Here is a 71,598-nt window from a genome sequence, read left to right on the forward strand (position 1 = left end):
GCTTTTCGATGGCAAGCAAGGAATCTGCAAACACTACAAGAAAGAAGGATAAAGAAAATTTAAAAGAAGGTTTGGTTAGTGATAGAGGTGAGAAGGGTAGTTCAAGGGGCCCCATATTAATTCCCAGCTTAAAACTGATTATTTTTCAGGCCTATCACCCACACCCGCACGGATCCGTCTTGTAGTATACCATTCTCCTCATATAATCTTCTTCTACCTGCCTTTGCTGTTTTAAGGCATCTGCAAACACTCCTTGCCAGCAATTCAAATAGCTATATATGGCTAACCTAGATCGTTCAGTACTCTCAGGGAAAATGAAAGATATGTCCAATAACTATGGCGTTACAAAAATTATAAAAGACACTACCATTAAACAATTATTTAACAATTTTTTTTAATTTATTTGGATTTTCTTTGACTATAATGAATTTGAATTAAAATAAATAAATAATATTTTATTAAAGTGTAGTGTAACAGTGTGAAATAATTGTGCTTTAATCATTTGATCACTTCCTAAATCATCAGCTAATGCGATATGTATCCTCTGCCCTATTTATTTTTAGTACATCCTACTCTTTTAAAAAGATAAGAGAGTTTAAAAGAAGGTTTGGTGAGTGAAAGAGGTGAGAAGAAGGGTGGTTTTTAGGTATGGTTCCATATACCAATACCGTGGGCTGATTCTCATTATATACAGAATTTACATTACAGAGTCGGTTCGGTTTGGTAATAAAAAATTTTCATCTCAAACTCAAAATTCTCATCTTATCATTACAATTTTTCCAAATCCCTATACAAAATATAATAAATAATTCAACTTTTTCTTTAACTTTTTTAAATTCCAAAAAAATAATAATATTAAAATATTTTGGGCACCATGGCCCCCAATTGTTTTCTTTTTAAAACTCATCATGTACCTAGGTTTTTTTAAGGTGCTCACAAATAAGATTATTTGTCCCCACAAGGCATATTTTTAACATACTAATCTCATTTTGAAATATTTTTATTTGTTAACGAGTATTTTTGTGCCCTTTCTATGTCTTTAGTATAATTTATTTTTCGAGCTTTCTTAAGTTTTTATTGTTTTTTCAACAATTTTCCCATACTTGCACCTATTTTTTTTGTAAACCTAGCCGTAAACCCTAATTTCCATAAGGATTTCCTTCATTTTAGGAAACCCTAACCCTAGCCTCCAATTCCTACATTTTTGGATCTCATCCTACACATCACCAACCCTAAGATCAATTTCATCTTTGACCTAACCAAAACCCTGGACTACCCAAAACAACTATTCCAAAATTTGCAACCCTATCCATTCACCATTCAAACCCTAACCTCACTTCACCATACCAACCCTAAACATCACCCAAATGTTGCCAACACCAAGGGTCATCATCATGCTGTCCTATGCCGCATTAAACACACAAATTCATCACTTAGATTGCCCGAACTCATTATCATCTGCAAATCTATCACTAAACACCATACATTCATTAATCTAGGCGCCCTTCATTGCCATATCCTAGCTGAGACCAAGCAAGAGATGAGGAACATTCGATCATCATAAGATGAAATGAGACCAAAGGATCATAATGTTTAGGGACTAGACCGAGGTCCCTATCAGTTATTCTTTGGGCTTAATCAGGGTTCGTCATTAGTGTTTAAGGGTGGCGTGGTCTATTGACCTCTGCGCCCCTTTTTTCTTGGCATCGCGAGTCTTTTGGGCTCATCATTGGTGTTTAAGGATGTCATGGCCTATTGACGTCTATGCCACTTTTTACTTGGCACCTCGAGTCTTTTGGGCTCATCATTGGTGTTTAAGGGTGGCGTAGTCTGTTAACCTTCACACCCGTTTTTACTTGGCACCGCAAGTATTTAAAGTTTGACATTTGTGTTTAAGGTTGGTGTTATCTATTGACCTCTGCTCCCCCTTTTACTTGGCTCCACGAGTCTTTAAAACTCGTCATTGGTGTTTAAGGGTGGTGTGATCTATTGATCTCCACACCCTTTTTTACTTGGCACCACGAGTCTTTAAAACTCGTCATTGGTGTTTAAGGACGGGGTGGTCTATTGCTCTCCACGCCCCTTTTTACTTGGCACTGCGAGTCTTTTGGGCTCTTCATTGGTGTTTAAGGGTGGCATGGTCTTTTTAACTCCGAGCCCCTTTTTACTTGGCACAACAAGTCTTTTGGGCTCGTCATTAGTGTTTAAGATTGGCGTGGTCTGTTGACCTCCACACCCCTTTTATACTGGGCACCACGAGTCTTTTGGGCTCATCATTGGTGTTTAAGGTTGGCGTGGTCTATTGACTTCCGTGTCTCTTTGCACTTGGCACTGTGAGTTTTTTGGGCTCGTCATTGGTATTTAAAGGTGGCATGGTCTTTTGACCTCCGCGCCCCTTTTTACTTGGCACTGCGAGTTTTTTAGACTCCTCATTGGTGCTTAAGGGTGGCATGGTTTATTGAGCACTGCGCTCTTTCTTAGAACAACATGGGGCTGGAATTTGCACTTTATTCATCATAGGAGAAAATAATAATGGAGTTCCAACAAATGATCCATAAATATAAAAAATTGTAGGAATAGAAAATAAAATGATCCAAGAGTAGAGAGTAAAACGTTTAAGCGTGTGAAAAACCTGGTTTGTGGTGTTGTAGTTCTTTGCCTTGGTCGTCCTTTAAGCGGTAGAACCCTGGTTTGTGGTTAGCAAAGTAAGGGGGTAGGACGTGTCCTGCCACTGGTTGTGATCATCAACCTGCAAGTCCAAGGTGAATGGCACTGGATGCCTACGACCACTCTGATGACTAAGTTAGTAAAGTATAACGTATAATGACTCAAGTATATGATCGGAAGTGGTTTTAGAGTTACATGTTACCAATATATATAGGTGTAGGGATGCATTGGATCAATATTGTGCTTAGATTACCTTTATGCGGTATTTACCTGTGAAGTTTATCAGTTTATCCCTAGATAATTGGAGTGATCCAATCACCATATCATGGCTTATCAACCCTAGTAACCAAGAGTGTATTGGGTCATTGTGGGCCTTTTGCCTGTGGTTTGGGCTGGGCCAATATTAGACCCTCTAGTTATCCCACTAATTCCCTTCGCTCGTAGGTGTGGGGAATTCATCATTAGCTTTAAACTTCCTTACTTCCTTACGATTGCGCTGATTTATCTCAAAGTGCAAATTGTTGGGCCAATATTAGATCCTCCAGTTATCCCGCTAAGTCCTTTCGCTTGTAGGCGTGAGGAATTCATCATTAGCTTTAAACTTCCTTACTTCCTTATGACTGCACTGATTTATCTCAAAGTGCAACTTAATTTTCCGAGCTGTGAGTGACCCAGATTGGACCCCGAGCATTTTTACTACCCCGCAAGCCCCTTTACTAAACCCGATGGGCCCCCCCACTACCCCATTAGTTATTCTGTCTTGCCATTTCCAATTCCCATCCGATTGGCCACACTACATATGAAGAAACTTGCCACCCAATATGGTATAATCATTGTCCTTTATCCTCCTCCTTATATAATCAACAACAACATTATTAGAAGAGACGTTTTCAACAATGATTGTTAAAATCTTATTAATCTCTCAATTATGTATAGGAATCAGGGCAGAACCCTTAGATATTTTGGGCACCATGGCCCCCAATTGTTTTCTTTTTAAAACTCATCATGTACCTAGGTTTTTTTAAGGTGCTCACAAATAAGATTATTTGTCCCCACAAGGCATATTTTTAACATACTAATCTCATTTTGAAATATTTTTATTTGTTAACGAGTATTTTTGTGCCCTTTCTATGTTTTTAGTATAATTTATTTTTCGAGCTTTCTTAAGTTTTTATTGTTTTTTCAACAATTTTCCCATACTTGCACCTATTTTTTTGTAATTAATAAAATTTCAAATTCTAATGATTTTTTTTTTCACATCTCAATGAAAAGATTTCTTGGTTTCTTTTTAGAACATATATATTCTTTTTCTTTGGTGCTTATCCAAGTATATACATTTCGTTTTACACTTTTCCTTTCAAGTCTTTCACTAGCTTATTTTGACCATACTTTATAGTTACATCTAGGCTGCCATTCAGTTAACAATTAGAGTGAAGGCAACAAATCACTAGTGGCTAATATGGCTATTCTTTGTCTATATATAGGCTTTAAAACATTCAATCTCAAAATTAATAAAGAAATTTATTTTTTGTTCTCTTAATTTTTGTCTTCGCTTTTGCGTTGTGATGGATTTGGGAAACATTATTAGGTTTCTTTATTAATTTAATCAACTTTAAATGAGTTCATTAATTATTATTTTTACTTAATTAAGGCTTTTAAATAACTCTTTAGTCATGCACACATATTCGCACATAGAGATGAGCAAAAATGTAAAAATCCGACTCTAAATCCAACTCTACCCACCTGCAGTAGCCGACATCCATGCTACTGATCGAGTCAGGGACGTTGTTACTTAGTTCACGCTGGCATGGCTTCCACCAGATTAACTTTGATTGCATCCCAGCCTCAGAGCTAGCTTGTCGTGATGTTTCTGTCATTACCATCAGGTTCCACCTGCCATATCTCCCTCTTTTCGATGGCAAGCAAGGAATCTGCAAACACTACACGAAAGAAGGATAAAGAAAATTGAAAAGAAGGTTTGGTTAGTGATAGAGGTGAGAAGAAGGGTAGTTGTAGGGCCCCATATTAATTCCCAGCTTAAAACTGATTATTTTTCAGGCCCGTCACCCACACCATCCTCCTCAACTAATCTTCTTCTAGCTGCCTTTGCTGTTTAAAATTAAGGCATCTGCAAATGCTCCTTGCTAGCAATTCAAATAGCTATATATGGCTAACTTACATTCTTGATCAGTACTCTCAGGAAAAATGAAAGATATGTCCAATAACTACGGCGTTACAAAAATTATAAAATACACTACCATTAAACAACTATTTAACAAAAAAATTTTAATTTATTTGGATTTTGTTTGACTATAATGCATTTGAATTAATTGTGCTTTGAATCATTTCACTTTTTGTTTGACTATAATGCATTTGAATTAATTGTGCTTTGAATCATTTCACTTCCTAGATCATCTAGCTAATGCGATATGTATCCTCTGCCCTATTTATTTTTAGTACATCCTCCTCTTTTAAAAATATAAGAGAGTTTAAAAGAAAGTTTGGTGAGTGAAAGAAGTGAGAAGAAGGGTGATTTTTTAGGTATGGTTCAATATACCAATACCATGGGCTGATTCTCATTATATACAGAATTTACATTACAGAGTCAGTTCGGTTTAGTAACAAAAAATTTTCATATTAAACTCAAAATTCTCATCTTATCATTACAATTTTTTCAAATTCCTATATAAAATATAATAAATAATTCAACTTTTTTTTTAACTTTTTTAAATTTTAAAAAAATAATAATATTAAAATATAATATTTTAATATTTTATCTTAAACTCAAAATTTTTATCCCACTTACCAAATAGAAGCAGCCGTACAAGAAAATAAAATCAGACAGCAAGGAAACTTAGGAAAGGTGGCGGGCGGAATATACAGGAGACAATCCAAAACGAAAAAAAGTTGGATATTCCAACTTAGCGGAATAAGTTGGAATAACCAGAGAGGAGACTAAATAAGACAATCCCGAGGTTTGTATTATATATAGATATACACTGAATATATCACTCCTTAAAACAAAAAAATTATTCCCCACCACAGACGGATCCGTCTTGTCCGTTCCGAAGGTGTCTACTGTACTCCAGGAAGAACCCCTACTCAATTTCAGCGTCCTAACTTTAAACCATTTCCTTCCGCCACAATATATCGGTACTCTCTCTCTCTGGCCTTTTCACAGATAGATCTGCTGTCATCAGGCGGCCGGGTTCGAACTTTGTTAATCTCTATGTATAATCTCGGCAAGCATGCATTCACTTCATCTGGGAACTTTTATTTTTATCAATCTCCCCCAATTTGTTTATTTATTTTATATTTTCTACTTGTTGGATGGCTGTTATGATTTTCTTGAGCATTTGTATATTACATGTTTGATATGGCTAATCCAGTCTCTCCCCATGTCAATGGTTTGCTCTCTAAAATGGCCAGCTATGCTTTTTCTTTTTCTTTTTTCGTGCGTATAATTAGGTTTTGCCGAGTGAAAAGTGATACATTCGTCAGAAATCCAAAACCATAATGACTTAGATCGAGAAAATCATCAGTACGAGTCCTTGAGGTTTTGCACTTTGAATATATTGAAATAAGAATTCACAAGGGTTGCCATATGCATAGCTAGCCTTAGGTTGGAATATGAATATTGGACTATTGGACTAAATAATGCATAAGATAGTTGTGGACTAGATGATAACTTTGAAAGTGAATGAGTTATACCAAAGATTTGGACATGTGCAAGGTTAGGGGTTATGGTTCAACCTTAATTAATCTGATCCCTGTAGTTTTATTGATTGTTTCATGTCACTAATAAAACTTGTTTGATAAATCGGTGCTGTTGGATTGATTCGAAACGATCCATTTTAACTTGTGTAATGTAAATGGGTTAAATCAATGAATAATGCTACATGCAGTCGTGGAGTGCGCAAGCGTCATGCAGTCGCTTTGAAAAAAAAGTGAAAACGACTAATAAAAATTAATTTTTTCATGTAGGTCTTTTATTTACTCACTTTTTTCAAAGTGATTGTGCAATACTTGCGCATTTACAACTACAACTATCATTTCTTTAAATTAACCCAAATTATTGTTTTGATTCTATTAAGCATATCTTGTCTTATAAGCATAAACTGTTGCCAATCATGTGCAGTTATATCAAGATTATTGGAAAAATAAAAAATAATTAATAAATATAATCTTACTTTTCATTTTACCATGCATCTTGATTAAATAATATTAAAATCTGATTCTATTTGTCTAAACAAACGAACACATAACAGTACAAGGGTTTTCAAGTTTTAAGCTTAGATTGGTAAAAACATAATTTTAGTGTATAGAAGTTATCAGGTTAATTGTGAGTTTCGCATATTAACCTGCAATTGACCAATTTATTAATTGGAGCCAATCAAATTAGCATAATCTGACTCGAATCCAATAATCTAAAATCCAAACTGTTTTGCTTCATTTTGGTTTCGTGTCGGAGTAATGTCTAATTTGTGAATTGTGTTAAACATTATCAGCCCTACCTTTAATAATTGAACTAAGTACTTCGGATTGCTGTCATGATGTTCTCAAACAATAGTGCTGATTAACGTGGGTGAAGGAGTTGATTTATCCCTTTTTTCAGGAGAATCAACTCCCATCCCTAATGTCATTTGTAGTCTGGGATTTTCTCTGGGAGAAAATATAGAGGAGAAAGGGAAAGAGTAGAAATTTATTATAAGTTAGCATTATCTTATATATTGTTTGGATATGGAGAATAATGGAAGGAAAATAAGTCTTTTTTTTTGGGTGTTGGTGGTTGGGGGGGGGGGGGGGGGGGGGGGGGGGGGGCAATTTGTTCTTTTTCCCAACTTTGCCGCCAATTTTTATTTTATTTTATTTTTAAATTTTCGAGGCCTCTAATATTGAAGGAATGGAGCAATATACGAAAACATTACTTTCAAAGGGTTTATTGCAGAGTGAAGATTTGTACCAGGTACCTACCATTCTCCTCATATAATCTTCTTCTAGCTGCCTTTGCTGTTTGAATTTATCATCTCATTCCTCAATGATATCACAGTATATCTTGGAGACGAGTGTGTACCCACGTGAACCAGAACCTCTCAAGGAGCTAAGGCATGCCACTGCTGGCCACCCTCGGTAATCATTCTTCTTAATTTCTATCTAATTTGGTGCTAATCAAGTCTTGACTTGTCAGATGGATCAAGGGATACAAATTGATAAATTGTGGTAGTTTGGGGTGCAAAATATTGATTTTTTAGTAGTTTGGAGTAAAATTTGAAAAGGCAAAATAAATGTGCTCGCCAGTTCAGTCATACTTGTGCTTGAATTCTTCACTGATCAGGTGTGATCAGTCTCATTGATCGGTTTAAGAATTAGGAATTCATTGTCCAACTTGTCCCAAAACGAGTATATTATGGCAAAAAACAAGAAGAAAACGAGGGGAAATTTGTCCAATACTCACATATTCATCCGATCCAACAGTCATACTTGTTTAAAGCATCAAATCATCATCAGTGAAGACTTTCAAGTATTTTTCTTCATCTCTCATAATCCATAAAGATTATTGGATTGCCATTTTCTAGTGCTAGGATGGCTACTTCACCAGATGCAGGTCAGTTGATGGCCATGCTGTTAAAGCTAGTAAATGCCAAGAAGGCTATTGAAGTTGGCGTTTACACAGGATACTCTCTTCTCCTGACTGCTCTTACAATTCCAGAGGATTGCAAGGTTTGATTTGATTATTTCCAGTATCTTGTACTAAACTATCAAGGTACTTACAATTTGCAGTGCTACTACAGATCACAGCCATAGATGTAAATCGGGAGACATTTGAAATTGGATTGCCAATTATAAAGAAAGCTGGTGTTGCAGATAAAATTGATTTCATCGAGTCCGAGGCTTTACCAGCTCTTGATCAACTATTACAAAATGTGAGCATGAGCTTCTTTCTTCATCTTCTCCTTTCTTGCATTTTTTAACATGGAACCTCGCCAAGACATGGTTCTTCAGATCCATACTTGGGGATGAGATCTTTTTTCATTTTAATCTTCTTTCGTGCTTGTTGGTTTACTTCCCACAATAAGTTCTTCACTAACATATTTTTCCCTTTTTTGGGGGGATTTGGTATTGCAGACCGAGAATGAAGGGAGTTTCGACTTTGCTTTTGTTGATGCGGACAAGGGTAATTATTGGAACTACCATGAGAGAATGATGAAACTACTGAAAGTGGGTGGGGTGGTTGTATACGATAACACACTTTGGTCAGGAACAGTTATACTGTCTGATGAGTTGGTTCCAGAGAACTTGAAACAGTGGAAGGAGCCGATAATTGAGTTTAACAAATTAGTGGCAGCTGATCCTCGTGTCCAATTGTCACATGCTTCCGTAGGTGATGGCATGGCAATCTGCACTCGTCTCTACTGAACTTTTTATCCACCTCTCTGCATTTTTACTTGTAAGCATTAGCTTCTCATGAAGAAGTGTTGTGTGGTTAAGAAACCAGAATAAGCAGAGGTTTTAATGAAACAGATGGGTTCACCCATTTGTGTTTGGCTTTTATAATGTCAATGCCAGTTTTATTTGGGGTCTAAATTAGTAAATTACGTGAATTTTCGACAGCAGACCCCAGGCCCACTAAGATCAAGGAATTACAGGATATCGTCGGTAATTGTTGGACTTAAAATTATTTTCTTTCCTTTTTTTTTTCAACCAATTTTCGAAAGGAATCTATTGTACCAGACGCTACAACTCTCAAAGGAAAAATGATACTGTTCCATAATATAGGAAAAGATCTTTGCGTGGATCCAATTTGAACATGCTTTATCACAGTTCAGTAACTGAATCACCGGTAAATTAAGAAGAGAAAGGAACATGTTTGTGTTCATCATCTCCTTAATCGGTACACACAAAATTGCAATGAAGAAAGAAGCCGGCATGACGCATTCTGGCTGGTGTAGGCAAGCTGCGATCATATTGGAGAACCTCTTTCCATCTTTCTATCCAAGCATAATGAATCCAAGTGATGAGGTTGGAATTTTAGTTTGGCTACATAGTTTAGATGAAATGAGATGAGATGTTTTATTGAAAGTTTAATAAAATATTGTTATAATATAATTTTTTAATATTAATTTTGTTTTAGAATTTGAAAAAGTTGAATTATTTATTATATTTTGTATGGAAATTTTGAAAAGTTGTAATGATTAAATGAGATGAATTAAGATGAGATAGTTTTGGTATTTGGTAACCAAACGTTTCCTGAGACTCGGGTTGGAAGAAGAAAAATGATTCTAATTTCCTCCAAAATGTATAGTAACTTTACACTGCTTTGTTTATATACATTATAACAGAAGCTATTGAAAAATAGAAGCAAAAAACAAAAAGATATTACACGTGCATACTTAAATAAGAAAGAACTAAATAACTAAGTGCTTAATAATAAGCATGTGATTGATCTACATCTAATACTCTCCCTCAAGATGGAGAATAAATGTTTAAGATTCCCATCTTATGTAACAAAGCAAAAAAGTATTGAAGACCAAGTGGCTTGGTGAGAATGTCAGCCAATTGAGAAGTAGAAGCAACATGTAATGTTTGAATTAATCCAGCCCGAAGTTTCTCATGAATAAGATGACAGTCAATTTCTATGTGCTTCGTGCGCTCGTGGAAAATAATGTTTGATGCATTATGAAGTGCAACCTGATTATCACAAAAAAGTAAAGTAGGTTGTGGGTGAGAAATGGAAAAGTCACCAAGCAATGAACAAAGCCAAGTAAGTTCACAAACTGTAGAGGATATAGCCTGATACTCAGCCTCTGCGGAAGATCTTGAGACAATGGACTGCTTCTTAGATTAACAAGACAACAAAGACGTACCAAGAAATACACAAAAATCAGTGATGGATTTCTTCGCTTCAGAACAAATTACCCAATCTGAATCAGCAAAGGTTTTGAGATGAAATGGAGAATCTGATAGAAAAATAAGCCTTGACTAGGTGCAGATTTAATATATCGTAGAATATGATGGGTGGCATGCAGATGAGAAACATGAGGATGTGCCATGATCTGACTTAAGGTATGAACTGAAAAATTGAGATATGGTCAAGTTAAACACAAGTATAATAGACGACGAATCAAACATCGATAAGCACCAGGATTAGATAATAATTCACCCTCAGAATTATTTAGTTTCAAGTGTTGTTCCATAAGAAAATGGACAGGTTTAGCTCCAAGAAAACATGTATCTTTAAGAATGTCAAGGGCATATTTTCTTTGGCAAACATAAATTCGTTTAGCTAAGCAAGCAACTTCAAAGCCTAAAAAAAAATTCAGAGGCTCCAAATCCTTGAGTTTAAATTGACGGTTGAGACATTTTTTCAAAATAGAAACTGCATGAGTATCATTACTGGCAATGACAATATCATCAACATAGACAAGGAGAGCAATGAAAGAAGAATGCTTTGATCAAGGTAATGGCCCTTGTATCTTTCAATTAGAGAAGGATATTTGTTCTTTATCTCAAGATAATTTGTCTGTTAGTTCTTACTTTACACAGATTAAAGGGCTTTGGGATGAATTACAAAATTAACCCTAAGTTGATACAATGTAAAGTTCAGAGACTCTGGTTTTAAGAAGAAAAATGATTCTAATTTCTTCCAAAAAGTAAAGTAACTACTTTACACTACTTTGTTTATATACAATATAACAAAAGCTATTGAAAAACATAAGCAAAAAATAAAAAGATATTACACGTGCATACTTAAATAAGAAAGAACTAAATAAATAAGTGCTTAATAATAAGCACGTGATTGATATACATCTAATAGGAGTCTAATGAAAATAACCTAGGACCTGTTCGCCCACATTCCTTTTAGTGGCCTCTTCGTGATCCAATACACCATCTGAGGTTGCGATACCAACATAACCCCCCCCCCCCCCAAACACAGAGAGAGAGAGAGAGAGAGAGAGAGAGAGAGAGAGAGAGAGATGAATTTGTAGAACGTGATCATTTGATTGCAAGGAACTGTAAAACTTAATGAATTTAGGTTGGCCTATAAACCAATACACCAAAAAAAAAAAAAAAAAAAAAAAAAATTGGAGGAATAGGAATAATTTGCATTCCCCTCTTCAACAAACTTGAAGGAGAAAAATGCAAATCTATAGCAGCTGCTCCGAGCCATGCATGGGAAAGCTTTGCTTATCTAGTGTAAGATGGTTCAAAAACTTCTGAAGTGTCCCGACCTACAATAAGCAGCTAGAGATGCATATGTTTGACATATATGCCCAACAGAGATTTATGCATGTGAGAGAAGATTATATGTAGAAATCATAGGTTGAGACCCTTGGAACAACCAAATATCTACCATATTTAAAGATAAAAGCTTGGGAAGAAGATCACCCACCTTTATCGAAAATAGACAATTAAAAGTTTTGACCTTCAAAAAACAATTAAAAGCTTGCACTATACCCGGATTGTTGAATACAATGAGAAGTACAAACTTTGGAATAGCACTTTGCCATTTGTTGGGGTTTTGTGGAGCCTAGTTTGTGACACGAGTAAAGATAGATAGAAAGTTTGCTCGAGCAAAATTCAGGTAGAGAGTTTGCTCAACACTGGCTCAAACTCAGTCAAGAGAACTACCCGATAATTGATGTTTTAAGGTTTCACCGCACATACATATAAATACATGTATTTTATGAGTGTGGGCTAGAGGCAGTAGTTTGAGATAGACATGAGATTGAAACAGAGGCAGCCTGTGAGTTACTAAATCACCAAAACTTTTCAATCTCGATACAAAATTTTCGCCTTATCTATCTACAAAATAGTTCCACAATTAGTACGCTCTATCATTGCAAATACTTAATAGTTACAACAATAATAATTGAAAAAACCATTATACCTTGTCTATCTTGGTCACACCACTTGGATACATTCCTTCAACTTGGGCTATGGAACCACAAAATTTATTGACACATTTTTGAATACTTGATCATTGATTGGTCAAAGAGGGTACAAACTGTTTTGGACTGTTAGGTGTTTTATAGGTGTTGTAGTAATCATAAATTCTACTCCACGATCGTGTGGAGGTTTGTCAGTCCCCCACATAGAGTCTATACTAATGTTGAGCCAAATTGAAACAAGGAGAGTATCTTTCTCTATAGTAAATGACACATCCCACTGGGATTTTTTCATAGGTGCCCTTGTTTCTCGTTGGAGTTGTGTCACTTGGACATCAATATGATTTGCATCTCCCAGATACGGCAAACCACTTTTGTGTGCCCTTGTCTACAACACTTAGTGCAGTAAAAACCAAGTTTTTCATACTGTGCTTCTTGCCATATTGTTCTATTTAGATCTACTTCTACACACATATGTGCACCCGTAGCCCTCGTTTTGTTTAGTGTTGCATTGTCTGTGCCCAAGTAGAGGCCAAATCTCGTGGCTAAGATTTGTAAACAACCGGTTTCGTATATATGTAGTGGCAAACCTGGTGGGAATATCCAATGGGGTGCCAAAGATGATTCAACATGGAGATCAAAATCCTTTGTCCATCTAAATAACATGAAAACACACCCATCAATCACTCGACCCTCTCTCACCCAGGCATGCATGAAATCACGCTCAAATTGCATTTGGATGAGCACATGATATTCATCCATAAAGTTGATAATCAGCACCTCCAATAAACCCCAAGACTTAACCACATTCAGCCGAATCTTATCAATGGATGGCCAATAATGTGAGAACTTTAACACCCGGGCAAAATGGAAATCATCCGCCGCTTTTATCATCTCAGAATCCGTAAAAATGAACCCTGGTTCACCATTCACGTCTACCAGATATTGCATAGGAAGCTTGAAAGAAAATGTTGTCTGCATCATGGCTGCTTGCGCAAACGACTTCTCACCATCATCTTCACCATCTGAACCCCCTGACGACGTAGAGGACAACGACGGGCGTGGGGCCACCGCCATTGGCAAACTCTAGCGTTGAAAATGATAAAGATCCTCAAAAGGTAACTCCTAGTATAATAAGTTCATAATACATAATATTAATTTACTAAAGTATACTAACATGTAAATAGACACTATAAATAAGTCTAGTATATAAATGAGTTATAAATAACTTATACACTAGTATAATATAATAACATGTAATTAGATACTATAGTATAAGTCTAGCATAGAAATAAGTTATATTTTTTGTTTTTCATATAAGAAAGTTTTTTATTTGTTTATTTTTTTTTTATATGTTTTTAGTAAACTTGAATTTTGAAAGCCCACAAAAAAAAAAAAAAAAAAAAAAAAAAAAAATCTATTATATATAAAGTTTTGTTTAAATTGGACTAAATATGAAGATAAAAGAAAAGTCTAAATCCAACGCCATTCTGATAAGTTAGAGCCAAAGTTGGATCGGAGCTTATGAAAGTAGGAATTGAAATCAGAATCCGTATTCAAATTCCGATAAAGTAGTAATTGAATTTAGGGAATACCGGCTCTAAGACCGTCGATGCTGATCCCAACTCCATATGAAAGAAAACTAAAAAAAAAAAAAAAACACATCATGTTGTATTTACATTGATTAGCCCCCAATAAAAATTGAGTCTTGTTACACCCACCGAGGGTGTAGCCCAACAAATTTTTCGAGAAGGCCATTTGGCCTTTTTTTTTCTTTTTATTTTTTTAGATTTTTTATTCATTTTTCTATACCCTTAAATATTTTAAAAACAAATTCACATCATCATTAAAAAATACTTTCTTAGTTATTAATTAAAAATAAAACACCTATTGGGACAAACCCTCGATGGATTTTATTGTAAAACTAAAGAAATATAAGAAGAATATTCAAGATAAAATTGTCTCTTCAAGAGCTCAATAATATTCACTGCTAATATTTAATTTTTCTCGTGTAGTACATATATACATATTTGTGAAGCATTCTTTTAGGAACCTTCAGCTCTCTCTCTCTTCTTTCTTCCTTTATTTCTCCCCATTTCTCTTCTCTCTCCATGTCTTCTTCTTTTCCTCATTTCTTTCATCTATTGAAGCTCTCAGTGAGAGCCTCATTTTATAGGCAATCAAAGAGGAGAAGAAAGGAGAGAGTTATGAGAGAAAGAGTGAGTGGGGGGCAACAGGGAGCCCCCATTTCACCTACTCCCATGACCGAGAATTGTGAGGGAAAGAGGGAGGGGAGGGGGGCAGCAGGGACCCCCCTTCACCTACTCTCCCTTGTCACTTTCAGTGGAGGGAAGGTCTCCCTTATCTGCTTCTCTTCTTTCATTTCTATCTACGGCAGAGATTTAATATTCTACTTATAAATTAGGCTTCACATTTAACCCAACACAATATGATAGAGTCTTCATTGTCATCCATCAAATCCATATATTTATAAAACTCCCTCTTGGATGACCATACACAAAAAAATGCCTCGTTAAAACCTTGCCAAAGAAAACCTAGTGGGAAAAACATGTGGTGAAGGAAAAAGAGTACAACATTCTAATGTGTCTTTGAATGCTTTAGTATTGCCTCATTAAAATCTTGCCAAGGGAAATCCAATGAGATAAAACCTTATAAAAGGAAAAAGAGTACAATCCGTCTAATGATTTTATCCGCCTCAAATGTATGTAGAGCTTCAATGTCTTTATAGTCAAAGGTCATTGCGTTGATGTATCTCAATATTGTGTACCAACTATTTAAATAATGTAGTTGGTAATGTTTTAGTGAACAGATTTGTCATATTAATTTAAGATCATTTTAACATTAAATTCACTACTCTTATGGAGTTGTGCTCTTTTGGAGTTTTGGTGTATAACATAGTTTTAAATATTCACCATTCTTCTGGAGTCGTTTAGGCCAAACAAGCATTACAGGATATTTACTGCTCTTCTACAACTGTTCAGGCCAGACAAACAAGCAGGGCTATAAGGCTACCTCTCTTGTCTCTTGTAGAAAGATTCAAATGTGTAGCAGGGCTATAACGCTAGCTCTCTTGTCTCTTGTAGAGAGATTCAAATTTGCCGCAAGGTTATGAAGCTAGCTCTCTTGTCTCTTGTAAAGAGATTCAAATTCGTCTATTGGAGACGTTATGTCAATAGAGACACTGTGAAAATTTTAAAAACTTTGGATTTCTATTTAAAAGATCATCATTTCTCATCAAAAACTCACGAGAGAAGGATATTCATGAGAGAATAAATCCCCACATTGTTTCTTGATATTGCCTTTGTTCATCCATAACAATATTATGGTTGGAAAGTTTCCTTTCGTCAATGTTCCAGATTTGAATCAAGAATCATTCATGCCTTAGCCTTCCCTTTACTCTCCTAATGATGTTAATCTTATGATAGGAGCATAAATGCAGTTTTCTGGAAGGATTGATTCTGATGTTTTTGCTTAATCAAGATTTTTTAGTGCTCAATATACTGCCTTTATTACGACCATGTCTCAGAGGTTATTAGCGAGGGTGAAGGAGGCCAACCAACTAAATAATCAAATATCTGAGTTGCGTTAAAAGCTCTCTGTGAAGATTTGTAAGAACAAGAAGCTAAAGTAGGAGAATAAGGAGCTAAAACAGTTTGCAGAATGTTATGCCTGCAATCTTCAGCCACTTATAGAGGATCTAAAAAGAGAGGGGGCTCAGATACAGGATCAGGAGCAATAGATATATGAAGAAGTCCAAGGTCTTAGAGAGTAGGTACAAGCCACATTTAATTTCACCAACCTAGTAAATAATTGCAAGCTATCTGTGTTTAGCGTATCCTGTATCAAGATATATAATTTTGTTTGGCTTTCATGATTTTCTCTATAAAATGAGTATTCAACTCATCTTCATTCACATCTCATCTTCTTCACTTTTCTGTAATCACTCTGCATTCTTACTCTGCAATTTCTTTTGCGATGTCTCAGCAATCTTCCCATGATCAATATATGAGGTATTCTTCACCTTGTTCACTAGTTGTTTCTGCATCAGCCATAGGTGCTATAATGTAACACAAAATTGATCTGACTGATAAGTCAGATGATGATACTATCTATGAGCTTGTGAATCTCGGTACCCGAAACTAATCAGTCATTGTCCCATTTTCTTGGCAGCTACAATCCAAAGCTCGTGAGGTTGACAAACTCAACCAGAAAAATTCTATCCTTTAGTGACTTCTTCAGGAGTCCAACGTGAAGGTAAGAGCAATAAAACAAGAGAATAAAAATTTAAAATCCTTGCTTAACTCTTCTTTTCGATTGCCTAGTCCTTTAGACAAGGATGGCATGCAAATCTATGAAGAACAATATCATTTAACGAATGAGGCAAAAAGACTCAAATTTCTATAATTTTGTTTTGAAATAATAAAATAATATTTCACAAATATTTATGTTGTGTTTCTATCTTCTGGTAAATGTTCAGTGTGCTCCCTTCTATTTCTCTTTTAATCATGTACATTTCTTACAAAACTGTAAGATAAATCTGAAATACTAATTACATTTAAGAAATTGTATTTCAGGACCAATAATTTTATTCATCTCCCCCTCAAAGTTAAAAGGGTTTCTAATTTAGATTTCAGATATGTGCAATTTTCATGAGCTTTTATTGAGTCTCAATGACATTTAAATCATATACATATACTGCAATAAAAGCCAATCCATATACTGAAAATATATGAACAAACTGGATTATTCTCAAAGAGTTTGTTCCACATGCATTTGGATTGCTTTAGATCATATAATGATTTTTTAAACTTGATAGAATAAATACTTCAAAACTATATGCTTCATGCATTTCATATCTAATAATTCATATAAATATGCAGTTAACCATACATACACAACCTCCCTGTAACTATCAAGTTAATAAAAATCTCAATGTAATTTCATCCACTTCAGGGGCATATCAATATATAGTTTCTGGAGAAACCGAGTCATGATTTATATATCACATTTTCATTTTCTTTGTACAAGTACTCACTAATATTCAACAAGTATCGTCCCTTAGGTGTTTGGACTACATGTCCATATATATCGCATTTAGTTAGTGGTATCAATTTGCAGGAATTGTTTCTTTCTATTTTGGCCAATATTTCTATGTTGGTACTTCTCGACGATTTGTTTTGTTAATTTTTCATTATCACTTCTGGTGACATCAAATGAAAATATGTTGTTGACAATAATTCTTATTTTTATGAAATAATTCTCCCATATTTATATAATGTATCCAGATCTCGTTATTTTAGGTACATTTTCCTCTTCAGGAAATAACTTTTCATGAGATACTTTTCAGGAGGTTTCTCTTCAGGAGGATTACTCTTCAGTAGATTTTATTCTGGGAGAATTTTGTATAGAAAGTTTGGATAGATCTTATAGTTCTTATTGCCTGTTTTGTGAGTACGGCTTCTTCAGGAGTACCGATTTCTTTTCTCTATGCTTTTCTCTTTCGGGATGTTTTATCATTTGTATCAATAGGTCTCTCACGCTTTTAGGCATGTCTTATATTCATTTTACTACAAATTTTTTAATTTTCCTATACGGACTTTAATCCTTTCTAGTGTTCAAAAACTTTAGAACCAAAGTAAACTTTAAATCCTCGGTAGCCCTCTCCATCTCAGTGTCCGAAAAAACAAAGCCAAGTTCACCTTTAATTACCTCAGGACGCTGTATAGGGATTTTGAATTTTGGAGGAGGGATAGGCCGCTACAGTGCCTCCACAAAAGTTCTACGATCGCTCATCTCATTGGAGTTTCCGGCAAAACGCTCCAACCCCACCAGAGAGGGCCCTACCAGATTATTCTGCTCCAACCCACCAGTACTAGAGGCCTGCTCATTACTGCCCAAGAAAGGACTGTGCCGCACAAAGAATAAACCCTAGCAGAGCATGCACAGCTACATAAAAGGAAACTTTTTTTTCTACACAATTGAAGGGCATCACCTTATGTCAGAGAAACTATGCTCTAGATATTCTACAAGATAGTTGTTTTCTAGTTACAAACCATCAGCTTTTCCTATGGAATCTAATCTCAAGCTCACTGCACATGATTCTTCTCCTCCTTTATCTGATCATGCCTCTTACAAAAGGCTTGTTGGTCGACTATTATATCTTACAATCACCAGACCTGATATGGCTTATTCAGTACAAGCACTAAGTCAATTCATGGCTAGTCCTAGCACATTACATCTCCAAGCTGCTGAAAGAGTCCTTCGATACATAAAGGCTACTCCAAGTCAAGGAATTTTCTTAGCTACAAACACATCCTTAAATCTAAAAGCCTACTTAGACAATGAGTGGAGGGGGGGGGGGTTGTGTTGAAACCAGAAGGAGTGTTATTGGGTTCACAGTCTTCATAGGAGATTCCCTCATCTCCTGGAAATCAAATAAGCAACCTACTGTTGGTAGATCATATGCAAAATCTAAGTATAGAGCACTAGCTTCTACAACTTGTGAACTCCAATGGCTAGTTTATCTTCTGGCTAATTTAAACATTTCTCATACTCAAGATGCATTGCTTTATATTGATAGCAAGCCTGCTTCAGACATTGCCTCAAATCCTATTCATCATGAAAGGACAAAACACATTCAACTGGGAAATCAAATAAGCAACCTACTGTTGGTAGATCATATGCAAAATCTAAGTATAGAGCACTAGCTTCTACAACTTGTGAACTCCAATGGCTAGTTTATCTTCTGGCTAATTTAAACATTTCTCATACTCAAGATGCATTGCTTTATATTGATAGCAAGCCTGCTTCAGACATTGCCTCAAATCCTATTCATCATGAAAGGACAAAACACATTCAACTGGATTGCCATCTGGTTCGAGAAAAATTGCAGGAGAGACTTATCAAATTCATTCACATTCCTTCCAAATATCAGCTAACATATATATTAACTAAACCTCTTGGATCATTTAATTTTCATCATCTTCTTCGCAAGATGGGAATGGATATTAATCATTCCCATCTTGAAGGGGGTGTTGGAATATACAAAACCATATAGAGGAATTGGAATTAAAATCCCGAGAAGCCAAACAAAAGTCTGCTTCATCTACTGAAAGTTGACAATTAAGTTAGTTGATCATATATGAAGGATCTCAAGTGTATAAATAAAACCATTGTATAGCTTTTATATTCAAGTTAATGATAATGAGAAGTACATCAAAATTCTTTCTTCAAGTCCTCTGTTTTTTCAAGTTTACAGTTTTAACAATTTTACACCCCTACCCTCACCTCACTTATTTTTATTCCCTTTATTTCTCCACCACCCCAAGTTTCACGCACTCTCCCGTCTTTTTTAATTTTTTTTGTACTGCAATTGTTTTGCTTGCCATATTTAAGCATTAGTCTCTCCTATCATGTATTTAATTAATGCTTATAATAAGCACCCATACTTGCAGAGAGCTCCCCTGTTTTTGTGGGTGGTTCCTCTTTTGCTTCTCCAATTCACCTGCTCTCTTTTTTCTCTCTATTTCTCTGCTACTGTTTTGTTCATTCTTGGTGTTTTGGGCTTCACCGCGTCCTGTTCTTGTCTCTTTGGTCACTATAGTTCTCAATACTGCTACTAAATGACCAGCATGTGTGGCTTATTATTACTATTATTATATTATATTATATGATATCATATCATCATCATCATCATCATCATCATCGTCGTCATCATCTTTCACATGTAGATTTTAATTTAAAATATCAATGATTAGAAAAACAATTGAACATTTATTGAAATACCTTTTAAAGTCAAAGTTGTGTACTTCCTCATGGACTTTACACAATTTGTTTTGGCATTAAACTAAGCCCTTAAGATTCAAACAAGCTGCTGGACACTGATCTCTATTTTATTTGAATTAGATAATATTTATTTAGTATAAAATATAAAGTATTTTGATCATTTTGCTTGTCAAAATAATAATCAATTTCAAGTGAAATAAAAGTATCTTATTGTTTCGAATTCGTGGAAGCACGCTGCATCATGTAGTACCATTGTCGTGTCCGTCATGCATGTGTCTCACTTGCCTATAAAACGCCATAACCATCTCCACGTTCCCTCAAACATTAGCCTCTAATTCTCATCGCCAGAGAAAGCGTAACACTCAACAAACACATAACATGGAGCATTTCTATCTCTCCCTCTTTTTCCTCTTCTCACGTTTCTATTTTTTTATTGTTCTTAACAACTAACTTAACCTATGAACATACAGAAAGGTTATTCTCGAGTCATCTAGACAAGTAGCCGATGCCCGAATAACAGAATTAATTGAATGTGTAGAAATGTTTGAAAAAACTGCTTCAGATTATAAGGGTCTACTTGAAGACTTACAAGAGAATGTCATGCTACTAATGGAGAGACAAGCCAAATACGTTAAGTTTATGGAAAGATATAAGTCAGAGAGACAAACCTAAGAAGAGTCTCATAGAGAGACTCATGGACCTGTATAGATAGTTACTCATTTTGGAGGAGAAACATTTTTTGTGGATTTTGGTAAAGAGATGAAGGTTAAAATAATATATTAAAACAAAATGCCTCATACTTAGATAAGATTTTGTTCATTAGTTTACTGATGTGGGGTAGTTAGTGTATTCTTAGGTTTTGAGGATATTTTGTAGATTATGTCAATGAACGTTTCTCTTACCACCAACTGGTCACTTGGAAGTTGTTGGTCATTTAATATCTAGTCAAACTGCTACAATAAGGTAAGTTATTAGTACATACATAGCTTTTTTTTTTATCTGATTATTAGCACATGGCTGAACTGTACTTTTTCATTTCTTCTTCTTATTTTTTGCTTTTTATATATCTTTAATTAGTATTCTCTTTTTTTTTTTTTTAGGGTTGGAATTTTACTTACAGGTACCCATTTTTTTTATGCACTCATTATTGTTCTTCTCATATGATTGTACGAAGGAACATAATCATCAACTTAATTAAATCAAAACTTGACATGAGTACGTATCTAACTTTCTCATTCCTTAGATGTATGTTATATTGTTGCGTGCCCTTGGATTCAGTATTATTCAATGAAAACGCTAATTCAAGGGACACTTATTACCTGCCATGTTGTCCTAGATTTGTAGACCCAGTACTAGCATTGGTGCTAATTACTGTACCGACCGCTGAATATAACCCAGCAATGAATGAGCTTGATGTTGGGACACTGGCAACTTTAGTTCCTCTTATCATTTCTTTCGATCGATAATACAATTAGATTCCTTCTATTTATTATAAAAACAAAAAAGAAAAGAAAAAAGAAAAAAAAAAAGAAAAAAAAAAAAAAAAAGAAGGAAGTTAGAAGATGTAAGTTTGTGTTTTGTATTGAGTTTAGTGAAAGTAGGCATATCAAAATTAGTTAATTTGTTATATGTTTCCTTTTTTTCGTTTAGAAAATAGGTAGGTGCGTAGATCAACAATATGAGAAGTTGTTTGGATAAAATTGTTATAAAGTTTTTTTTATTAAAAACTTGTAAGAGCTATTTTTGATCTTTTATTTGTTTTCCCACATAAAACTAGGCATGCAATGCTTATATGAATTTGTTTTTAGAAGTAGAGTTTTTTTTGGTGTCCAAACGATGTTTAGATTAAATTAAAGAAAATCTTAAAAAAGAATCTAGGAATTTGTGGAAACATATATAAGTTACCATATCTCTTTCAGTATCGCGGGATCGAATTGCGTGTCTCCCGGGTAATGATGAAATGAATTTATCAATTATAAGAGCACTAGCAGTGGGTTAGCTAAAGTTAAAATTTAGCTAAAGAAGAACTAAAATGTCAAATAAAGTGCAGTAGTGGGTTCAATAAATAAACAGTATTTTTAACTTCAGATCATATGGCTGGTCAAATTTGTTGAGCTGAATGGGCTGGGCAGATATTATTTTTAGACAAAAAAATGATCGTCCCAAATGCCAACACCTGGATTCGGTTTGATTCTTCTATACTTTGATGATATGATTTTATTTTCTTTCCGTGGAATGCAATTTTTTATCTTTCCATGGGCTTGAATTTTTTTTTTTCTTGATTCAGTGCGATTTTGTTTGCAATTTGTTTATTAGTATTTTCCCTATCAGACATCATTTGATTTTGCCCCTTTCTAATTTGAAAGTTAAAAAATTAATATTTTAATAGAATAGTGAAAGATTTGTTAAGTCTATTATTTGGTATAGTAAAAAGTGACTAGTTAAAATTTAAAAAAGTGAATTTTCTAGTCAAATTGTAGCCAAAGTTTATTGAGGCAACTACCAGTACTCTAACGGGGCCACGGAAGCTGTTGACCAACCTCATTGTGTGGCTTTTGCAGTTTTGATCAGATCTATATGAACTTTTTCCTTTTATGATGGATTTATACACAAAATTATATATAAAAGACAGCTAGCATTTATAACTCGAGTGATATTTCTTGTATGTTACTAATTTGACTATTGATGTTGGGTAAATATTGTTAGTCATTTACTTCATAGTATAAAGGTTAATATTTAAGTTTTATATATCATGCTGTACCTTAATTTTCTGTTAATGTTGTGGTAATCTTAGATTTGTATGAATTTCTGCAGTGCATGCATGGTGTTCATGAAATTCTTCTTGGATTGTTTGGATCATTTATATCTGTAAGGACCTCCAGGCGAGCAATTTGATCTTGTGACCTTCTTGAAAGGATTTTGCATACGTGAAGTTGGCAAGTTGCCTTTTATCTAAAATTCCGGTATAGTATAGTTTAATGACATATAAGGTTTTCTAATATGTACCTCATGTAATGGTTTTTCCTAATCTCATTTTACTTATATTTTGTTATGTTGTTTGGGAGTTAATATAAATCCAAAACCTCGCGATCTGTTTTGTGCTCTTGTTTTTCATAGGACTGAACCAAGGTATCAAGAAATACAAAACAAAAACGTTTCAGAAGCTGTCAAAGATAGAATCAAAGTTGTTCACGAAGAAAGAATTTCACTTGTAAATTTACATTCCATTGTAATATGTTGAATGGTATTTTGTAAAACTTAAGACTAAAAATCAGTGAATTCAAATATGTACGTTGAGGTTATTTGAATGATGTTGGCAAGCAAATATAAATTTCTCCAAATTTAGCATTTTTTTAATTTATTAGAAGTCAATTACCTGTCATAAAAGAAATAAATATCAGTGAAAAAAACAACCACTGCACGTACGACTAGGAATAGATTTTTTCAGTTCCAAAACGCCAGGAAGCTATTCCAGTGAATACAAGACTATTTGTGACGAAAATCCATTGCCGCAAAATAAAATTGGCGACTCATAATAAATTTTAACAAACTTTTTGCGACAACGTTTTATTCAAATTATTGAAAAGAAATGATGGATATTTCTAGCAATTTTTAAAATCATTGAAAAAAAATTTTACTTGGCTGTCTAAATTGGCTACTTGTGGGTGATTAAAAGAAACCGAAATTGATTATTACTGGTGAGTTTTGCTAGTATTTTTGGCGACTTATATCACCGAAAATAATCTTATTTCTTGTAGTGGATCCATATAAAGGAAAAGTAGGAAAAAAAAAAAAAAAAAAAAAAAAAAGAAGAAGAAGAAACTTTCACATCCTGTTGTATTTACATTGATTAGCCCTCAATAAAAATTGAGTCTTGGTGTAGCACAACAAATTTTTTCGAGAAGGTATTTGGCCTTTTTATTTTTATTTTTTAGATTTTTTATTCAATTTTTTTCACCTTCAAATATTTAAAAAAAAAATTACATCATCATTAAAAAAATACTTTTTTAATTATTAAGTAAAAAGAAAACACCTATCGGGGCAAACCCTCGGTGGATTTAGTATTTTCCATAAAGGGGACTGCTAGAGCCACCGTTGAGAGCTCCCGCTAGGCATAAATTTTTTTTTTTTACATTATTTTTTAATACTTTTAAATATTTTTTTAAAAAATAAAAAAAATTCACAATAATATTAATGTTATAAACTATCTTGAATTGTATGACCACATTTAACTAGCCATCAAATGCATAGTGCTAGTCGTCAAATGCATATTGCTAGTGCATAGTGCTAGTCGTCAAATGCATAGTGCATAGTGCTAGCATAGTGAGCTAGTCGTCAAATGCGTAGTGCATAGTGCTAGCATAGTGAGCTAGCCGTCAAATGCATAGTGCTAGTCGTCAAAAGCATAGTCCCCTTTGTACTCCTATATATATCGTTGAATCCTTTAAGGAATTCATAAGTTTTCATAACCTCTCTAAGCTCTATTTCTTTCTCTCCTTTTGAAAGTTTTATAACACGTTATAGCTCTCTCTTTTCAATGATTTCATAACACGTTATCAGCACAAAAGTTTTGACGATTTTGAAGCTAGTAGTCCTCTACTTCAAGTAAGTTTTTCAATATATTTTTGTAGTTTCCAAAATGAATATGAAATGTTACATTACTTAATGAAAACTCTATACTTATGTTCCTGATTTATATATGTAAAAAATGTCAAATCTTACAAAATTGGAATTCGTTACTCTTGACATTTCTGGGAAAAATTATTTATCTTGGATCCTTGATGCTGAGATCCATCTGGATGCGATGAACCTGGGAAATACAATTAAAGAAGGAAATCAAGGGTCCCTGCAGGACCGTGCTAAGGCAATGATTTTCCTTCGGCACCATCTTCATGAAGAATTAAAAACTGAGTATCTAACGGTGAAAGATCCACTTATTTTGTGGAATGATTTAAGGGAGAGATATGAACACCAGAAAACTGTAATCCTCCCAAAAGCTCGTCATGATTGGATGCACTTGAGGTTGCAAGACTTCAAGAGTGTTAGTGAGTATAACTCTGCACTCTTTAAAATTAGCTCGCTATTGAAATTATGTGGTGAAAAAGTCACTGATGATGACTTGTTAGAGAAGACATATACTACTTTTCATGCCTTGAATGTGCTCCTGCAGCAGCAATATCGAGAGCGAAAGTTCAAAAAATATTCTGAACTTATATCTTGTCTTCTATTAGCTGAGCAAAATAATGAGCTTTTGTTAAGAAATCATCAGTCACGTCCTACTGGTTCTATATCATTCCCTGAAGTGAATGGTACTAGATTTACATCATTCCCAGAAGCGAATGGTGCATCTTTTCAAAGAAAACGAGGGCGTGGATGTGGTAGGAAAAACTATAGAAGTGAAGGTCCTAGAAGTGAGCACACTAAAAGGGACAATAATAGATATACACCGTACCACCAGAAGTGGTTCAACTCAGAGAAGGGCAAAGGTCCTCAAAACAAATTTTTAAATAAAGATGAAGATGGATGCCATAGATGTGGTATGACTGGACATTGGGCTCGTGTCTGTCGTACAGATAAGCACTTGGTTGACTTATACCAATCTTCTATAAAAGAAAAAAAAAACAAAGAAATTTGAAACAAATTTTGCTGAACCATCATATGCTTTAGATTCTATAGATGGAGAAGATATTACAAGCCTTGATGTTTCTGATTTCTTTGAGGATTCTAGTGGTAGAGTTAATCATGGAAGTGTTCCTTTTTAATTAATGTATTTCCTTTATCTTATTATAAAATATTTTTATATTTTGCAATGTTTTGTAGTAATGAAAGTTTTATTTATTCTTTTATACTTGTTATAAATTATTGATGATATGATTTATCTGAGAATGGAAATGGAGCATCCCTGAAGGATTGCCCTAAATCAATAATTTTATTGAGTATCTCATATGAGTGATACTTATACCAAAAGCTCATTATGATTTATGCACCTGAAGTTGCATAATTGAAATTGTGGAAAGAATATATATTTGAATGAACGTCTCGAATGTGCTCCTAAAGTAGCAATATCGAGTATGCTCCTGAAGTAGCAATATAAAATGCAAACGTTTACAATATATTCTAAATTTGTATCAGGTCTTTCAGTGACTGAGCAAAATAATGAGTTTTTTATAAGAATCATTAGTCACGTCTTACTAGATCTATATCATTCCCTGAAGTGAATGATAATGAATTTATATCATTCTATTCCCTGAAGTGAAAAGAATGATGCGTTTCATTCAAAGAAACTAAGAGATTGGACGTGATAATGAATATCTTTTCGGGCCAGAAGCTCGTATTGGAAAAGCTGTAAGCTTTCTCTTTGAGATGATATTATACAAATTATTGAATCAAATATTATGATGCATCAAAAGGTGATATGATTCAAAATATTTGTATCTTTTCATGGTTATCTTGATCATCCAAAATCAATTACGATAAGTCGAATGATTTTCATATAGACGTCCATAAAAGAACCAGAAGATTCTTTTACTATAAATTCTTACCACCAGAAGTGGAAAGAAAAATTTGCTTGAAGCAAATAAGATGAAATTATTCGACGTTATCTTGATTATCATATGTGAACCAGAAGTTCAGATGATAATTAAATTTTGGATACAATAAGATAAAAATATCTCATATTCTAGCTGCTAAAATCCCAGCGATGATTGAAGTCCCTGTAGGACAATTAAGAAATTCAGCAGTTTAAAGACATGTATAAAGGCATGTGAGACTTATCGATACAAAAGATAGAGTATCTCAAAAGAGAAAGGCACAAATAATTTGGTGCTCCTGAAGAGGCCATACCTACAAAACAAGCAATAAAGTCCATCCAAATTTTTTGTATAAAATTCTCCTATATAAACTCTTGAAGAGTGCCTCCTGAAGAGGTTTTTCATGAAAATGTATTCCCTTGAAGAGGGACAGGTACCTGAAAATAACGAGATCTCGTTACATTTCATGAATAATAGAGAAATTATGGATAGAAATAAAATCGTTGTCGACAACGTATTTCCATATAAAATGGCAATTGACATTACCAGAAGTAATGATGAAAGTGAATCAAGAATCGTCGAAGAATACGACGTAAAATATTGGCCAAATTTGAAAGAAACAATTCCTGCAGAATTGATTCACTAGTAAAATATGATGCATCGGGACTTATAGTCCAAACACCTAAAGATGTGATGCTTGTTGAATGTCAGTGGGTATTTATGGAAAGGAAATAAAAATGTGATATATAAATCACGAGTCAGTTTCTCAATTCCTACAGAATTGATATCACTAAGTAAAATGTGATAAATATGGACTTGAAGTCCAAACACCTAAAGAGGTGATTTTTGTTAAATATCAGTAGATATTTATATACATGATATAAAAAGTCTGAAGCTTTTAATATGAAAATGTGATATAGAAATCACAAGTTAGTTTCTTGAAGAAACAATATTGATATGATTTTAAAGTGGTTGAAATCATATTGAGATTTTTATTAGCTTGAAAGTTACCGAGAGTTTGGATATGCATGATTAACTGCATATTTATATGGATCATTGAATCATGATATATATATATATATATATATGAAAATCCCTGAATGATAGAAAATGTCTGAAACTTCTAATATGAATACATCTGGAAATATGTATTCTATCAAGTTTCAAAGATCCTTATATAATCTAAAGCAATCCAAACACAAATGGAAACAAGCTATTATTGCAGTTTATATATATGATTTAAATGTCATTGAGGCTCCAGAAGAGCTCATGAAAACTGCACATATTTGAAATATAAATCTGAAACCCTTGCGGCTTCAAGGGGAAGATGGATGATGTTATTAGTCATGAAATACCATCTTTTAATACAATTAGTATTTCAGATTCATATTATGGGTTTGATAAGAAGTGTGTATTATTAAAGAAGAAATAAAAGGGAACACACAGAACATCTACCAAAAGATAGAAACACAAATATAAATATTTGTGAAATATTATTTTATTATCTTGAAGCAAGAATTACAGAAATTTGAGGCACTTTGCCTCATTTTTCAAACGCTCTTGTTCTTCAAGAATATGCATGGCATCCCTATATAAAGGGGTGGGCAATCGAAAAGAAGATTTAAGCAAGGATTTTAAATTCCTATTCTCTTGCTTTATTGATTCTATCTTCATGTTGGACTCCAGAAGAAGTCGCTGAAGTATAGCAATATTCTCGTGGAGATTGTCAACTCCACAAGTTCTAGATTGCAGTCGCTGAGAAAATGTGACAATGGATGATGAGTATCGGGTACCGAGACTCACAAGCTCATAGATAGCTTCATTATCTGACCTATGAGTCAGATCATTATATTGCATGATAGCACCTGTGGTAGAAGCAGGAACAGCTGATGAACGAGGTGCAGAGTACCTCATATATTGGCCATGAGAAGATCGCTGAACCATTGTAGGATAAGAATGCAGAAAGAGATTGCAGAGTAAAAATGCAGTATGATTACAGAAAAGTGAAGAAGATGAGATGCGAATGAAGATGAGCTGAATATCTCTTTTATAGAGAAAATTATGATACAACATCTCTCGTGAAGCAAGAGAAAAGAGACGAAATATAGCTTCATAGTTCTGCGGTGCCTGACAGCTGCGGCACCTGACAGCACGCCTGACACCTACAGAGGAGTTGAAAATCCGCGATGCTTGTCTGATCTTAAAAGGCTGGCCACCGTTTTTATTAAAAAATGAGGTTAGCGGTTTAATGTTGATGAATTCTCCACTAACTGTGTTATTTACAAGAACTCCAGAAGAGTACAACTCCAGAAGAGTAGTGATGAGCAGAAAGATCCAGTTGTGATTATTTTATCAACATGGATCAAGTCCACAGTTAGTTGGATGTACAGATGCGAGTTATCTTTCAGATACACACAAGAAGATCATTGCAATTCATGAGAAGAAAGTTGAAATTGATATCAAGAAGGTACGGTCAAGTACAAATCTGGCAGATTTATTCACTAAAGCATTACCAACTGCAACATTTAAGAAGATTATGCAGAACATTAGAATTCGGAGGTTTGAAGACCTGTTATCATGCACTTTTCAGGGGAAGTAATGTCTTGAAGACTTGTGCTGATTGTACTCTTTTTCCTTCGCTAAGGTTTTATCCCACTGGGTTTTTCTTTGCAAGGTTTTAATGAGACAATCCTAAAGCACTCGGCGATACACATGAATTCTGTACTCTTTTTCTTTCGCCATTGGTTTTTTCCCACAGGGTTTTTCCTTGGCAAGGTTTTAACGAGGCATATTCTTTAAATATGGTCATCCAAAGGGGAAGTGTTATAAACTATCTTGAATTGTATGACCACATTTAGCTAGCCATCAAATGCATAGTGCTAGTGCATAGTGCTAGTCGTCAAATGTATAGTGCATAGTGCTAGCATAGTGAGCTAGTCGTCAAATGCATAGTACATAGTGCTAGCATAGTGAGCTAGCTGTCAAATGCATAGTGCTAGTCGTCAAAAGCATAGTCCCCTTTGTACTCATATATATATCGTTGAATCCTTGAAAGAATTCATAAGTTTTCATAACCTCTATGAGCTCTATCTCTTTCTCTCTCCTTTTGAAAGTTTTATAACACGTTATGGCTCTCTCTTTTTAATGATTTCATAACAATTAAATAATTTTTTCTTAATCCTTAGGGAAAAAAAAATAGAGAGCGGAGGCTACCAGCGATATGCCTAACATTATTCTTTCCATAAAAATTCATGTTTCCGTGCTTGCTAGGAGCAGGTGATCTTTCGGTGATATGATTTGAGGCAAGAAATCTTTCTGCATGGAACCCACCCGCAGTAGCCGACATCCATGCTACGTACCGATCGAGTCATCGAGCTTGTTACGTATACGTAGCTCCCGCTGGCATGGCAGCTACCATTCTCCTGATCATATAATCTTCTTCTAGCTGCCTTTTGCTGTTTAAATTTATCATCTCATTCCTCAATGATATCACAGTATATCTTGGAGATGAGTGTGTACCCACGTGAACCAGAACCTCTCAAGGAGCTAAGGCATGTCACTGCTGCATGGCCACCCTAGGTAATCATTCTTCTAAATTTCTAACTAATTTGGTGCTAATTCTTTCTCCTTGCTGACCCCTCAGAGAAATTCTAATATTCCTTTGATAAAGAAAAACCAAAAATGATGAGACAATCAGGAGTACTACTTCATACTCCTGAGATGATGATTTTGTAGTAGTTTGGAGTAAAATTGGAAGAGGCAAAATAAATGTGCTCCCCGGTTCAGTCATACTTGTGCTTGAATTCTTCACTGATCAGGTGTGATCAGTCTCATTGATCAGTGTAAGAATTAGGAATTCATTATCCAACTTGTCCCAAAATGAGTATTATGGCAAAAAACAAGAAGAAAACGAGGGGAAATTTGTCCAGTATTCACATATTCATCCCGATCCAACAGTCATACGTTGTTCAAAGCATCAAATCCTCAATTGGCCTTTAAAAATGCGAAGACTTTCAAGTATTTTTCTTCGTCTCTCATAATCCATAAAGATTATTGGATCGCCATTTTCTAGTGCTAGGTTTGCTACCTTACCAGATGCAGGTCAGTTGGTGGCCATGTTGTTAAAGCTAGTAAATACCAAAAAGACCATTGGAGTTGGCGTTTACACAGGATACTCTCTTCTCCTGACTGCTCTTACAATTCCAGAGGATGGCAAGGTTTGATTTGATCATTTCCAGTATCTTGTACTAAACTATCAAGGTACTTACAATTTGCAGTGCTACTACAGTTCATAGCCATAGATGTAAATCGGGAGACGTTTGAAATTGGATTGCCAATTATTAAGAAAGCTGGTGTTTCAGATAAAATTGATTTCGTCGAGTCCGAGGCTTTACCAGCTCTTGATCAACTATTACAAAATGTGAGCATGAGCTTCTTTCTTGCATTTTTTTTAACGTGGAACCTCGCCAAGACATGGTTCTTCAGATCCATTTTCATTTTAATCTTTTTTCGTGCTTGTTGGTTGACTTCCCACAATAAGTTCTTCACTAACATATTTTTTCCTTTTTTGGGGGGATTTGGTATTGCAGCCTGAGAATGAAGGGAGTTTCGACTTTGCTTTTGTTGATGCGGACAAGGCTAATAATTGGAACTACCATGAGAGAATGATGAAACTACTGAAAGTGGGTGGGGTGGTTGTCTATGATAACACACTCTGGTCAGGAACAGTTATAATGCCCGATGAGTTGGTAACTTGGGTCCAGAGCACTTGAAACAGCGGAAGGAGCCGATAATTGAGTTTAACAAATTAGTGGCAGCTGATCCTCGTGTCCAATTGTCACATGCTTCCGTAGGTGATGGCATGGCAATCTGCATTCGTCTCTACTGAAATTTTTCTCCAAACCTCTCTGCATTTTTCCTTGTAAGCATTAACTTATCATGAAGAACTGTTTTGTGGTTAAGAAACCAGAATAAGCAGAGGTTTTAATAAAGCAGATGGGTTCACCCATTTGTGTTTGGCTTTTATAATGTCAATGCAAGTTTTATTGTAAAATTGTTATAAATATATGCATTTGGTGAATGAATATGTTGTAAATATTGTTGTGCATGTGAGAGTTTGTTGTGCTTGTGACTTGGTTATTGTGCATGTGATGGTTTGTTGTGCATGTGACTTGGTGGTCATAACAAACCACTATGGAATTTCCTATAAAATGATGTCTTGAGAATCATTTGTAAGACACAAGAAAGAGAAGAGTAATTAATGATATTGAGCTCTTATAGAGCCAAGTATATAACAAAAATAACTAAAAGTTGGTCATATTTCTTATTTGGGGTCTAAATTAGTAAATTACATGATCTTTTTACAGTAGACCCGAGGCCCACTAAGATCAAGGAATTATTTGATATCTCCTGAAAAATAACAGGTATCTGAAAATAACAAGATCTCGATAAATTATGTAAGTACGGGAGAATTATGGGATAGAAATAAAATTATTGTCGACAATATATTTTCATTTAAAGTTTCCATTGACATTATAAGAAGTAATGATGAAATTAAACCATAGACTGTTGCAGAATGTTGACGTCTAAATGATTGGCCAAAATGAAAAAAAAAAAAATGCAATTCAAGCATAATTGAATTCACTTGCAAAACATGAAGTATTTGGACCTGTATTTCAAAACCTAAAGGTGTTACACTTGTTGGCTATAAGTAGGTATTTGTATTTTGAACGTAAACGTAATGAGAAGAATGAAATAGTAAGATATAAAACACGACTTGTTGCATGAGGTTTCAGAAACCTGGTATTAATTATCAAGAAACATATTCTCCTATAATTGATTCAATTACATTCAGATTTTTTATTAGTTTGGTAGTCATAGAAAGTTTGAATATGCGCTTAATGGATAATAGTTACCACATATTTATATGGATCACTAGATAATGAATCAATGATATATACATGAAAATCCCTGAAGGATATAAATTGTCTGAAACATATAATTCAAAATCTGGTAGTATTTATTCTATCAAGTTACAAAAATCATTATATGGTTTAAAACAATCCAGCGCATGTAGTACAATCATCTTAGCAAATATCTATTGAAAAAGGGATTTGAAAATAATCAAATTTGTCCATGTGTGTTTATTAAAAAGTTAGAGTCTAGATTCGCAATTATTGCAGTATATGTAGACGACTTCAATCTTGTTGTGACTCTATAAAAGATAACGAAAACTGCCACTTATTTGAAAAATGAATTTAAAATGAAAGATCTTAAAAAAACCAGATTTTGTCTTGGTTTACAAATTGAATATTTTTCAAATAGAATTTTAGTTCATCAATCTACATATGCAAAAAAAGTTTTGAAGTACTTTTATATGGATAAAGCTCACCCTTTGAGCAATCCAATTGTTGTTTGATCACTTGATATAGAAAAAAGACCATTTTGGACCTCAAGGGGAAGATGAAGAAATTATTGGTTCTGAAGTATCATACATTAGTGAAATTGGTGTTTTAATGTATCTTGCAAGTACAAGACTAGATATTGCATTTTCAATCAACTTACTAGCAAAATATAGTTCTGCACCAACTCGAATACATTGGAATTGAGTCAAACATGTTCTACGTTACCTTCGTGGTACAATCAACGTAGGATTATTTTATCCAAAAGAATCAAGCACAATTAATTGGATATGCAAATGCAGGTTATCTATTTGATCCACAGAAATGACGTTCTCAAATAGGATACCTATTTACATATGGAGGCACAGCTATTTCATGGAAGTCTGAAAAACAAACAATAGCTGCTACTTCTTCCAATTACTCAGAAATCATTGCAATTCATGAAACAAGCGGTGAATACATTTGGTTAAGGTCACTAATTCAGTATATTCAAGAAAAGTATGGTTTATCTACAATCAAAAGTAGCCCAACAATATTATATGAAGATAATGCGGCATGTATTATGCAAATAAGAGAATGCTATATCAAAGGTTCTAATAAGACCAAACATATTTCACCAAAATTCTTTTATACACACAAGCTTCAAAAGGGCGACGACATTGATGTCAAGACAATATAGTCAAGTGATAATTTGGCAAATTTATTCACTAAAACTTTACCAACTGCAACATTCAAAAAGTTGGTACATAATATTGGAATGTGACGACTCAAGGATATTTCATCATGAACATTGAAGCTCTACATACATTTGAGGTCGAGAAAATAATCAGACGGATTATACTCTTTTTCCTTCGTTAAGGTTTTATTCCACTGAGTTTTCCTTGGTAAGGTTTTAATGAAACAATCCTAAAGCATTTAAAGACACATTAGAATGTTGTATTCTTTTTCCTTCACCAGAAGTTTTTCCCACTGAGTTTTCTTTAACAAAGTTTTAAGGAGGCATATTCTTTGTGTATGGTCATTCAATAGAGAGTGTTGTAAATATATGTATTTAGTGGATAACCATGTTGTAAATATTATTATGCATGTAAATTGGTTATTGTGCATGTGAGAATTTGTTGTGCTTGTGACTTAATTATTGTTTATGTGATTATTTGTTATGCATGTGACTTGATGGGCACAACAAATCACCATAAAGCTGTCTATAAAAAGATATTTTGAAGATCATCTATAAGACACAAGGAAGAGAAAAATAGTAAACGATATTGAACTCTTGAAAAACTAAATATATTACAATCTCTCAATCTTCCGACTTCTCTTTTGTAAGCTTTGAACCATTTTCTATTGATCTTCAGTTTTATAACAAAAATAACTAAAAATTGGTCATTTTTCTTATTTGGGGTCTAAATTAGTAAATTACATGATTTTTCGACAGCAGACTCGAGGCCCACTAAGATCAAGGAATTACAGGACATCATCGGTAATTGTAGACTTAAATTATTTTCCATCCCTTTTTTTTTTCAACCAATTTTCCAAAGGAATCTATTGTACCAGACACTACAACTCTCTTAGGAAAAATGATACTGTTCCATAATATGGGACCAGATCTTTGCGTGGATCCAATTTGATCATGCTTTATCACAGTTCAGTAACTGAATCACCAGTAAATTAAGAAGAGAAAGGAACATGTTTGTGTTCATCATCTCCTTAATCGGTACACACAAAATTGCAATGAAGAAAGAAGCCGGCATGACACATTCTTGCTGGTGTAGGCAAGCTGCGATCATATTGGAGAACCTCTTTCCATCTTTCTATCCAAGCATAATGAATCGAAGTGACGAGGTTGGAGTCTAATGAAAATAACCCAGGACCTGTCCGCCCACATTCCTTTTAATTGCCTCTTCATGATCCAAAACGCCATCTGGGGTTGTGATCACAACATAACCCCACTGCGCGCGCACACACACACATAGAAGACAATGAAATGAGTTTGAAGAATGTAAAATTTCATCCTTGGGCAAAGAAGATCTATTGAACAAAACATATAGACAGCCCTTCTTCCACAAACCTTTTGCAAGCTATAACAGTCAAATGATAACAAAAAATAAAATCAGGTTCTTGAATATCAATGTTAACGAACCTGATGTGTTGGAAGCATACGCAATCTGTACCCTTCAAGATCCCTCGACTTGATATCCTGCCTGTAAGTGAGAGCTCGGCAATCCTTAATCCTACCTTGTAGTTCAACTGTTATCCTCCCCACTCTATGTGGATCGTAAACCTGAAAATTCTTGATGTACCCTGCAAGTAATTGTACAACTTAATGAAACTGGGTTGGCCCATAAAAAACAAACAAGTCATTCCACAACATGCAAAAGATAAACCAATAGGCTAAAAAATTGGAGGAACAGGAATAATTTGTAGTTGGGGTCAGCAAACTTGGAGGAGAAAAATGCAAATCTATAGCAACTGCTCCGAACCATAAGTGGTAAAGCTTCGCTTATCTAGTGTAAGATGGTTCAAAAATTTCCCAAGTGTACCGACCCACCCTTAGCAGCTAGAGATGCTGTTTGACATATACGCCCAACAGAGATTTGTGCACATGAGAGAAAATTATATGTAGAAATCATATGTTGAGACCCTTGGAACAACCAGATATCTACAATTTTGAAAAATAAAATCTTGGGAAGAAAATCACCCACCTTTATTGAAAATAGACAATTAAAAGTTTTGACCTTCAAAGAAACAACTCCTTGTAGAATACAATGAGAAGTACAAACTTTGGAATTGCACTATGTCACTAACCCTGACCCAAGAGGTTTCATGAATTCTACCAAAGTTACAGACTATTAACCATTCGTCCATAATTTAATTTGTTTATTTTTTGATTTTCTGCTAAGCTAGAGTCTCTAATTTCCAGAAAAGCTTCCAGAGGTTTCTAAAGACTGAATGCCTCCCTTGGCACTTTATATAAACCACTTCAATGTCCCCTCTGTCAAAGATATTGAAAATAATGACAAAAATCATGAGGACAGAAAAATAATAACAATTCAAGTGGAAGCTTACTTTAGATCCATTTCAGTAAAGATAATTTCAAGACCAAAGGAAACATAGTTCCTAAATCTTACATGCTTGGCTCAAGGAACAGAAACAACAGTTCAGTATAAAATAAACAGTAAACACTGTGTTAATTATCTTTACTGAAATGGATCTAAACTAAAGAAAGGATAGGCTATGATTCCCATTCAACCTCCTGATAGGGAAAAAAAAGACTGAAGTTGCATCGATGGTCAACAAAACTTTTTTTGATCAGTTTTTTTTTTTATACCAAAAGTCAACCATTTTGTCACAGCAGAGAATTGATACCATATCAGCTCCTTAAACAGAGTCCAGGCTGAATTTTTTCCCAAAACACTAATGAATCCATGAGTATTTTTTTATAAGTGAATCCATGAATTAGAACCATATAAAGCAAATAAACAACACCCAGATGGCAATTAGAATAAAAAGCTATAGCTTTACCTCGATCTTTCATGATCTTGAGAAAAGAAGACATGACTGTGGAGATGGGCTTCAATTCCACTGATGCTTTTCCTCTCCGCTCCGCATTCACCATTGCTCTCAAAGCTTCATTCAAAATCCTCCTCCCCATTTCCTTCTGTGCTTCGTGAACCCTATACCCCAATGTCGGCGGGCACGTTGCATTCAGTGAATACGGATTTACAAAGCAGTGAAATTTCGGATATTTCATTGAATATCAGAGTCATTTACTATTTTCAGCATGTGCATTTAAAAGATTAAGACTACCTGCTTCAAACCCAAATATTTAAAGCTTGAATAACTCTTGAACTCTGTTCTGGGAGCTGCTACAGTTTAGTTACTGAAATGGAATATTTCAGTACCAATCTGTAGTGGTGTACCTTTTCGGGATTACGCAATACACACACACACACACACACATATATATATAAAGTTTTTTTTAATAAAATAAAAACAATAATTAAGAGCAAGCACATGCCCCATCTTTGTTTTCCTTGGTCCAAATAAGCACACAGCAATAATCAGATTTATGTAACAAAAACAGGCCCCATTTTGATTCTCATTTAATCAGTTTTATGTAACACAAACTGATCTACAAAGGGCTGTGGGCAACTAACCATCAAATCCAAAATCAATCCCAAAATTCGGAATTCATCCCAAAGTCTAAAACCCATCACAACCGGATCAATACCAAAGTCAAACAGCAGCGTTCATTAATCATTAAACCCCAAACAAATTGAGAGGAACAAATGGATTTCACCTTGTCTAAAAAACTTGATGAGAAACGGAGAGGCGATGCCCAGATGCGGTGGTGGGCAGTAGAGCGGTGAGAAATTGCAACAACGGACAATGTTAGCTGTAAACAGATGTATACATATATCTATGTATATGTATATACATAGAGAGAGAGAGAGAGAGAGAGAGAGAGAGAGAGAGAGAGAGAGAGGGCTAACCTTGTATGATGGCTGACTGCGGGAGACGCTGGTTGCTGTGGGGGTGGCGAGCTACGGAGGAGCGACTGTCGAGACTGAGGTTAGGAATAAAGACTTGGGACTAGGGACTTGGGAGCGTAAAATAAAGAGTGCAAAACGGTATCTGATAATGATGCTCAATTACCTAATTGTAAGTTTTTTAGAGAAATTTACAAAGCTGCCACTGATTTACAGTGTAAAATGTAAATGCCAGATAAAATTGATGTTGGCTGATAATATATATAGTCTAGAGTAGTGCTGAATATACTTATAATTTTATTTATATTTTTACTTACAAGACTCAATATATTAATTTTTTTAAAATTCAAAATATGAATTTTAAATTTCATTATTTTCAACGTATCAATAATTGACATGTGAAAAAATAAATTTTTTATAAGTACGTGTAGTATTTTCCTAGTCTATGATATTTGGTGGGAAATGAACTCTAGCCTCTTTCATGGTCGAGTTCTTGATGTTGCTAATGTTACTTATATGAGATTTTCTGCATTAGAGCTAAAATAAATTTTCTTCAGGGACTCATTGTAGCTGAGATACCCGAAATTCAGCCGAAACATCTGGAATTATCTTAAACAACTCCAAATTTGGGTCAAGATGGAACAATATCAACAGCTAATCATGTATTGGTTACTGGTATATATGATACAGAAAATTTCCATGACACTTATTGAATAATCACTCTTGGATTATTTTTTATATTTTTAAAAGAAAATTTCAATGGTTGATGAACTATGACACCTTATTATAGTGGGTAAGAGGAGGATAAGAGTGTAGTTTATAGAATTTTTCTATAGAAAAAAGTCAATCTACCTTGTAGCGTTTTACATCTCTTTTTTTTTCGGCAAGTAAAGTGCATTGATGAACAAAAAATACATAGAGTTTTACATAATACAGATTACAAGCATATTATAAAGAAGGGTCCTTTCCGCTATGAAACTGTAAAATGCAGGGATGTATGGTAGAGAGGGGTAAGCTTCCATAAAGATGGTTGGAGGCTACCCATTGTGGTAGATTGTGCGCACATCAATTTTTAGATTGATGAATCTTTTCTGCTGACCAAGCTTCGAAATCTGGAAGTATAAACCGGATGTTAGAAGTTACTAGTTGCATTTCCCAGTCAGTTGGTTCTTGATCATGGAGGATTGCTTTGATTGTCTATTTTGAGTCACCTTCAACATAGATTTTTCTAAGGTTTTGATTTTTTGCTTCTTTGATTACTATCAACGCTGCTGTGGCTTCCCCCACATTTGGATTTATGCTGGGGGTGAAACTGGTGATTGCAAAGAGAATGTTGCTATGTTCTGAATTGCAGATGTAAGTTGTTGCTGAGCCTTCAAGTCTAACTGCCACATCAAATTGTATGACGCAAAAGCCTACTAACTTGTGTTGATGAGTTGCTTCAAATTCCCTTGTTTTTTCTTCCCAAGATGTTTTGTGGTCTGAAAAGGCTTTTGAAACTTTTCTGATTAACCGAGTGGGGGAAGGATTGACAAAGTTGTAATTCACTTGATTTATGAGATACCAGATATTGTTAATGGTCAAAGCCGCAAATATTTGGAATGATTGGGATTCGTTCAGGAATATTCAGGGAGTTGGGGGATAAAACGATGTTAATCCATTCCGAAATTAGGTTTTGAATGAATTTTGTGGTGTCAATTGGCCAATTGGAGTGTCTCCAAAGTGTTCTAGTGAAGCAACAACTAAGAGTGAGGTGAGTTATGGTTTCTTCTTCAGAGTGGCACAAGGGGTAGAGAATTTGGTCCTCATTTAGGTTGAGGATCTTTTTCAGATGGGATCTTGTTGGGAGGATGTTTTGAGATACCTTCCAGATGAGGAGTTTTAATATATCCTGGATTTTGAGTTTCCACAATTTTTTCCAATGAATATCGGGGACTTGATTGGCAGGTGAGGGAATCATTGTTGCATAAGTAGATTTAACTGAGAAAATGCCAGAGTAATGATGTTTCCATTTTATGCTATCATTTAAAGATGAGAAGTCATGATTTGACAATGGAATTTTTGAGATTTCCTTTACAGAATCTAGTGAAAAGAGGGTGTGGAGGAGAAGAGTATTACATCTTCTGGGTTCCTCAAGTATGAGTTCTGTAACTCTCAGGTTTGGCTCAATCCAATTTGTGATTAGATTTGGTTAAGGAATAAAGGAAGGAAGAGTTGGAACCCAGGGGCCTGTCCAGACTTTTGTTTGGACTCCATTGTTGATTTGATGGCAGAAACTTGTTCTAAAGAAATCTCTTTGGTTGAGAAGGCATTTCTAGAACCAAGAGTCGGTGGGCTTAGGCTGACTATCAAAAAAGCTGGAGTTCTTTAGATATTTGGTGCTTAGGAAATTTTTCCAGAGACTTTTGGAATTATTGATGATAGACCAAGCAAATTTTAAGTTTGGTGCTTTATTGAACAGATAGCATTGCTTAAGGCCAAGTCCACCTAGGGATTTAGGTGTGCAAATGGAATTCCAGGATTTTGTAAAGAAGGTATTTTTCCAATTGTTATCTTTGCCCCACCAGAAATTTCTAAAAAGGCTATCAATGGTGGAGGAGACAGTTTTTGGCATTTTGCAAGTGGTCATGATATATGCTGGGATTGAAGCTACAATAGCTCTGATAAGAGTGGTTCTGCTAGCTTGGGAAAGGATTTTTGATTTCAATGCTTGAAGTTTTGATTGAATTTTCTCAAGACTCTCCTTGAAAATATTCCTTTTGGAGGGACCAATAAAGAGAGGGAATCCTAGGTATTTCAACTTTGATGGACAAGTTCTGAAATTGAGTGAATCTTTTATCTCTATCTCTTTTGATATTAGTTGGAGTGTTGTTGCTAAAATGGATTGTGGATTTATTCTAATTGATTTTCTGGCCAGACCAATGTGTATATATGTTCATGCAAGGGCAAAAGCATTGGTTGTGGACGAGGAAGCTTTACCAAAGATAATGAGATCATCTACAAAAAGAAGGTGAGAGATTTTCTAGCAGCCTCTAGAGATATTTATACGCTCCAAATTGTTGAGGTTCTCTTTCTTATGGATGAGTCTAGAGAGAACCTCGCTTCTGAGTATAAAAATGAATGGAGAAACAGGGTCACCTTATCTAAGACTCCTAGATGGATGAATCAAACAAGTCGGCGAACCATTGAGGAGGATGGAGTAAGAAACAGTCGACATACATTCTTTGATCCAGTTTATCCAAGTTTGTCTGGAGCCCAGGCTTTTAAAGATATTAAGAATGAAAGATTGTTCCATATAGTCAAAAGCCTTTTCCATGTCAATTTTGGCAACCATTAGCCCTTGCTTTCCTTTTTTTTCTTTTTTAGATGATGAAAGATTTCTTAAGCAAGAATAGTGTTTTCTTAGATTAATCTTCCCGGGACAAAGCAGTTTGATGGGGAGAGATGATGTTTGGAAGGATCAATCTGAGTCTATTGGCCAAAATTTTGGAAATGATTTGATAGCTGACATTAGCAAGACTTATTGGGCAAAATCGGTGAATAGAATTTGGGCTTTTAGTTTTTGGGACAAGGGTTATGTTTATATGATTCATCTCTTTTAGGAGCTTCTCTTGAAGGAAAAAAATTTTGGATTGTAGCTATAAGATCTGATTTGACCAACTCCCAATAGGTCTTGTAGAATAATCTTGCGAAACCATCAAGTCCAGGAGCTTTAGTGGAAGGGGTTTGCTTGATGGTATTTAGGATCTCTTCCTCCGTAGGGATTTTGCAGAGAATCTTATTTTCTTGAGCCAAGATTTTTTTTTTAGAAGAGATTGTCAAGGTCCTAGGGTGGTTCAGGATTTGTTGTTTTGAAGATATTGTTGAAATGATCAATGAACAGAGAGGAGATCTCATTGGGGTTTGTGGTCCATGTTCTGTTTGCAATCTTGAGGGTGTCAATGGTGTTTGTCCTTCTTCTAATGGAGGTAGTGACATGAAAGAACTTGGTGTTAAGGTCAAAAGAAGTGAGCCAAGTGGCTCGAGATTTTTTATGCTAAAGGGATTCTTCACGGCAAAGCTATTCATTCATATTATGTTTTAAAGATTCTTCCAAGATGATTGTGTCAAGGGTAGGGTCTTTTGACTGGATTTGGTTGAGGGAGTCAGTAAGATATTTGATTTCAGTTTGGATATAGCCAAAAGAAATTTTGTTCTACAATTTGAGCGCATGCTTTGTTTCATTGAGCTTTTTCACCAAGATGAAGGATGGGGTTCCATGGATGTGTTTACTCTAGGCTCTTTTGATGGTGTCAAAGTAGGAGGGGTCTCTTGGCCAAAATTCCTCAAATTTGAAAGACTTTCTCTTGTTACCGAGATTGGAAGTATTGAGGACAATTGGTGAATGATCAGAGGAAAACAGAGGAAGGTTTAACACAGAAGCATCTGGGAACAAGTTGTTCCATGACAAATTAGTGACAACACGGTCAAGTTTTTCTCTAATATTGTGAGTGCCTTGTCTATTGTTAGACCAAGTGTATTTTGACCAGAGGCTTTTATGTCAATAAGATTGTTTCTGTCTAGAAAATTTCTAAGACCATTTGAGATTGATAAGCATGCGAAAGATTCACCCCCAAATTTTTCGTTTTGACTAATAATAGAGTTGAAGTTTCCGATTGCTATCATAGGCCCAGAAAAAGAATTTGTGATCTCGTTTAAGGTATCCCAAAAGTTTTATTTTTCCGAAAGTTTTGCAGGGCAATAAACCAAATTTAAAAGCCATGGACAATGTTGAGGATTAGAGTAGATTAAACAGGAGATAATATTACTAGACGTAAAAACAACTTCTACATCCAAACCAATATGCCATATGTACAGGAGACCTCCCCATTTCCCAGCTGGAAACTATTAATAGTACGATAAACATTAGAACTAGACAATAAAGTTTCTGAAAGGAAGATAGAATCAGGGTTGTAAAGCCTAATATTTGCTTTGAGATTCCTAATTGCACGAGGACCAGCCAAGCCTCTGCAATTCCAAGATAAAATCTTCATGGGTCACTTGGTGGCAGTATGGACCCTGTCACCGTGGTCATTGGATTCAAGGTAAATAGATTCATCTCTTGGGTCTAAGAAGGATTACCCGTCAGAGTTGAGCTCCTCAGTAAGTAGGGATTGAACCTGTTTTTTTTCTTCCGTCCACTTGGTGGGTTTCTCTTGTTGGGCGCTGTCATTAGCTTTCGGTTGAGAGCTACCGCCTGGTCTGATGATTCTGAAGTTGATTTCTTCTCCAAGTCTGGGTCTTTGTTTCCCCCGTGAGGATTTTCTTGGGGAAAACAAGGTTTTCTCGGTCATTTCCACTTATATGATTGAGAATATGAAGCATTTTTTCTCGGGCAGGGTTTTTCCAGAACTCTCACAAGATGAAGTTTTCCTTTTTCTCTAGGTTTAGTTGCTGGGTGAGAAGATTTGTGGGAGGGGGCAGTTTTCGGGAGACAATTCAGAATGTGGGGGGGCTTGGTTATTAGGAACTTGGGTTGGGTTTGGCTGGTGTGTTTAGGAATGAGGGCATGGGTCTTGTTGGTAAGGGGAAAATGAGAGGCAAGCTTTACCGGAAGGGCTGATTAGGCGTGATATTTGGGTGTTATTGGCCTGATAGTTAATCGGGCCTAGATTTGAGTGGAACTGGGAAATAATTTTTTTTGAAAATGGAAGGTTCAAGGGCCTGCAATGCAAGAAAATCTCGCTTGGATTGAGGAGAATGGGCCTTTGGATTTTCAACTTCGATGAGCTGGTAGTGGGCCATGCTTTCAAAGGGGATAGGTGGATGTGGTGGCAAAGGAAGAGGCTGAATTAAATGGAGGTTGACAGGGGCCACGTGGTTGGCTGGGAAGTTGGTTTGAGAGATTTTTTTTGCCAATAATGTTGGGGATAATGGTGTCACTCTGAAAATTTTGTGTCAGTTGTTGTAGTGGGTTTTGAGGATTTTTGCAAGATGTGCCAATCATTGAATGGGTTGTCTGATAACTTTGATGAGTGCCATGTGTCTAGGTTGGAGAGAGATGAAGCAAGGGAGCATTGTGTAGTGAGCTCCCTATTTGCATGCAGGGGATGGAATCGGGGTTTGTGGACGTCCCTACACTGCTACCAACAAATTTGACAAACAAGGATTGCTCCAATTCCATTGATTCATCTTCTTCCAGAGGCTGCAAGTGTAGCTTTCCTTTTCCTTTGTTTCGAGCATTCATATCGTACTGGGGCATGTTGTTCGGATTGAGAGAAGGCTCCCTTATACGGATAGGGGGCAATGAGGGTGGCCTTGCAAGGAACATTTGTTCCTGGGTATCGAGCGACAGAGTAATTTCTTTAGCTTTTGGGATCCTACGTATTCTTGCCCTTTCGCCCAAATGTCTGGGTTAAATTGTGGCATGCATGCTTTTCCAAAATATAGAGGACAAAATTGCTAGACATGCCATATGCTTCCACAAATGTAGCAAAATTTCGAGACACACTCGTATTTGAATGATACCTTTGTTGGAGGTCCTTGGAGCCTAGGATAAACGACACCATCATTCAGAGGCCTTGTGACATCAACTTCCACCCTAATTCTTAGGAACTACTTTGTAGATACTTCAGGTAGATAGGTTTCATCAACATTAACCAAGTTGCCGAGAGCTTTACTGATCTTGATAGCATTTCTAAGGGTCATTATTTCCAAGGGAATGCCATGTATTTGGATCCAAAAGGTTGTATGTTTGAGATCAATTTCCTGTAGACTTTGGCCTGGTAGCCATTCTTTGAGTATCATGTGAACTCCTTTGAAATTCCATGGTCTTTGGCTAAATACCCTTTCTTTATCTTGTGGGTTTGGAAAGGTGAAAAGGAAGGTGTTTGAGCCAATGTCTTCAATGGATAGGCTTGTGATGAAGCTCCAGACTGCCCTGATGGTAGCATGGAAAGTATGCTTGTTAAGGGCTTTCATTGAGATGAGTTCCCAACTAAAGTGTGATCAGAGATTTTTTTTGCTTCTTCTGGTGCTGGTTCAAGGATGAGGTCATCCCATGACAAAGATTCCATTTGGGAGATAAGTTGCTTAATGTCTATTTTGCTTTTTTTTCGTAGTTGACTGATTCCAGGTGTTTTCTGATGAGTTTGTTTGTTTGCAAAGGGGTGTGGACAACTTGTGTAGAGGACAACGAAAGTAGATTTGGGGTTGGTGGTCAAAGTGGATTTTCTTAGAAAGTGAACGATGAAAGATAGATTTGGTAGTCAAAGGAGGGAATTATGAGAAGGGTAGTTGGGATTATGCTATAGTAGGGAAAGTAGAAAAGTTGTAATTGGTAGCTTGGAAAGGCTGATGAGTGAAAGTTTTGGCTGGGGGTGGGGAGAAGGGTTGGAGTCTACGAGGAGAGGAAAAAACTTCATCTTTGAGAGAGAGCTGGAAATTCAGCATTTTACATATCTTACTACCTCTTTGCTTTAACTTTAAGCATTTTATGTGACCATAGAACTCCTTCTTTTGTTGTAATTTCATGTTATTGGCTCATTTCAAAAGTAATTAACTTGTCAAGCCTAAACTTTGAAACTCAAAGTTAGATTTTGAATATAAAGATGTACATTTCATCTCTCTCTCATTTCTTTTGGGAACAAGTTGGAGAGGTTGGTCTCAATTGGCAGTTAGCAGTAAGATGATGACAAATATGAAAGTGCAGATTCCACTACAGTGGTTTTTTTTGTTCAAAAAATTTATGTACATTTATTTTTGTGTATTCTTTGCACATGCTACGAATGTGATTGAATACGTCACTTTTTTTTATTCTCTTGATTTTCTTCTCTTCAAATGATTAGAAGATGTTGTCATTTTAGTAGCTTCAGTTTCATTTTTAAAAAGGCAGAAAACATGTCATTTTTTTTTCACAACAAATTTAATTTACGAAAAAAAAAAACTCTCAGTTATGGAGGAACATCGTGGCTACATCTATCACCTCATAACGCCCCATCGGAAGGCCCAAACCATATGATCTGTACTCCAAAAAGACAAATCAATGATACAATTGGAGCTCCATTAAAACTTTATAAAGAACAAAAACTTATCATTCTCAAATAATGTGGGATCACATACACCACCTACTCTTATCCTTATCATATGGGTATCACACACCTTAAAAGAAAATAAAAATGACACGTTTATACGGGGTGAGTTGCTAATAAGGCTGAGGCATTTCAAATGATTTGTTGCCAATGACAGGAAAAGAGGTTCGAGTTTTAACATCTAATGAATCAATACTGCATTTGCTAGCGAACAATTAATTGGGTTGTTTGCAAAAATGCCAGTGCTGTGCTATACCAACACAAACTAAAATGCCTCACAGATCCCTTGAAAGCAATAGCTAGAAAGAGAGGGAATGATAAGAAACTACATTGAATGCTCAATGTCCATGTTATTTCCAACATGGTCATCCAACATATTTCAAATTCCAAGGGCAAGAAACTATTAACATGCTCCAGATACACCTATCCACTAATTTGTTATAGCTAATAGCCAATTAGGGGCTTCTTCAACCAAACCCAGAAATGGTCTATCCAAATCTACTAGATGTTAGCACCGAACTAGGATATTGCCTCTGTCTTCGTTTTCAAAAGGTGTCTAGCATTAATGTCGTTGTAAGGGGTTAGAGAAAGGTTCATCACACATAAGACACAACAAATAACAGATCACGTGGACAATCTAGGCCCTCACATTCCAGCACTCCTATGCAATCTTTCACAACTTTGTATATTTACATTAAAATCTTCATCAAGTATTTGATAGCACCACCAAATCGGCCGTGCACGCCTTCCTGTATTATCTCTCTACCTCTTAGGAAAACAAATTCCAACCCCACTACAGTTATCACTATTCTGTTTTAAATAGCTTTATAAGAATACATATAGCCTCGAAGCTTTCTTATATCGTCTGATGACTCAGATAGCAGATAATCCACGTAGAGGCAGATTCCAGCTCCACTGCAATTCAAATCCACTTAAGTGTATTTCTCAGTGAAGGTATTTTAATGGACAAAAATGCCAAGACAACATACCTAAGAGGTCCGAATGGAAGCCAGATAACATCCCACCGGAACTTTGGCAATCTACCACCCAAGAAAATACCAGATAAGTAAACAGGTCATCCCAACTCAACTTCTCAAAACAAGACAAGAAAAAACATGAGAACACACTTTCTTCAAAGAAAAAGGGGCAATTCACTAGGCCAAAAGAGCTTAAAGAGCAAAACAAGATGGCAACAATTTGTACTCAGCAACTAAAGATAATTGCATTTGTACCATGTGTTAGAAGTTAGAACACAATGAATGCAGCTCAAAGTCCAGAAATGAAAAGTGAAAATTTATCTGATATTTGGTTGAATGAAGATTGAAAGATGCCCTGGTTAGAAAATGAAGGATGGGAAGGCAATCAAGCAAAAGAAATAAGAGAGGACAGAAATCCAGAAATTTTATATACATAACCCCCTATGCAAAATTTCATAATATTCTCTATATCCAACATTGGTAATGAGAATAGAGAATGCATCAAAAAGGCATTCCTGAGAAGTTGACATACCTCAGCATGTAATATAACCAGAACACTGCCAGTATAATGCCAGCATAGCAGGAGTACCAAATCCATTGCCTGTGACACTTTGAGTTACGAAGTAGCCCTATGATAGCAAATGAACATGCTAAAACAGCTACCCAATCTGTTCAAATTAAAACCAGGGTTATATCGAAAAAGAATTTGACGTGTAAAATGTGACATCGCAACAGTTGGTGTCAAAACTCCTCCCTATGAATGGAGAATAATAAAAATGCAGAAATTGAACTCAAATAGTATGTTTTGATAGGTAAATCATATTAAGGAACCGAACTCAAATAGTATGTTGAGGAACACAAAACAAACTATTGTCCGTTCCACACCAGAAATGAAGAATTAGATTGATGACCAAGGTCAGGGAAGCTATCAGGCAAAAACAAATGCAAAAAGATGGCAATAAGCACAGAAATGAACCTGCAGATATAACGATCCATGAGTCAACCTCCTCCATGAAGTAAGCATGATACCGCTGTTCATAAAAAACATAAAAAAAGGGTAACAAAATTCAATTGAAATGCCAGTTTTGAGAGAAAATAGTCATTATCATGCACTATGCAAAAGAGTTCCCTTTGCTTGAACTTCGTGATACTCAATAGTCGATACTCAATAGTCTCATGTACTGCCAAAAAGAAGAAGAAGAAGAAGGGGAGGAGGAGAAACAAACAAGTTCCGTATATCCACAAATTTTGATATAATAAATACATAGCATTCTCCAGCACTCTTATTAGACGATGTTCTTAGATTAACATGCTTACTTTCTCTGATTCAGTAAAATATACCATGCTAGCTAACGGAATCTTTGGAAGGATAATATAAAAATGTAATGCATACTAAGCAAAAATGCTTGGAACCATAGCAATATGAACCGACTTCGTACCAGTTCCCATGGAGATGAAGCCTGCTGGAAGATGGAGTACAAAAGAAATACGGCGAAACAAGAGAGAATTGCCGCGAACACACCCTACCCATTGAACAAAACAAGGTCGCAAATTGGAATCAAGCTATTAAATTTAAGAAAAAAACTGAGCTAATTTTTTTTTGGCTGGTGAAAAAAGAATAAAATGATGCGAAGATATACCCTCCACAAACGACTCTGTTGAGCTTGAGCCTTTTCAAATGTTCGAACCAACTCCTCCTGTTCTGCAATTTATTACATACCAAAACATTGAAGCTTCCAGGAATAGAAATTATAATTATAGGTGGGATTTCGGAACCTTATGCAACGAGAATAATTTAGATACAGCTATCATTTGGGTGCACAGAATTAGAACCTGACCGCGACCCAGAAATCTCTCACTCAATTTTTGGAGTAAATCAAAATTCTCCAGATTCAAAAGTTGAATTTTCTTTTCTTTACCTACGTTTCCTCCGTAGCCAAACGGAAATTTACACAAGATTAACCAAAACGGAGAAACGCACAAAATAAATGAATAAAATACATATATATTTAGAGAGAGAGAGAGAGAGAGACCTTGGGTGTCCATGGCGGGAGAATCGTCAAGAGTAGGGAGAGAGATGTTGTCATCATGAGACTTTCGCCATTTTCGGGTCAGCTTATTCATCGTCTTCTATCGTCAATGACTCGCTCTCTCGCTCGCTCTCTCTAACTTAAGATCATCCGGATTTTCTGAAGTTAAATGACAATTTTGATAAATTTAGCTTTTCTTCCCTTTAAATACGTCTTCACATTAATATAATTATTTTTTATTATATAATAATAAAATAATATAAGATAAATTTAATTTTAAATATTCACATCAAATCTCCATAATGGATTATCTGTTTATTCATTATATAATAATGAATAATTAATAATAAAAAAAATATTTAATTTTTTTAATTATTAATTTATCACATTAGTTGTCTGACCTTGGGGACTTGATATAAAAGGACTCATGGCCATTAGGTAAAGGGATCGAATTCTAATTTAAGAGTTTACTTGCTATATTCCCGCTCTCTTATATCACCCGAGGGTTATCATTGACTTAGAGAGTCCCGGGCCACCCTAGGGTCACCCTCTCTCTCTCTCTCTCTCTCTCTCTCTCTCTCTCTCTGTGACTGTAGGCGTATGAGACTGAAGACTCAGACTGCTGAGAGCCTGACCCTTAGGCATATGAAATACGTCATCAACAGTAGCACTACTTGTGGGATCTAAAAAATTTTAATATGTCCTTAGTATGCCTGCAAGGACCCGTTCTCAGTTGGTGCGAGACCAAGAAGAAGCAGCATTGACAAACATGGAGACCAGAATAGCAGCTATGGAACAGCTTGTTGAAAACCTCACCAACAAGGTGAATGTTCTCTGCGAGGAAAACCAGGTCCTCAAGGATGACAATCAAGATTTGGCACACCAGGGAGATCCTAGTGCCAGTGAGCACCATGAATCCAGACAGGAAGAAGGAGATGTTAATGAACAAGAAGAAATAAGAAACATGCAAGACGAGTTACGGAGCCTCAATGGGAAATATGAAAAGAAGAGATGATGAGGAGGATGGGTAGCTCATCATCAGTAGATCAGCTACTTGTCAGCATGGGCTTACCATACAGCACAAAGGTAATGGTAGCCCCACTACTGCCCAAATTTTGGATTCCACCCATGAAAGTGTATGACGGGACCCAAGACCCAATGGAGCACTTTGAAACTTTTAAGGCCCACATGTCCGGGGGAAGTGGCTTGTAGGGACTTCCCGTTAACTTTAAAGGGACTAGCAAGGACGTGGTTCAACTCCCTAACACCGGGTGCTATAGAAAATTTTGATGAGTTGGCCTGCTTGTTCCTCACCCACTTCATGGCCATCAGATGGAGGAGGCGCCTTACAGCATTCCTCCTTATCATCAAACAAAGGGAAACACAAGATTCTAAAAACCTACCTGGCCCGATTCAATAAAGAGCAAATGATAGCGAAGGACCATGATGAGAAGATTAACTTGGCAGTACTCTTGGGAGGAATATGGCCCTAGTATGCGTTTATGGCAAAACTGGCGAAGAAAACCCCCACGACTCTTCGAGAATTCATGGACACCCTTCGCACCTTGGCCGAACCAAGGGGAAAAGAGTTAAAGCGAGTGGATCAAAAGAAGAAAGCGCCAACTAAAGGTCATGTTCGCCAAAAAGCTAAACGGAAACTCCGAGAAGCAAGGAAGGAGGAGCCTACCTCAAGGAATACGTCGTACTGACCCAACCGGTTGACGTTCCTCCTACCGGCCTAGGGGGGAACATCTCTACTGCACCTACCACCAATCAACCACCCATAACACCGATAATTGTCATTCGCACTGGGTAGACCGCACAGCACCGAGACACCCCTCATTCCAACAGGAAGAGAGGTCTTAGAGGGGGCGTTCCTGGGAGAGGAGCCCCGATAGAGGAGAGCGAAAAGCCCGAGTAGAAGGGAGATCGAGCGAGAACCTCCACACGCCCCCTCACAATAGCCATATCGAGAGATGCCCCAAATGGGAGAAATCCGAACTATAGCAGGGGGCTTCGCTAGTGGAGGGGCAACTTTGTCCGGAAAGAAAGCATATGCAAGGGACGCTCGATACCAAGAAGTCTACTTGGCCTCCTACCACCCCACCGAGTACAGATGGGGGGAGTCCACCCTGGTGATCACCTTTGGAGAAGTCGACGAGGAAGGAGTCCTCTATCCACACAACGATGTGTTGGTGGTGACCATGCAGATTGCCAACTTCACCACAAAGAGGATTGTCATTGACAACGATAGTTTGGCCGACATTTTGTTCTAGGAAGCATTTACCCTTATGGGGATAGACGCAGCTCGGCTCCTACCAGCCCCAATGCTGCTCAAAGACTTATCTAGGAAAACAGTCCAACCAGCAAGAACGATCTCCTTGTCAATCTTAGTAGGCAACGCTCCTTACACTGCCCTTGTTATGGTCAAATTCTTAGTGGTAAGGGCCCCTTCCTCTTACATCACCATCATCGGCCGACCGACTCGCAACAAGTTGAAGACAATCACCTACCATTTGAAAGTAAAGTTTCCGATGGCCCAAGGGATAGGGGAAATTTGAGAGGAGCAAGCCTCAGTACGTGAATGTTACACGTAGGAGCTAAAGCCAAAGACCGATGGGACGACAAGTAGCATGAATATGCACCTCTCATTAAGCTGCAACAAAGCTCTTGTAAAAAATGCCAATTGTCCCTACTGAAGGAGGGAGAGGGGCGCATATAAGGAAAACAAAAAGCAACCCGGTTCCTCCTATAATTTTGTAAATTTTGTTCCCTGTTATATAAGCCCTATATTAATGAAAAATGCTAGTCCTTTTCAGGAAGTCAGTAAACAAATCTACCTCAACAAAAACCTCCTCCAACGTCAAAGCTTTCCCAACCGATTACCTTCCCGCAGGGTAACAAAGGGATGGGTGTAATGCCGAAAGCTGCTTTATTCCTCCTGCGGTGGAGTGTGGGCCTGTCCTTAATAGCCCAATACACCTTACCTTCGTCGTGGGTGTTGATTGATGGGAGTGAGTTCAGTTAGACATACTGTCCAAACATCTTACCTCCCATTGCGGTACCAGAAGATGAGATGAGCCAAAGGCCATCTCAACCCTCTCGTGGAGGAGAACGGGTCCAACCCTAAGGTTGCTTGAACATTACCCCATCCTGCCACGATAAAGAGTAGGCATGGCATCAGCCTAATCCTCACCTACCTTCCCTACGATATTAACAAATGGGAGCAGGTCCAGTCAGACATACTATCCAAACAGACTATCTCAACGTGAGGGTCAACAGGCGAGACTAGCCACAGGCTAGACCGACCTCCCCCATGGAGGAGAGCGGGACTAGCCCTGATGCTACCCAAACAGTTTACCCCATCCCACTGCGGTAAAGAGTAATTCGGGTCTAAGGCCATCGACTAATTAACTTCCCCAAGGGAATGAATAGGGAGTGAGTGGTTTGAGGCACCTCTACCCCTCCCTCCGCGGAGTGTGGATTTGTCCTCAATAGCCTAACACACCTTACCTTCCTTGTGGACATCGATCGATGAGAACGGGTTCAGTCAGACATACTGCCTAAACAGCTAACCTCCTCACTGGGTACTAAAGGGCAAGATGAGCTAGAGGCCATCTGGACCCTCTCGGAGGAGAGCGGGTCCAGCCCTAAGGTTGCCTGAACACACCCTGTTCCACTGCGATGAAGAGTAGGCATGGCGCTAGCCTGGCCCTCACCTACCTTCACTACGGTATCAATGGATGGGAACAAGTCCAGTCAAACATACTGCCTAAATAGATTACCTCCACGTGAGGGTCAACAAGTGGGATTAGCCCTAGTCTAGATCGACCTCCCCTATGGAGGAGAGCGGGACCAACCATGAGCCTACCCAAACAGATTACCCCATCCCACTGCAGCGAAGAGTAATCTGACTCTGAGGTCGTTGACTAATTACCTCCCCTGGAGGATGAACAACGGTTTGAGGCTCCTCAACCCCTCCCCCAGTATAGTACAAGATAATCCCAAGATACCTAACACAACCTCAGAAGAGACTTCCTCTGAACAAACGAACAACGACTTAAAGCTTCACCACATCAACCCGACAAGACAGGTTAGTAGACGTCGAATAACAATCTATATCATGGTTTGACCTCCGTAGGGCACACAAGAAAGTGGCTCCCTCTCGCCAAGTGAGAGGGTTAACGAGGAGTGCTCGGTCATACATACCGCTTGACCTCTGCAAAGGATTTCTACGAAAGGATTCCAAGGCTAGCCCGATTTTACATGTCGCTCGGCCCCCTCTCGCCAAGTGCAAAGGTCAACGAGGTGAGCCTGATCATACATACCCCTCAACTCCGCAAAGGATTTATGTGAAAGGTTTCCCACATAGATTTCTGCAAGGAATTTAGCCTGTGTGCAGCCTGACCTTTGCAGCCTAAGTAATAATCAGCTAAAGTGGAAGCTAATGGGCAAACGAGCCACAGCTCGATGTGGTGCCACAAAACACATGGGAGTCCACTCACAATACGGGAAACTATTTGCTCAACAGAGCGAAATAGTGTCAAGCCTCAGTGAGTTATCGGCACATTAGCACTTGCAAAGGGCTTGTGCAAAATATGACCAAGCAAAACGTAAAGGAACGACAATAGTAAAGGCATAATCAGAGAACATTTTATTCATCAATTGTCAAAATCCTTACAAAAGGGAAGGTTACAACATATTCACAAAGAAACCATACAAAGATAAAAAAGTCCAAAATGATCCGCAAGCAGCGTCGAACTCGGCGGGGTACACTACGGCACCATTGGCAAAAAAGGAGCATCGGTTGGGTCACCAGAGAGGCATCATCGTAGAAGTATATAGGAGGTGAAGACAAGAATATGAGAATAGGAGGTGAAGACAAGAGAGACCAACCCAAGCCTAAGGCCTACAACCATTGAGGACAACCATAGAGGAAACTAGCCTCATTCAAAACCATCCCCACATGAGCCAGGGTACCATGTGGAAGTAGCAAATAGACGGTTTACCCCAATGGTCGCTACCCAAGTCAAAAGAGGTAGGATCGCGAGGAGCTTGAATTGAAAGAGACCTTATCACCAAGACAAGGGTCCCCTCTTTCTCCTCCCCTGGCCGGAAAGGAAGTGCCTGAACCAGAGCAAGTTCTGGCCGTCAGAAATCCCCTTTGCCCACCAAGCCTAAGTGAGTAACCCTGCTCCTTCCTGATCACGGGAACGAATCGAGATGTAGTGATCGAACATGGATTGCACGACGAGTTCTAAGATAGGGCATTTCCCTATCTTAGTAGCCTAAGAAGGGGGATCTGATGGCAAATGGCATGGTAGGCAGGGAGCAATAGTTCATCCCCCGAGATTCGGGATACAAACGTATCCTGCTACTAGCACGAATCTCACGAACAACTTAGCATGAATTCCGTGACATCCCTTGGAGAATGGTTGGTCAGAAGGATCATCATCTTCGAGTAGAAACTCATTTGGAATCATCACCCGCCCAATCTCACCCACGTGATTAAGAGCAGCCAGATCAAACTCAAGGTCTTTAAGATCAACGACCCTCAAGTGCTCCTCCAAGGCCTTTGAACTTTTTTGTGGGTTCAAGATGACGTAGTCGCGCATCCTCTCAAGACCTTTGAGATACCCGTGGGACCAAGCATCATCCCGAACGTAGAGCGCCCTCCCCAGCTATTCACTTGAAAGAGTGGCAACCTCTTGCACCTATGACAAGTTGCCCCACAGATCTTAGATAGCCACGTCTTGAGCGATTATCCTCCTCTGGGCCACTCCCAATTCGATCAGCACCTCTTTCTCCTTGATCCTGGCTGCAAATAGCAAGGCTCCTCGATCCTTAAGAATGGCTAACAAGGTTGAGTGTCAAAATCCCTGAGGCCCTTCAGCCTTTCGTGCTCTACCTATGACAAATCTAGTAACTCCTCAGCCTTCACGACCCACTCTCTAGCCATGGCTAGCTCCATCTCCAGGCAATTTCTCTCCTCTCCTCTCTCTCCCTGCTAGCATAATGAAGAGTCATCATCATTATGGACTGGAGCTCCAGGTTTTCCCTCTCAATCACCTCGCAACCGCTCATGATATGCTTGACCAGCCATTCAATGCCATGCAGACTCTGTAATCAGAAAGCATAGTTAAGAAAAGGACATGGAACGAGAAAATACCTCAAAGAGAAGTTTCCAAAGCAACTTAGACGCTTGCTCTAGGGCCTCGACTAGGTCCTGCCCTCAAGGCGGGGAGAGGCAAGAATGACCTTATCCAAATCTCCCGAGAAGGGTGATTTTGCCCTAGCCCCCTAGCTTCACCTGGATCCACCTCGTCCGACCTATAGCTGGAAGATGCAAGAATGCCCTTGGTCGTCAATAGGGGAGCGGCTGCGAAGGATGACGACCCTTCCTCATTGCCAGGACTATGCCAGCTCCTCGCTTTGGAATTCCCAGCGGCTGTCGTGGTCCCCCCAAGACTTTAGGGGTTGGAACAGTAAGATCAACTGCCAACTAGTCACCTTCGACAGTACCAATAGTCGCATCCCCCGGCAGGTTGGCAACAGAGCAACGTATGAGACACCAACCGAGGAGACTTTCCCCTGAGGGGACCTTTGAATTGAAATGCCCTCCTTAAAGGGCTCCACCTCCACCTCTACCACAAGATTGCCTGCGATTTCCTTAGACTCAAGACCCCCGGCCGATGATCGAGCAGTGGAAACTGATGAAAGAGACATCACCATGTTCATCTCTGGGAGCAATTCCACCATGCTGGATTGGCGAGGCACCCTGTCCAGGAGGGCTCCCTGGAAGTGCATTTGAATTGGATTCCCTCTTCGAGATGTGTCCCGAGGAGAGGGCTCAGCATCTAAGGCCACGGAAGAAGGGGGTGTGGCAAACGTACCAAGATTGGGGGACTCAACCTCCCTTGGCCCCTCGAACTAGATTTATACGGAATGCAAACGGAACAAGAGGTTGAGCAGGCACCACTGAAACAAGGTGCTCGGTGCTGACTTCCATCAAAGCCGAGGTTAGCAAGAATGTAGGGTTCTTCCCGTCCTCACCGGGCTCTGAGTGAGCTTTCTTCCCTTTACCGTCAAAGGGAAAGCTAAGAGCCTGTTTCTTCGACAAGTCAGAAAATGGACAGATGGAGATATTACAAGCAAAAGACACAACATGACCTATCAGAGGGAGGAACACGGCAAGGTTATCCTCCCCAAGAAGAACCTCTGAGTGGACGAGAAGAGGATGCTGAGTCGCCCAATCCCGAATAATTGCAATACGACGCAACTCGTCAAGTGTGGTAGTTGGGTGCACAACCCTATCATTGGGAGCAACTCCCCACAAAGCCCTTATTGGGAACTTGGTGCGACCAATCTGACCAACCGGGAACTCCCATCTCCAGTCAGACATGAAAAAGAACTTATTGGTCCAGTTCGAGACCTTATGGTACCGCGGCTCTAGCACCACATGGCCGCTCATTCCCCTAAAACTACAGATGTCCCTAGCACCCCTCTTCACGTTGTGTGATAACTCGCTCATTCTTTCTTCTTTAATTATAAGCTTTGATCTATGTGTTGTACCTCGTTGGCGTGTTTTAAATGATATCCAGCGGATTTCAAAACTAGATAAATATTTTAAAGCTTACAGACATTTTAAATATTCTGAAAATATTTATATGTGATATTTCCAGTGTTATTAGAATAAACTTGTTTTTAAAGTAACATAATTATAATATTTTGATGAGCTCTAAAAATATTATAATTGTGTATAATTATTTCAATTAAAATATTTTAGTCATTTAAAAATATTACGAGATTTAATTTTGTGGGTCTCTCTCATCTCCCTCTCTTCCAGCCCGATACACGTCTCTTTCCTCCCTCCACCATTTGGCTCCTCCTCTCAGCCGGAGCCATCACCAGCTTCCGTACTCCACCTCCACCACCGGTAGCTTCCTCTCCCATCGGCGAGTTTAACCACACCGGTGGTGAGACCCACGACAGCTCCCTCCTCCTCCCACGGCAGCTCAAAGAAATGGGTTTCAAATCCATTTCCTCCTCCTAGCGCCGCCATACATGGCCAAAATGGCCAACGAACACCACCAACGGCTTCACCACCTCATGGTCTTCTTTTCCCCTACCTCTCTCTCTCTTCGATGGGTCACTACACCCACATACACTCGGTTGCACCACCGTGCATGGCTACCCATGGCGTTTTACCACCACCACCATGTTCCTCTCACCACCACGACCTTCCCCAACCATTTTCATATCTAACCAAGCTACACACAGCCCTCACTCTCCCCCACTCTCTCACAGCTTATCCTCTACTTCCAGGCCTGATCCACCGCTGTGAACCACTGCTCAGCCACCACCTCACCACCACAGCTCCACCACAGCTCCCCCAAGATCTTCCATGTCTAACCATGATGTCTAGCCCATCCCCACCTCCCTCACGCACTCTCTTATCTTCGGATGCACTGTTCATGCGTGATGCCGCCGTGTTCCGCCACCTTAGACCACCTTGAGGCCACCTTGAGCCTTTCCAAGACCATGCCTAGCTATTCACAAGCTCAAACCACCACTTTACATGGTGGACAACCACTGTACGCAGTGTTAACCCCCACGTACGACTCCTCCTACGTCTTGATCGTGACGAAAAATGAACAATGTACGGGTTATCCCGTCAATGGTATAACCATCTATCTCTCATTATTTATGTTAATGTTAATTGGTTGGTTGGATTGTAGATTGTGTTGTTATTAATTATGGAGTTCGCTGTGTAATTGTGAAGTGTTGGGCTTGACTGTGTAGTGTGCTATGAAGTATGGGTGTGAGGTGTGCCATAGTTGTGATGTGGCATACTATTGTGAAGGGAGTACACATGGCATGTGCTACGTGTCATGTAGCGACACCATGTGATGTGCATCGTGATAATAAGTGATGTAGCAAAGGGAGTACACATGGTGCGTACTCCATGTCATGTAGCAATGCACCGTGAGGTGTGCATCATAGTGATGTGTGTCGTAGTGCGAATGGAAGAGAGTGCACGTGAAGTGTACTTTGTGGCATGTCATGAAGGTTCGGATGGCATAGTTGAGGTGTGTAAAGTGTATGGTGTAGCGTCAGGAACTATGTAACAGTGTCCCAAAGCAGTGATGGCATGGCCTGTAGTCTAAGGTGACGGGTGTCACCTTGTGGTTGACTTATGGCTAAGAGTATGTGTGAAGTGGTAGAAAAGTATTAGAGAGTGTAGTGGAAGCATGACGGGCACTGTCACGTGACTCGGGATTAGTCTCAAGCTACGTGACATGACAGATGTGCATTTATGGATGCAGTTCTCTCCTATCAAGTGTTGGGATGAACTTGTACAGGACCAGGAAGTAGGAAGAGTCCTATTGACCGGGCTTGAGCAAGTTAGTTGGTATCGGAGTATGAAACTTGTTTATACAAGCGGATGTTCATTGGAATTATAAGTTGGTCTTAGGTGATAAAAAGGATAGGATACAGGTGCCTCTGGTGAGACACATGTGCCGGACAAGTTTACCATATGTAATGAATAATCTATCCTCAGCATGGTTACATGGTGTTTAGCCTCAAAGTTAGCTTTAAGCCGTGTGGCTTGTATGGATGGGAATGAGGATTGAGTATGGGCTAGGATACATGAAAGTAGTAATGGGTAAGTTGTCTAGGGTTGGAATGCGTGACTTAGTCAGTTTGAGTCATGCGTCGACATGTTGTTAATAGCAAAATAAGACGGACGTCTTAGTATCTTAACCCTAAGGTGAATCACAGTGGTTCACTTTAAGGAATAAGACCCCTAAGTTTTTTGCACAATAAATGGCACGAAAGAGCTCGGGGATGGATGAAGAGTGTTCCAAGCGAGGCATAGTTCTATTTTTAGTATAGTTGCTTATGCATTAGATAGATGATGACGTAAGGTTATGTGTAGGCATGTAGGTTGCCATCTGACACACACACGAATGAACTACATGGATCGAGTATGGCATGAAGTCCAGGTAAGTATTGCGTTCATACTCTTCTAGAGTTTTTGTTAAATAAATGAATAGGAAAATGAAACGCTTTTCTTTAAAATGAAAACAAAAGGTTTTCTCTACGAAACACATTTTACGAAAAAGAAAGCTAAGCATAAGTTTTCAAGTATAAGTATGTAACGACCCTCCTTGGCAGCCCCTTTTCACGCACTCAAAGTACGTATGTGTATGCATGTGGATGGATGCTATAAGCAGTACGTATTGTATGTATGTTCATGAAAGGAGATGAACCGAAGTTTTAAAAGATGCAAATGAAAGAAAACTACTTTTAAAATGACTTTTACGAAAAGAAAGAAAACTATTTTTTTTAAATGACTTTATGAACGAAATGAACTGAAGAACTATAAGAAATGTAAGAACTGTAAGAACTAAATGAAAGAACTGTAAGAACTAAATGAAAGAACTGTAAGAACTAAATGAAAGAACTGTAAGAACTATAAGGACTGAACGGACTGTAAAGGAACAAAAGGACTGTAAAGGAATGAAGGGACTAAATGCATGATGTATGAAAATACGTAACGGCCACATGAACGGAAAATGAAAAGGTACCAAAGGACTAAACTGGGCAGATTGCAATGCCGGGTAAGTATTGCAATGCCAGGTAAGTAGTACTGGTATTGCACCCAGTGCTGCACCCTGACGGAATGGATTCCCAACCCGTGGTCACGGGCGAAATTAGGTCCAAAAGACCTCTAACCCCAACACACAGGGCGCAACAGGGTGCAACAGCCAAGGAAAGCGATAAGAAATAATGTATGCATGTTAAGAAAGAATGCATGTATGTACGTATGCATGAATGAATGTAAGAAAGGTAATATGCATGAAAAGACTATTTAAGAAATGAAGGCAGTGAGGCTTGGGGAACTGTTTAAAGAAAGAAAATATTTTAAAAGAAAAACCCCATCTCGCAGCGTTTTTAAAACGAACTGCATGTCTATGCATGATAAATATATGATATGTATGGAGTAATGAATGCATGACTGAAAATCTATGTTAATATATGTTAATTGTATGAAGTAATGCTTACGAGTCATCGACTTATTTTAGTTTTTATATGTGCCCTCCTAGGGACAAGATTAGTATGACGCGTCAGGATGGGCACAGCCCAAAGGGAAAGCACAAAAGTCTAGACAAGATATTTTGTACGAGAAACTTTAAATATAAAATTTATGTTTTCCGTTGTAACCTTTTTAATAAAGAAAACAAGTTTTATTTATAAATATGGAGTCTTTTGTATCCTGGCATAAAAGGAAAAGAAATTTTCAAAAGGAACCGTAATTCTCGTCTATTTTTATTAAAATCATTTTCTAAATGACCGACCACAAGGACGGGCGTTACACGTTGTGAGTTAGGAGAAATTCACAGTAAATAAAATTGGCATGCTCCAGATTGAACTTTAACAGTGCTCGCCACCACAAGGTGCAACAACATATCAGAATCCACCAGGCGTTCAGGTGGAGCTGGGCAGGGTCCAACCCGAGGTGGTGCAAGAATTCAGAAACTGGGTGAGGGAAAGGCAGTTTCAACCCATAGGAGAACATGATGAGGAAGAGGGCGATACACAATTTCGAGCCATCAACACTGACGGCCCTCTCGCAAGGCGTCAGGGCCTTAAAGGCCACTGTGTTGGGAATGCGATAAGTCGAGACCAGCGATTGGAGGAATTTAGGGGAGGCCTCTGAATGCCAAAAGCAGTTAGCATAACCCAGCTCTGAGACGTCTACCTTAAGACGGCTCTTGAAACTCATAGGTTTGACAAATCTCTAGGTGACTATCTGGAGAGTAGGAGCGCAGTGAGAAGTAGAGAGTAGGGGAAGGCGAAGAAAGAATGAATCAAATGGGAAGATAGTAGCAAGAGTATGGCAAAAGTTATGTGAGTGACAATTAGTACTCACTACGCACGAGGTATAGAAGGAAAGAGCTATTTAAAGCCCCGCGCATGCAACACAGCCACAAAAGAAAGAAAATGTCTAATAGCTATCATTGCGAAAAAGATGGAACGATCGTCATCAGGTACCAGATCAAATCCGCATTAGGAATGACAAAGGGAGGGCCGAGGTCTGACACATGGAATAATCAGACGGCAAGTATTCTCGCTTAGCCAGTCGAATAGAAGCTACAAGTGGCAACATTAGGTAGAGACAGGAAAATTCCCATCGGCCTAATCCGATGAGAATTGATGGGGTAACTGTTGGAGGTATTTTTCTAATGGCCTTAAGCCCATGAGGACTAGCCCAAATCAGGTATCAGAACTATCCCCCATACCCTAAGGGGCCCGAAAAGCTAGGTACATGCCCACAGATTCCCTCAGTGACTCGACCAGGACCTGCGACCCATGTAAAACAGGCATATGGATCTAGGTCAGGATGGGACATTATGTGGGGAGCTTGGAAGGCCAAACCAGCGAAAAAGGAAGGAAGCACACCAAAGGGAAGGGACTGGACCGCAGAACAACACCAAGAAATCACGCTATATTAAATGAACTCACTTGTAAATCATGCCACATTAATTACTTTATCCAGAGGGTCACGCAGCATTAAAGGAAGCATGGCGGAGGGGACTCCGAGAGGACATCCCTCCACCCAAGCCACAGGATATGATTGTCTGACCTTGGGGACTTGATATAAAAGGACCCCTGGCCATCAGGTAAAGGGATCAAATTCTAAGCTAAGAGTTTACTTGCTATATTCTCACTTCTCATATCACTCGAGGGTTATCGCTGATTTAGGCATCGGAAGCTCCCCAAGCTACCCTAGGACCACCCTTTGCCAACTCTATGTGTGTGTGTGTGTGTGTGTGTGTGTGTGTGTGACTATAGGCATACGAGATTGAAGACCTGGACTGCCGAGAGCTCAACCCTTAGGTGTACAAAACATGTTGACAACACATACTCTACCATTTACATTTAATTTAAGTAATTAGATAACATTTTTTAAATACCTAAGTTGCAAAGCATGAATAATCTACGTACAATGAAATTATTTGATATTTATTAATCATATATAAAATGTATGACATTATTAATAATTATGCATACTAAAAAGTAAAATCTAAGTTAGTAAGTAGTAACTATCAACATCATATATATAATTATAGTTAAATATTTTTTTAATGAGTTAGTTACATGATCTATATTAATATTTCACTTAATTTTAATTTAATTAACTCAAATAAATTTTTATTAATTTATTTAAAAAAATGAAACAAAATAATAAAATAATTAAACCGGACCAACCGGATCCAGGGAACAAGCACACTTAGAGAGCGCAATACACCGGAGAGTTGTAAGCTACATTCGGGAAGGATGAATTGCTCCCGAAAAGGAATCTATTGATTGATTTACACTTTTAAGTATACCAACAAATCAAGTTAGGGATTGCAAAAATTTGGATACAATAGTTTCTTCGTTTCACTTCCATTTTGAATCAATAAGATACAATAATTGTTTCAACAAGTCAAATAAAACTAAATTGTAAAGTCATGTAGGAACATCGGATACAATAATAGTATAATACCTTGATAGTTACGAGATAGGGATAAACTTCTACGAGATTCTAAACCCTAAGTTGTGTAACATCAATATGCAAAAGAATCAAAGATCTACTCTTTTGGGATATTTGGGGAATGGAATAACATCTCTAATATATTCTCAATGCCGGTGGTGAAGAGAAGCATGCATTCGAAACCAGGACCAAAACCACAATGTTTTTCCGTTCCATAATGTGGCATGTTGCGGTCAAGGTACCACTCATATGGCTTAAGAGGCAGCCCCATGTCTTGTATTCTACAATAAAAAGGGAACAAAACAGTGAGAAAATAAAATGTTAGTAGCTTTGGCATTTCTGCATGTCGTAAAGTGACAAAATAATATAAAGCACAAAAAGTTGCAACCCCTATGATGAAGATGCAAGAAGAGCTATTCGTAATACTACTAAAAGGGCTAAGCGTGCCGAGGCTAGGAGGGTGGCATTGGTGTGCATGCATGGCTCAGGTGATGGGATGTTGAGTGTCCAAAACGAGAGCAACTAGAGAAATTTCAAGTGTTGGCCAATTCCTTGATTTTAGGGATTGGATGACAAGATGACAAATCCGTTAATTTTAGGGAGTGGGCGCCGACCATATGTCCTTTCATTTAGGGATTTATTTATTTTAATTTGTTTAAGTTTATTTCCTTTATTTTAGGCGTTTGATTTTATTTCCTTAAACTTAGGAGTTGATGTATGTTAAGATCTAGATCTAGTGTGGCCAAAACCTTATAGGACTACTATATATCATTTTTGGCCATTGCATTATTCATTATTATTATTATGTTTTCTTCAATGAATGAGAATTTTCTCTTTCAAATCTCTAGAGAGTTAAGTGCTAGCCTGAGTTAGTTTTAATTTTCACCAACAAACCAACTTGGATCTTTGTGTTGCATTGATGTAACCCTAGATCTAATCACCCAACACGCCATAATCACTTAAGTGAGAATGAGTCTTCCATCAATTGCTGCTTTCCTTGAGAGTATCCAACCCAAGGAGAGGAAACAATGGCCTATTGACAACCAACTCATAAGGAGCGGATTGAGAACATTGAAGCCGCTTTGGAGGCACAACAAACCGCCACCAATGAAAGGATTGGAAGGATAGAGAAGGTGCTCCACCAATTAGTAGATTAAAGGAGGAATGGAGATGGAAGGTGCCATAAAAGAAGATCCCATAGTCCTGAGGGTTCTGTTGGATCTAGAAGAAGCCAACGTCGAGAGAGGGTGGATGACTCGGATTCATCTACTCGAGATTCCTCAAGCCCTAATGAGGAATCAACTGGGCAAAGTGAAGGAGAAGAAGGGAACCATGGTGAGAGGAGAGGAGCACGTAGGGCGGAAGTTCACAAACCAAAGATGGACTTTCCAAAGTTCAATTGTGATGACCTGAGCACGTGGGTTAGCAGAGCCGAGTAATACTTTGAACACAATCACATGGAGGGCTATGCTAAAGTGTCCTATACCGCTTACTTCATTGAGGGGGAGGTTACCCAATGGTTGTAATGGATGAGGAAAACCTAGGAGGCTCAAATGAGGGAGTTGAAGTGGAAGAAGTTTGTCAATGAACTTTTGAGGAGGTTCGGGCCAACCAAATACATGGACTACCGTGAGACTCTCTCAAAGATCAAGCAAACTAGATCTTTAAGAGATTATCAAAAGGAGTTTCAGTACTTGTCCACTAGAGCACATGAGTGGTTGGAGAAGGCCCTCATTGGGACCTTTGTGGGCAGCTTGAAGAGTGAGTTGGCAATGAAAGTGAAGCTTAAAAAACCAAAGACTCTGATGCAAGTTTTGGAGATTGCACAGATTAAGGAAGATCAACTTCAAGATCTAAAGAAGAGTAGCTGGTTTGAAGTAAGAAAACCACCCCCAATGGTTTCCGAGAGTGGTACAAACAAGACTTTTGGCAAGAACTTCTCACTAGGAGGTACTAGTGGAGGTGCATCAAGTGGATCCAAGCCCTTACTCACGGGGGTGAAGAGGCCATCTTGGAAAGAGATGAAACGAAGAAGAGAGAATGGGCTCTACTTCAATTGCAATGAGAGATTCACTATGGGCCACAAATGCAAAGCCAAACAAATCTTTCTAATAGAGATAGAGTCCGAGGAAGAGGAAGATGTAGAGGAGGAAGAGTAAGGGCAAAAGGAGCAAGATCAATAAGAGGCCGAGGGGGAGACCCTTATATTTCTATTTATGCTTTGGCAGGTGTTACCGGGGCTAGAACGATGAGAACATAAGCACACATTCGCAAGATGGAGGTAACGGTTATTGTGGATAATGGTTCGTCTCTAAACTTCATCAACTCTAAAGTGGCCAAGAGCTTGGGGTTGCCTATGACTTCTATCACTCCATTTGATGTCAATGTAGCTAGTGAGGAGAAGTTGATGTGTAGAGAAGTATATAAAAATGTATGTTTGAAAATACAAGACCTTGAGATTGTGGTAGATTTGTATTCTTTGCCTATTGTTGGGTTGGATGTGGTGTTGGGTGTGCAATGGTTAGAGGAGTTTGGGAAGATCGTGTCAGATTATAAAAAAATGACTATGAAGTTTATGATGGGGGACAAATGGGTGACCATGAGAATGAGTGAAAAAGGGGGATGTAAGGCCGTGACGCCTAGTGAGATGGAGAAGATCTTGAGGCAGAGGAGCCATGTTTTGCTATCACATTGGCCTCCCAACCGAGTGGCTTGAGTGAAGGGCATGAAGTGGAAGATGGAGGTTTGGAGAGGGAGTTAGGGGTTGAGGTGCCTAGGGATTTGAAAGAGTTGTTGGGGAGGTTTTCTAAAGTGATGGAGGACCCGAAGACACTTCCACCCTCAAGGGAATTTGATCATCGCATTCCTTTGAAGGAGGAGGCCAAGCTGGTTAATGTGGCTCCCTACCGATATGCTTACTACCAAAAGACTAAGATCGAAAAGCAAGTCAATGAGATGTTAGCTAATGGTCTCATCTGGCCAAGCACTAGCCCATTCTCAAGTTTGGTTCCCTTAGTGAAGAAGAAGAATGGCACATGAAGATTTTGCACCTACTATCGAGCCTTGAATGAGGCTACTATCAAGGATCAATTTCCAATTCCAACCATTGATGACATGTTAGATGAGTTTGGAAGTTCTATGTTTTTCTCCAAACTTGATCTAAGGGCCAGATACTATCTAATAAGGGTGCATGAAGGGGACATTCACAAGACAGCTTTCCAAACTCACAATGGCCTCTTTGAATACTTGGTTATGCCGTTTGGTCTATGCAATGCTCCTTCAATTTTTCATACATGCATGAACCAAATCTTTAAGCTGTACTTGATGAGGTATGTGTTGGTATTTTTTGATGATATTCTTGTGTACTCAAAGACATGGGAGGATCATTTGGGGCACTTGGAGATTGTTTTGGGGTTGCTACTTAACAACTCTTTCTACATTAAGTTGTCCAAGTGTGCATTCAGCCAAAGGGAGATTGAGTGCTTGGGGCATTTGATCTCACATGAGGGGGTCAAGGTGGATGCAAGGAAGGTGGAAACTATGGTGGCTTGGCCTAAAACGAAGACCATCACCAAATTGAGGGGCTTTCTAGGGCTCACAGGTTATTATAGAAAGTTCATTAAGGATTATGCTTCTATTGTAAGACCACTCACCAACATGCTCAAAAAGAATAATTTTGATTAAAGTGAAGAGGCGGAGAAGGCATTTGAAACTTTGAAGAAAGCCATGACAACTACACCAGTACTTGCTATGCCTAATTTTGAGAAGGCATTTGAGCTACACATGGATGTAAGTAATGTGGAAGTAGAGGCTATTTTGACATAAGACGGGAGGCCACTAGCCTTCATTAGCAAGGCTCTAGGTGTTCAAAAGAAATGGTGGAGTGTGTATGCATGGGAGATGCTTGCCATCATGGAGACCGTGAGGGTGTGGAGGTCTTATTTTTTGGGAAGGAAGCTCTCGATAGTCATAGATCAACAACCATTAAAGTATCTTTTGGAATAAAGAATCACCACTCCAGATCAACAAATGTGGGTATCTAAACTACTTGGTTTTGAATTTGAATTGGTGTATAGGCCGGGTAGGGAGAATCGGATGGCCGATGCCCTATCAAGGAGGGAAGATGGTGAGGTATTGGAGGCCCTCTTGGGTCCTTCATGGAGAGTTTGGGATAAGATTAGAGATGGAATAAAAAATAATCTAAGGTGTAAGGAGGTGATGGAGAAGCTAGATTCTAAGGAGGTAAAAAATTATGAGATGAATGATGGGCTTTTAAAATATAAGGGGAGAGTGGTGGTGCCGAGTGTGTGGGAGCTTAGAATGAAGATCTTGAGACACTTTCATGATACCAAGGAAGGGGGACACTCAGGGATGTACTGTACTTGGATAAGGGTGGCTAATTTGTTCTATTGGGATGGTATGAAAGGAGAGGTGAGGGAGTATGTGAGAATGTGTGACACTTGCCAAAGGGTGAAGAGTGAGAGTAGCAAGCCCAAGGGGTTGATGCAACCCTTACCACTCCCTACTCACAATTGGGAGGATATTACCATAAATTTTGTGGAGAGGTTGCCACTCTCAAATGGTTGTAATGGGGTGCTTGTGGTGGTGGACCGCTTGACCAAGTATGCACACTTCATTGCAATGGTGCATCCATACACGACCAAGACTATTGCTAAACTTTATGTGGATCAAGTAATGAAACTTTATGGGATGTCGAGAAGTATAGTAATCGATAGAGACCATGTGTTCATGAGCAATTTTTGGAGGGAGTACTTCAAGATGCATGGGAAGAGTTGGCCCGAAGTTCAACCTATCACCCCCAAACCGATGGCCAAATGAAGGTGACCAATCGAACTCTTGAGCAATACCTTAAGTGCTTTGTGCACCAATACTCGGAGATATGGGAGGAGCATTTGGCATGGGCTGAATTTTGATACAACACATGATACCACATGTCTATCAAGATGACACCATTTGAGGCACTTTATTGGGAGGTCACCACTAGTACTTGTAACCTATGAAGTGGAGAGTTCACTAAATGATTTGATGGATATGGAGCTTAGAGAGAGGGATGAAGTCTTGAAGGAACTCAAGAAAAATTTGGCACGTGCTCAAGACCAAATGAAGAAGCATTTTGACAAGGGGAGGAGTATGGAGCCCTTTGAACCGGGTGAGTAGGTCTGTCTCAAGTACCTACCAAGAGAGCACAAGGCACTATCCAAGGCAACATTGAGCAAGTTGAGGGCTAAGTATTTTGGCCCATATCAAGTGTTGGAGAAGTGCGGATAGCTTGCTTACAAGCTAGATCTATCGGTCGAGATTCACATTTATCATATTTTTCATGTCTCATGACTAAGGATGAAGTTTGGAGGTCCAACCAAGGTGGTGAGTGAGATGCCCATGGTGGATGAAGAGGGAAGAATGACAATCCAACCCAAGAAGATCATGGAATATAGGCTTGTGAGGAAGGGTGACCAAGTAAGAATCGAAGCCTTGGTTTAATGGAGGGGGCTTCCAACCAAGGATGCTACATGGGAGAGTGTTCGGGTTCTCAAGGATCAATTTTCAGATTTGGACCTTGAGGACAAGGTCAATTTTAAAGGGGGGAGAATTGATAGAGATGTAAGAAGAACCATTCATAATACTACTAGAAGGGCTAGGCATGCCAAGTCTAGGAGGGTGGCATTGGGGTGCATGCATGGCTCGAGTGACAGGGTGTTGGGCGTCCAAGACAAGAGCAACTAGAGGAGTTTCAAGTATTGGCCAATTCTTTGATTTTAGGGGTTGGATGACAAGATGACAAATCCCTTAATTGTAGGGATTTATTTATTTTAATTTGTTTAAGTTTATTTCCTAGTTTATTTCCTTTATTTTAAGTATTTGATTTTATTTCCTTAAACTTAGGAGTTGATGTATGTTAAGATCTAGATCTAGTGTGGCCAAAACCTTAGAGGACTACTATATATAATTTTCGGCCATTGCATTATTTACTATATTATTATGTTTTCTTTCAATAAATGATAATTTTCTCTTTCAAATCTCTAGAGAGTTAAGTGCTAGCCTGAGTTTGTCTTAATTTTTACCAACAAACCAATTTGAATCTTTGTGTTGTCTTGAGGTAACTCTAGATCTAATCATCCAAAATGCCATAATCACTTGAGTGAGAGTAAGGCTTCCATCACCCTGCTGAATAACCTCAGAAGCTCCCTCTTTGGTTTCCCCCTGTTAACTCTCCCACCTGAAATGTAAGGCAAATTGCCAATTTGATAATATGCAAAGAAGAAGCAAAAGTTAGAAATGATTTGTACAAGCTCCAAATAAACAAATAATATGTAAGTCTTTATAAAAAAATAAAAATAAAAAATAAAAAATAAAAAAAAGACTCTACTTTAAAAAAATGTAAAAAAAAAAATTATTCTTTATTAGTAGGACCCACTTTTTTACAAAAAAATTATATTGAGCTTATTATCTATTTAGAGTTTGTACCTAATATTACTCAAAGTTAAACCAGAACAAGTCATTGGAAGTAAAATAATAAATGCATATAATAAGACACCGTACCTTTGGTACAAGGACATCCATAGCAAATAGCGGCTTAAGGCTTCGTTTGTTTTCATAACTTTTTTCAACTAATTTTATCTCATCTCATTTAATCATTACAACTTTTTCAAATTCCTACACAAAATAAAATAAACAATTCAACTTTTTCAAATTTTAAAAAGAAAATAATATTAAAAAAATATATTCTAACATTATTTATTAAATTTTTAATTTTGATATCAATTCATCTCATCTCATTTCATCTTATCTCATCTGCAAAAATAATTGAGGCTAGAAAAATCATCATTCGGCCTTATGTAGAATGCTTTGATAGAAGTTGCTCCAGCTGATTATTTCTCCACAACATAAACAATGCGAGGTTAGAGCATTCTCATCCAGTTCCCTAAGAAATGGTTTTTCCTAAATTATAGGGTTTGTATTTGGGAAAAATCTCAAATACACGCTCCATCCCGTTTCCCATTTTAGGACTTGCTATCGGGGATGCTACAGTGGTTCCCCATCACAATCCTTTCTTTTCGGTTTCATCTTGCGCCAAAGCCCCTAGTTCGAACCTCCATCTCCTCAACCATCATTCGCCTTCCCATTCGGCAACCCCTATCTTCGTCTTCGATAAGACCCACGCACAAATACGGTCTCTCTCTCTCTCTCTCTCTCTCTCTCTCTCACACACACACGCGCGCGATGCTCGGTGCCGATTCATCTTCTTCCTAGCATACACCTTGCATGCTTCATTGTTTACATCCATCGACGCCGTGCTTTATCTATGCTTTTCCCCTCTGATTATTCTATGATTTATTGATGCTGAGTCATACTTTCGATTTTGTTGGGTCTGATTTTACACCTTCCAAATGACTTGTGATTTACCCATTTCGGTGTTATGCTACTTGAACCTATAGCACCATGTTTACCGAATCTAATGCAATAATTTTAAAGACAAACCCTTCAAGTTTTGAAGAGAGGTAGCGTTTGTTGTGGCCAATGCTAGTGCTCTAAACTAGGACTTGGCTTGAAGAGGAAGAAAATAGACCAAGAAAAAGGCGGAAAGGACTAGAAAGGGATCGCCTTCACTTTTGGACTTCTTCTCTTCAGAGAGCTAGGTCATCCTCAACCTCTCCTTACTTCCATTTTTACTATTGTATAAGACTAAAGTGAGTTGTGAAAGATTATAAAATCACCAAGTATAATAGATTTTATTTTTAAAAGATATGTAATCGTAGGCTGTGTAAATCTCAAACCTTCTATATTTATTTATATTTTTAACAATAATAATTGTATTAAATAATGCTATTTGACCATATAAAACTTACCGTTTAGATTATTCTCTTGACAATAATACCACCATGTAGTGTCAAGTGATTTATTAAAAAAATTAAAAACACAAATAGAAAATGGTAGAAGAAACTTAAAATTTCAATCTTTTTCTTATTTGTGTTTTTAGACATCTTTTTATTTTTATTTTAAATATATTTTTGTTTTTATTTTTCAAAATAGCTCAATAATAATACTTGTTTTAAAATAGCCAACAACGTGGGTTTGCCAAATAAAAAAGAAAAAGAAAAAATAGCCAACAACATGGGTTTGAAGAATAGAAGTGTGGGGTTCAGCGAATCGATCGAGAGCTCATACCAAGTGCCTTCAAAAGCCCGGCCCAGATCTGTCGAACAATCGAAGTTCCCCTATATACTTTCTTCCCAAAACCCTAACCCTAGATTTCTTTATATCTACGTCAGTTGCAGACGAACTCTTAGCGGCCGAAGCTCTCTCTAGCAATCAGCCATGGGTAATTACTAAATCTGACCTCAAATATCTCTCTGAAAAAATCCCTTTTTTGTTATGGTTTGTATGCTTTGTTGGTTTTCTAATCTCTGATTCTTTTGTTTTTTGGTTTTATTCTTCAGGTAAGGTGCACGGATCTCTGGCTCGGGCTGGAAAAGTGAGAGGCCAAACTCCCAAAGTGGCCAAGCAGGACAAGAAGAAGAAACCCCGTGGACGCGCCCACAAGCGCATGCAATACAATCGCCGATTCGTCACCGCCGGTTTGTCTCTCATTCTCATATTTATTTCTCAAGTGTAGATCTTTAAACTAGCTAGTTAGTATGAATTTTCAGTCTTGATACTCTTTTTTAACATATTGGTCTTGCAACAGCCTGGATATAATGTTTAGGTTTCGAGACATAGGTGATTTGGGAGGTTTTTTTCATTATGATTCTGACTGGGAAAAATTCGTTTTTTCGGATGATTGTAGTGGTTGGATTCGGCAAGAAGAGGGGACCCAACTCGTCGGAGAAGTGATGCAATTCTTTGAGAGGATGAGGAGCTCTTTAGGTTAAAGATTTTTTTTTTTTTTTTTTCCTTTCATCTTTTGGTGGATGAATTTAATTCTGGTGTTGTCTGCTGGATTGTCATTATGTTGGGATTTCTCTTATATGGTGGTTAATTAACCTGGAGATGATATTGTTTTACCCGTGGGTGCTGTCTTTTTTAAATTTATTGTTCATTTGATGATGTTAAGATGTTGGACTTGGTAGTTGTAATATTGATAAAGAGATAGTACAGGGTAGATATAGAAGGATGAGGCCTCGTTTGGTTAGGATGACGAGAGTTGAATAAAAATTGTTAGAATTTAATTTTTTA

The 71,598-nt window shown here is 37.6% G+C and overlaps 4 protein-coding genes and 1 pseudogene across 12 annotated transcripts; 3 read left to right on the top strand and 2 right to left on the bottom strand.

Annotated features, from left to right (window-relative positions):
- Window positions 1–5,598: 5,598 nt before the first annotated feature.
- Window positions 5,599–9,281, top strand: LOC122306707 (probable caffeoyl-CoA O-methyltransferase At4g26220). Of its 6 annotated transcripts, none has more exons than XM_043119184.1 (6): window positions 5,599–5,909; window positions 7,569–7,633; window positions 7,718–7,797; window positions 8,244–8,388; window positions 8,460–8,591; window positions 8,794–9,281. In XM_043119184.1, the coding sequence occupies exons 1-6, from the start codon at window positions 5,897–5,899 to the stop codon at window positions 9,082–9,084; spliced, it is 726 nt and encodes a 241-aa protein (XP_042975118.1). In that variant the 5' UTR covers window positions 5,599–5,896; the 3' UTR covers window positions 9,085–9,281. The 6 variants fall into 6 exon arrangements, with proteins under 6 accessions (XP_042975118.1, XP_042975120.1, XP_042975123.1 ...); XM_043119186.1 differs by having other exon boundaries at window positions 5,600–5,898; window positions 7,553–7,633; XM_043119189.1 differs by having other exon boundaries at window positions 5,600–5,875.
- A 21,652-nt stretch (window positions 9,282–30,933) lies between these two features.
- Window positions 30,934–31,970, top strand: LOC122307897 (annotated as a pseudogene).
- Window positions 31,971–34,783: 2,813 nt separating this feature from the next.
- On the bottom strand, window positions 34,784–37,915 carry LOC122306709 (40S ribosomal protein S15a-5-like). 3 transcript variants are annotated; one of them, XM_043119208.1, is made up of 5 exons: window positions 37,785–37,915; window positions 37,592–37,596; window positions 36,814–36,965; window positions 35,432–35,592; window positions 34,784–35,240 (listed from the first exon to the last, which is right to left on the bottom strand). In XM_043119208.1, exons 3-5 carry the CDS (start codon window positions 36,941–36,943, stop codon window positions 35,142–35,144), a joined length of 390 nt encoding a protein of 129 aa, XP_042975142.1. In that variant the 5' UTR covers window positions 36,944–36,965; window positions 37,592–37,596; window positions 37,785–37,915; the 3' UTR covers window positions 34,784–35,141. The 3 variants fall into 3 exon arrangements, with proteins under 3 accessions (XP_042975142.1, XP_042975141.1, XP_042975143.1); XM_043119207.1 differs by having other exon boundaries at window positions 37,592–37,604; XM_043119209.1 differs by lacking the exon at window positions 37,592–37,596.
- An 8,552-nt stretch (window positions 37,916–46,467) lies between these two features.
- LOC122306697 lies at window positions 46,468–49,032 on the bottom strand. 2 transcript variants are annotated; one of them, XM_043119171.1, is made up of 8 exons: window positions 48,861–49,032; window positions 48,666–48,746; window positions 48,468–48,529; window positions 48,267–48,350; window positions 47,804–47,858; window positions 47,360–47,495; window positions 46,840–46,890; window positions 46,468–46,765 (listed from the first exon to the last, which is right to left on the bottom strand). In XM_043119171.1, the coding sequence occupies exons 1-8, from the start codon at window positions 48,949–48,951 to the stop codon at window positions 46,666–46,668; spliced, it is 660 nt and encodes a 219-aa protein (XP_042975105.1). In that variant the 5' UTR covers window positions 48,952–49,032; the 3' UTR covers window positions 46,468–46,665. The 2 variants fall into 2 exon arrangements, with proteins under 2 accessions (XP_042975105.1, XP_042975106.1); XM_043119172.1 differs by lacking the exon at window positions 48,666–48,746.
- A 21,521-nt stretch (window positions 49,033–70,553) lies between these two features.
- Window positions 70,554–71,426, top strand: LOC122306903 (40S ribosomal protein S30). The gene is made up of 3 exons (XM_043119467.1): window positions 70,554–70,744; window positions 70,863–71,000; window positions 71,210–71,426. The coding sequence occupies exons 1-3, from the start codon at window positions 70,741–70,743 to the stop codon at window positions 71,254–71,256; spliced, it is 189 nt and encodes a 62-aa protein (XP_042975401.1). The 5' UTR covers window positions 70,554–70,740; the 3' UTR covers window positions 71,257–71,426.
- Window positions 71,427–71,598: the final 172 nt, after the last annotated feature.

This window comes from Carya illinoinensis, chromosome 4, assembly GCF_018687715.1.
Source record: "Carya illinoinensis cultivar Pawnee chromosome 4, C.illinoinensisPawnee_v1, whole genome shotgun sequence".
Lineage (NCBI taxonomy): Eukaryota > Viridiplantae > Streptophyta > Magnoliopsida > Fagales > Juglandaceae > Carya > Carya illinoinensis.

What these genes read in the sequence shown, in the direction of transcription:
- LOC122306903 (XM_043119467.1), top strand. An exon ending in TCGCCGATTCGTCACCGCCG is followed by an intron (nt 71,001 to 71,209) that starts GTTTGTCTCTCA and finishes GGATGATTGTAG; the next exon opens with TGGTTGGATTCGGCAAGAAG.
- LOC122306697 (XM_043119171.1), bottom strand. Translation starts at nt 48,951, where the DNA reads ATGAATAAGCTGACCCGAAAATGGCGAAAGTCTCATGATGACAACATC. An exon ending in TCCCGCCATGGACACCCAAG is followed by an intron (nt 48,747 to 48,860) that starts GTCTCTCTCTCT and finishes GAGGAAACGTAG; the next exon opens with GTAAAGAAAAGAAAATTCAA. An exon ending in TGAGAGATTTCTGGGTCGCG is followed by an intron (nt 48,530 to 48,665) that starts GTCAGGTTCTAA and finishes AATAAATTGCAG; the next exon opens with AACAGGAGGAGTTGGTTCGA.
- LOC122306709 (XM_043119209.1), bottom strand. Translation starts at nt 36,943, where the DNA reads ATGGGGAGGAGGATTTTGAATGAAGCTTTGAGAGCAATGGTGAATGCG. An exon ending in CAAGATCATGAAAGATCGAG is followed by an intron (nt 35,593 to 36,813) that starts GTAAAGCTATAG and finishes AATTACTTGCAG; the next exon opens with GGTACATCAAGAATTTTCAG. An exon ending in GTATGCTTCCAACACATCAG is followed by an intron (nt 35,241 to 35,431) that starts GTTCGTTAACAT and finishes GTGCGCGCGCAG; the next exon opens with TGGGGTTATGTTGTGATCAC.
- LOC122306707 (XM_043119184.1), top strand. An exon ending in GCCACTGCTGGCCACCCTCG is followed by an intron (nt 7,798 to 8,243) that starts GTAATCATTCTT and finishes GCCATTTTCTAG; the next exon opens with TGCTAGGATGGCTACTTCAC. An exon ending in CAATTCCAGAGGATTGCAAG is followed by an intron (nt 8,389 to 8,459) that starts GTTTGATTTGAT and finishes GTGCTACTACAG; the next exon opens with ATCACAGCCATAGATGTAAA.